The 72,089-nt window shown below is 34.4% G+C and overlaps 1 pseudogene; it reads right to left on the minus strand.

Annotated features, from left to right (window-relative positions):
• Positions 1-7,635: 7,635 nt before the first annotated feature.
• Positions 7,636-35,476, minus strand: LOC133099831 (RNA-binding protein EWS-like; annotated as a pseudogene).
• Positions 35,477-72,089: the final 36,613 nt, after the last annotated feature.

Here is a 72,089-nt window from a genome sequence, read left to right on the forward strand (position 1 = left end):
AACTGCTTATCATGATTCTGTGCAATCATCTTGGGCTAAGCCACTATCTTATCTCATCTTGATTAGTAGTATATTCTTTCAAAAGTTCTGAGTCAGCTATTGTGTCCCTAAAGAACCCAAACAAGCAGCTATAGTGACTCCTTTGAAATGTACATCACCATGTCCTTTCCCTGCTTAAAATACCCTGTTTCCTGTCTCACTTAGAGTAGAATTGAAGATCTTAAAATGCCTAAAAATCCTTACACGATCTGACACCTAGCTTCCTTTCTGCTTTCTCAGTACTTCCTGTTTTCTCACCTTACTTCAGCTGCACTGTCTCTTTGCTATTTCTCAACCATGCTATGTAGACTTGTGTGATTCTACCTCAGGACTTTTACATTTTTTTTCTTTATCTATGCACAGGTCTTACTTAATCATTTACAAACGAACTTCACTGGAGATATCTCCCTTGATTTTCTTATATAAACAATAGACCTCCTGCTCCATTGGTAGTCTTTTTCCTCTTAACCTGTGTTATTATTCTCCACAGCACTCACTATCTGACATATTATTTTCCTTTATTTTTATTATTACTAGTTTTATTTATCTACCCTAGAATGTAAGTGACATGAGGATCTGAGATTATACATTTTATTTCTCACAGTATCTCCAGTCCTTAGAGAAGTGCCTGGAAGAGTGAGTATGTTATAAATATTTTCTTAAATAAATGAATGGACCAGAGTTGTAGGCAGTAAATTAAGGGGAAGAGACCTAGAGTTACAATGACGTTAATAATTTTCTATTTCTGAAATAAAATAATAAAGTGTTTAAATATATTTTGTAATTTTTCAGCATTAACTGATTTATTTAGAGGGTTAGATTAATTGCAACTGTGTTCTCATTCAATAGAATCCAGATAAATAGAAGAGACAACAATTAATTCAGGATGATTTCCCCCTTCTTATTCAGAATCCAAATATGAAAAGAGGAAGAAAAAGTAGCCCCATCTCTTTGTTTCTCTTCACAAACACAAAATTGGGGAGGACATCTTTGCCTGACTCAGCTTCTGCCTGAACAGTCTCCATCTGTTCGGCACCATGTGGTACTTGAGCATATGCCAAACAATCAGTCATTCTGCTGTTTGCAAGGAGAGACAATGAAAAGATTAATAAAATTCCTTTTACTCTGATGAGAAACACAACAGCTCAGTGATCTCACACACGCATTCTGGAAATTACTGTGCTACAGAAAACTGTTAAACTCATTTCTGGGCTGAGTGGAATATTAAAAAAACAATTTGACAGAGCAAGTATAATGATCAATGTACATGACAATCCCCTCTAGTCTACATTTTCTTGCCCAGGTTAATGAGACACATTGGGAAAAATCTACACAAGATCCTCAGAAGAATATGTTTCTTTTGTGTTAAAACCCAAAGGCAAGTTAAGGTCGAGTGGTTGCATGAGATCAGAGCAAGAGGCCATCCATATTGGAAATCAACATTGCCACAAAGTTATCTCCTCAAGTTTTCTGGAAGAAAAAGAAAAGTTCAGGGAAACTCCAAGTTTATCAGTAGGATGATTTTTAACTAGGTTTTCCCAAGCACCAGTTTGGAATTTAGTAATTGATCTTAAAGCCTGGTGGGAACTTTATTCTCAGTTCCTGCTTCACTCATGGTCATTTTCTCTTAATTTTTGTTAATTTCTCAGGAAATAACTATTATAATCACTAAAGTTGGAAATTCTGGGTTATAATTTCTTTATAACTTTTTTCCTTATTAAATATGTTATACATATTCTTTGGCAGATGACTTGAAAAATATAAACAAAGAATACATCCAAATTCCTACAATTTAGTCATGCACTATTAATACTTGGTAGTATATTCTTCTTGAAAGATATATTTTAAAAATTTTATTTGTGTGTACAATATACATAGATACAATATATTTATACACATTTACATATGTTGATATATATACATATAGATAGATATATATGTATATTTATATATATGATACATATATAAAGTAGTTATAATATCTTGACAGGGAACTGAGGAATGCCCAATGCTGTTAACAATTATTTTACCTATTTCTCATATTCCAGGGAAATTGTATAACCCAGAGGACAAAGATTTTATTACTAGTTGGAACTTCAATGTGGAAGCATGCTAAATTAGAAATGTGTGTACCAGGAAGGACATCTTTTGCTCAGGTTAGGTAAACCTCATTCTTGTCTCACCTTTTCTTACTAAGGGAGGATGGTCAATGAGGCAACTTCTTTCCAAGCAGGAAAAGATGGTAAGTCCTGTCTTACAACCACCCTGTGCAAGGGAAAATTAGAGAGGTGCAGGTTATCTTATTAAATGTGGCAGATTGAGACATATTGTACCTCAACTCCTTTCCAAAAACCACACTAACATGATAATACTTTTAAAATAACACAAAATCAAAGGAATAAAGAGAATGTGAAATAGAGCAGAGCAAAAGATGTCTATACATACAATTTTGGAAGGTGGAAATTAAATAAGAATTGACACCCAAGTTGACAGACAAAGGAAAGTGAAACTTTAGCCTGACTGAGAAGAAGCCAAGGAGAAGCTAACTGATTCATGCTTCACAGTTTTAGAGAAGCTTAGAAATGAGAGCCAGTGAATATCTAAGTAGAGAAAGGTATGGATTTAGGCAAGATAAATGAGGACTGGTTGAAGGTTTTTTTTTTTTCTTTACTTATTTGTTTGCTGTATAAAGATTTTTCAGTCCTCCTACTTTCCTCAAACCCAGCAGAAGATTGGAGTTTAAACTTTGGAGAGGTTGAATTAGAGGGGCTCTGTACTCAGAGATACTAGGCACAACTGAGAGTAGTAGTAATATACCTGAGAACCGAGATGAAGTAAAAATATTTGTACAATGAATTGGGAAACTTATATTCGTTTGGCCTGTGTGATTCACATAAAGTCGGCAGCTAAAAGTTCCCCCTAGACCAAGAGACTAGATGATTCCTCTCTGGAGAACATGTATTAGCCTAATACGTAATACCCACTAACCCCGATTTAGAAGTCTTCCAACAAAATAGCTAGGTCTAATTACCCTACAAGGGATCCCAACAGTCAACATTTTTATCCATCTCCCTTCACCATTCACAAAAGGCTTCCAATAAACTTTTTGATGCCCCACTTCCAAGTAAGAGAATAATCAGACATTTGGACAGACAGACCTTAAACATGAAAGAGACAAAATTTAAAATAATAGGAAGTTAGAAACTATAAACTATGATGTCATAGAGATTATGAGAAAAATGCCAAGAAACTATAATTAATTTCTTAAAAGAAATATGAAAAAATATTGTATTTATAGAGAAGGACAGGAGCTTATAAGAAGGACTATTCAAAGAATTTGAAAAATAATCTTTTGAAAATATGATAGTAGAAATAGGAATTTTACCATAAGGAATAGAACATAAATTTGAGTTACTCTCCATGAAAGTAAAATAAAAGTAATTGAAAAAAAGTGAGTAAAAATATAAGAAAGAGACTTAGTAGACTCAGACCACAGGGTCCAACAGTTCAGTAAAAATAAATAAATAAACAAAAAGAAATAAGGATAAGAAAACTTCTCACAAATGGGGGGCTTATGTTTCCTGATTGAAAGCCTCCACAGAGTGCCTAGCATATTATAGGTAAAATGAGTAACACCAAAGTACCTCATGAGGAAATTTCAAAACACTAGATTAAAAGTATTTTTTAAAGCATCAAAAAAAAAAAATCTTACACAAAGCTTAAGGCACAGCACAGCAGTACATTTTTCAAAAGAAATGCTGATGGTCAGAATTTAGGAAAATTTAGAATTTTCCTTCAAAAATATGAAAGTTATTTTCAACCTAGAATCTTATTCCCTATAAACAAGTAAACCTAAACTTTTTCACACAAGCAGCATCCAAAAGAAATTTACCTCTCACACATTTTCTCAGAAAGCTACTCAAGTATATGCTTCAACAAAACAAGGGCTGCAGGCTGACAGGACTCCAGTTGAGACTGGAACAAAGGACAAGGGATCATTAAAAGAAGCATTCATGAAAAGCAAGTGAAGAAAACAAGAAAAGTGAAACTTTTAAGATAGCTGCTCTGTACAAATATGATGAGTTGATATTTACACTTACGTAGGAGTGTTTGGAGATGAGATAGTTATGGCTATGTAGAAAAATAAGCAAGCAAGCAAACAAAAAGACACAATTATGAACACCAGAGAAAAAAATTTTACAGAAATATGATTAGATATGAATTGTGATTTAACTGTGAATAATTATATACTCATAACAACATATATTAAATATTGGTTTAATCAAAAAAGTTTTACATAAATAAACTGAAAGGATGCTAGGGAAGGTAATGATTTCTTTGTGGGTAGCATGTAAAAAAATAAATTCTTATCATCCATATAAAAATTCAATACATTGTGCCAATTCTCAAATAGCAGTATGAGTTATTACTGAGAAATATGACAGTAAATATCACAAGACACAGTTAAACGATGTTAATAGACTTTCTCTCAGGGAACAAGAAACCAGATTAGGGAAATGGGTTTTAGATGCCTGCTGTTTTGATATAGAGGTGGTGGTAGTTGTACCTGTGACAAGCCCAGTTTACAAAAGAGAGAAAGAAGGAGAGAAGGAGAGAGAGAGAGGTAAAGAAGAAAAGGGGAGAGAAGAAAAGGGGAGAAGCAAGGAAAAGTGAGCCAAAGAGATAGGGTAGGCTTTGTTCCAAGAGGGCAGTCCTGGTCCTACTTGCCTTCAAAGATTTGTGACTAAAAGTATGACAGAGGTACAACCTACTCCCAGGAGGGAAAGTTATGAATCTTATTCACATCTTTTTTTTTTTTTCCTTAAATAAGAACATCCTGGAAAATAAACAACCTGATATATATTCAGACTTTTGTCTTTGCTCAATCATTCATGATATTGTGTTCATAGAACAGAGCGTGACATGAATAAACATTAACAGCAAATACACAAAAATGAATTTATATCTGAATTACAGATAATCCTTATATATGTATTCACCATGAATCTCAGTTTTGACTGAACATTAAAATCACTTAGGGTGTTTTTTAAAATCCAAGGCTGGTCCCCAAAACACTCTCTGGGGACAAGGTCCGGGCATCAGTAGTTTTAAAACTCTCCAGGCAATTTTAATTTGCAGGCAAATTGAAATTATGACTGTTTCATGTGGTCCTCAGACTAGAAGTATTGGCATCATCTAGGTACTTTTATTAAATGTAAAATCTCAGAACGTACCCCCAGACCTACAGAAGGAACAGTTTTGGGTGTAGGTAGCAGCAATCTGAGTTTTAATAAGACTTTCAGGTGATTCTGAAACACACTATAGTTTGAAAAACTTTGCTTTAGGGTCTTACTTTATACAAGGTAGTTAATGGACCTATTGGGTTGACCAAAAAGTGCCTTCGGTTTTTAAGTAAAAGTAAAAGACACATTTTTCATTTTCACCAATAACTTTATTGAACAATGTATTCACCCTTTTGTTCCACCACCCACTGCCATTTTTCAGGCAACTTCATAATTCCACTTTCTTAAAACTTTTTATCTTTTTGAGCAAAGAACTGTTCCAGGTGTCTTTTACAGTTTTCCAGGGAATTGAAATTTTTTCCATTAAGAGAATTTTGTAAAGACCTAAATAAATGGAAATCCAAGGGTGCAATGCCTGGCGAATACAGCAGATGAATCAGAACTTCCCAGCCAAGCTGTAACAGTTTTTGCCTGGTCATCAAAGAAACATTCGGTCTTGTGTTATACTGGTGGAAGATGCGTTTTCTATTGACTAATTCCGGATGTTTTTTGTCGAGTGCTGCTTTCAGTTGGTCTAATTGGGAGCAGTATTTGTTGGAATTTATCGTTTAGTTTTCCAGAAGGAGTTCATAATAGAGGACTCCCTTCCAATCCCACCATATACACAACATCTCCTTCTTTGGATAAAGACCGGCCTTTGGTGTGGTTGGTGGTGGTTCATTTTGCTTACCCCACAATCTCTTCCATCCCACATTATTGTACAGTATCCACTTTTTACCACCTGCCACAATTTGTTTTAAAAATTGAACGTTTTCATTACATTTAAATAGAGAATCACATGTGGAAACACGGTCAAGAAGGCTTTTTTCGCTTAGCTTCTGTGGAACCCAAACATCAAAGTGAGGAACATAACCAAGGTAGAGCAAATGATTTTCAACGCTTGATTTGGATCTTCTGAGTATGTGCGCTATCTCCCACATGGTATAACATTGATTGTTTTCAATTAATGTCTCGATTTGATCGCTATCAACTTCAACTGGTCTCTCTGATGGTGGAGCATTTTCAGCGAGAAATCTTCAGCAGGAAACTTCACAAACCGCTTTTGAAATGTTTGATCTGTCACAGCACCTTCTCCATACACTGCACAAATCTATTTTTGCGTTTTGGTTGCGTTTTTACCTTTCTTGAAATAATAAAGCATAATATGCCAAAAATGTTGCTTTTTCTTCCATCTTCAGTATTAAAATGGCTACACAAAAATTCACCAATCTTGATAAGCTATTTTTTAAGTACTCGCTGATATGACAGCTGTCACATAAATTCTAATAAAATTATTTCGAATGAAGTTAAAGACAACTAAGTGCTGCTAGAGCCATCTTACAGAAAAAACCCAAAAGAAATTTTTTGGCCAACGCAATACAACTAAGCATACCAACTATCCCAGTTTACCAGGATAGTCTTAGTTTGATATTTAAAGCCCCATGTGCTAGATAAACCAGAATGACTGGCTACCTTAAGCAGCATTATTACTTGAAATTTTGTTGTAAATAAAAAGTGTCAAGCCCTCCTCTAGACAGCCTAAGTTCAAATTTGCATTTTAAGGAGAGATCTAGATGACTTGCATGTGCTTGACAATCTGAGAAGCACTGCTCTTAGACAGTAATGGTTTTCAAGCCTACTGCACATTAGAATCACCTGGGTGTCTTTTTAAAAACAATGGTACCCAGGCTTTACCCACGATTGAATCAGAGTTTCTGGGCTTGAGCTACAGGCCTCTATGAAACTATGATTGAGCACAACTACAAATTTCTTGTTTTGTTTTGTTTTTGTTTGTTTATAAACATTTGAAATTTTATTTAAAAATATCACAACCATGAGCATTGTTACAGTTAGAGGCCTTCTTGGTTCTCTACAATGATACTGAGAATGTTTGTAAGGGGTTCCCATTGCTTGGTCTTAAGCAACTGTCTTTCAAAGAAGGAAAAACAAAAAAAACTTGGCACACTACCATTTAACTTGTTTGTTTCTTCACAAATGGTGAAAATACTAAAGTACAGACAAGGAATAATCATAATGTTGTGGCCAACATTATAAATATGGAATTATAAATTTAAACATTTGTGCAGGGAGCTCATCTTGGTGCTCTGTGGTGACCTAGATGGATGGGATAGGGGGGCGTTAGGGACGTCCAAGAGGTAGGGGATATATGTATATATATAGCTGATTCACTTTGTTGTACAACAGAAACTAACACAACATTGTAAAGCAACTATACTCCAATAAAAAATAAAGAAATAAAATATAAAAAGTAAATAAATCTGGTAGTCAGTGCAGCTCCATGGGGTCTCTGCATCTAGTAGGGTCAGTCTCTGCATTCCTGACAGTACTCACCTTTATCCATTTTCCCATGTCCTTCACTCCTGCCTCTTATTCCTCCTATCTGTTCCATCAAAGGTCCAACGGGTCCCCCAGACCACCTTGTCTTCCTCCACCAAAGCCACCCTTTGTCCATGCCCTGGCCATCACAGAAGCCACCTCTGTCTCCACCACAGCCACCTCTGAACATTCCACTAGAACCACTATGGTCCATGAAGCCACCTCGTCCTCCCAGCATGCTACCAGGGCCACCACTGCCACGGTCACTGCCCGGGGGCGGGAAAGGTGGTGGGAGAAAGCTTTCAGGCTTTGGGACCTTACACTGGTTTCACTCTGTTCTCCAGGTGAAGTTCTGCTTTGCACACCCCTGATTGGGGCACTGCCAGTCTCCAGCTTGGTGCTAGACCTTTCCTCCTCCAGACAGGTTCCCTTGGGAACTGCGGGGACCTCTTGGTGGGAAGCCTCCTCTGTCTCCTCCTTGGCCTCCAATGTAACCCATGGGTCCTCCAGGACCTCCTGGGCCCCTTGGACCTCCTCGGAGAAGTGGCGCCATCCCTCTGCCCTCACGAGGTGACATTCCTCCCTGCATGCTATTCATTGGAGGCTTCTTCCAAGCCAGAGAAATTTTAAGTTTGCTTCCTTGAAAATCCTTCCCATCAAACCACTCGACAGCAGTATTGGCAGTTGGCAGGTCTTCATAGGACACTGTAGCATCACCTTTGTGCTTTCCTGGTTCCTTGTCCAAGTATATATGCCTCATGGGTTATCCAGTTCTCTTGTTCACCTTAACAACTCCACACTGCTTAAAGAAGTCTTCCAGATCATCTAGAGTCACACTGTCATTTAATCCCTGCACATAAATTGCACTGTTGTCAGAGTCTTCATCTGGATCTGCAGGTGGGCCTAAATCAAGATCTTGTCCTTCATCTATGGGTTCACCAGGCTTATTGAAGCCACCTTGCTCTTCAGTGCCCATTCCACCACGTCCTCCCCAGCCACCTGTGCTCATGCCTCCAGGATCAAATCCCCCTCTTCTGCTGCCTTGGTTATCAGGGCCACTCATGCTCTGGTTCTCTCCTGGATTTAGGTTTCAAAGAATTAGTGTTCTGTGGTTACAACAACTGAAAAATCTCAACAAAAATCATAGTGAAAAATCAAAATTGTTGTCCAGACTAGGATAAATATCTAAAGATTCACCATGTCTTTAGGCTAAAATAGATCTTGAACAGTATTATGCTTTTACTTTTTAAGATATGAATTACTGTGCTTTACCTGCACTAAGTAACCACTTTGAAACACATTGCTTTGGGGGTATTATTGAGAAGTAAATATATAAATAAAAAATCTTCATGGAATATATTAAGCTTTAGCTGTAAATTAGCTGTTTTGAGCACTTAATTAAAATACTATGTCATTCTTTTCTTAAGTAGAGTGATTTTCCTATAAGAAACAGAGTTTAAGATATCAAGAACATGAATTTGCAATCACCCAGCTTAATCAAGCCTGAGTACCCCCATTGCCTACTAATCTATCAGAAACTGTTGTGGTCATACATTGTTCATTCAGGTGTGATGCTGAAATGACTCATACTGGCAGAAAGCTCAGGTTCATTAGATAAAAATCAAACTGGATCTTGCATTGTAATGCAGTCTTCTAACATGCATTTAAGAAACAGTAGTGTAGCTCTTTGTGGTTGCAACCACTCCTATAATTTTCTCCTAAGATATTGTGCATATGCTCTTTTGAGTAAATCGAATGTGTTACAATCACACTTTATCTTACCAACACAACTTTTTTTGAGTACTAAAAAATTCCTCCTGATCCAGCTAAAGAAGAACATGAGATAGAATTTTATTCTTAGAGAATGGGAATGAATTTTTTAATTATCCATAAGTTCCTACCCAAAATTCCAAGGACACAGATCTGCTTGACCACTGGCTAGAAGTAAGAGTATCTGGAAGTATGAAGTCAAAAAGCAGAGCAAAGCTGTGTTTACATGAGGTGAATTCTAAATTTTGGTTACGTTAAGTTAGGGTGCGAGCTTTCTCAGCTACCACTAACTGGAATGCAATTATGTATTACTGATCAGGTATTCAATAGTCAAAAATTAGTGGTACATAAAGTATTGTTTTGGCATTTAAGTAGTTACTATCCTCATGATCGATATACTGTCTTGTCATGTATGACAAGATCTGGGACCCAAGTGATAGTCTGAGATACATACCATCTTGAACAATTTTACGTACATGAGACAGAGTGGGCTAGATACTTGCACCACTCTGATTTGATCTGATTGGCTTAGAGCTTCAAGAAGCCAACTGTATAATAGCTCTATTGGTTATTGGGATTCCTTTTCCTTGCTTGTTTTTTTTATAGGAGCTCTGAAATGCATGCTCTGTTATGGTCAATAGTTTTAGAGAACTAACTTATGATTACCAGGGGGAAGGGCAGGGAGAAGGGATAGACTGGGAGTTCGGGACTAACATGTACACACTGCTATATTTAAAATAAAATGCCTTTCCATGAGAAAAATTTTTTTTGTTTTCTCAGATCATTTTTTTTATGCCAGAAGACTGTTATTTGTAATAAGTTTTTTCATGTCATATAGTTTTTTGAGTCATATAGCAAGTATTGTTGCCATGCAAACTATAGGTGTAAAACAGAGAAATTAATGGCTATTCTTCCTTTCTTTTAACAACCATGTAATGAGCACCACCAGTTTTATGCAGGACTAACTCTGTGAGACCCGGAAAGATGAATAATGAAGCAGCCATTGATCACAGGGGCTAACAATCCAGGAGGGAAAGCAACAAGTACAGATATATACAATAACTACAATTGTTAAAAGTGCATTTCATGAGTGGTGTTGAGAAATGCTGGGGCTACGAAAGGGAAAGATCAATTTGAATTTGGAGTATCAGGAAAGACTTCACGAGGTCAGTAGATAAAGCAATGTTTGTAGATAAGCACTGCAGAAAACCAAAATTTAATATCTTCTTTCATTTCCTATTTGATGTTTAAATCTCCATACCTCACTCGACCTTTCTCATTTGTAACAGGAGATTTAAAACTGTTGTCTTAAGGACAGATTGCATATCTAAATATAAAAGGCAAAAAATAAATGATTTACAAAAAAATCATAGGAGAAAATCTTTATGATCTTGGAATAGGAAAAGCTTCCTTAAACAGTACATAAAGCGGTTAAGAACATATAAATCTTTTGTTTTGTCTTCATCAACCAGTAAGACAGTGGAAGACGGATGGACAGACTAGAAGAAGATGTGAAGATATTGGTGATACTATGTCTGAAAAATGACTCATCTCTTAAATATTTTTAAAGATCTCTCAGAATTAGGTAAGGAAAAGACATTTAAAAATAGGTGAGAGACTTGCCAGTCACATCACAAGATAGGATGTCCACTTGCCCCATAAACATGGAAAGTGTTTGACTTCATTTATTATTGGAGAAATGCAAAATAGAATCACAGTACATATAATTTTACTAGAAGAGTGGAAATGAAAAAAGAAAATTCCAAATGTTGAGGAAGATGTGGAGGAACTAGAATTCTCATGTACTCTTAGTAGAACTATAAACTGATAAAACCACCTAGGAAGCTGTTCGACAGTTTCCAATCAAGTGTAAGTTTACGGTATGACTCAGCAATTCCAGCCCTAGGAATATACCTGTATTGTATCCTATTGCTGCTGTAACAAGCTACCTTAAACTTAGTGGCTTAAAACAACACAAATTTGTTATCTTACAGTTCTTTAAATCAAAAGCCTCATCAGGTCTCAGTGGGCAAAAATAGAGGTGTCTTATGTTCCTTTCAGCACATTCTAGGTTAGAGTCCCTTCTGAAGCCATTCCCAGCTTCTAGAAGAGTCCTGCATTCCTCGGGTCATGGCCAAGACCTCCATTATTAACGCCAGGAATGTTGGATTCTCTCACCCTTCTTCCTTCATTATCTGTCTCTCTCCCTCTCTCTTTCTCTCTTGGCCTGCCTCTCTCTCTTTGTGCCTTTCTGTCATCTCTCTGCCTCTCTCTTTGCCTGTATTACTGTCTCTCTTTGCCTCTGTCTCTCCTTTTCTCTATCTCTCTGATTTTTTTTCTCTCTGTCTGTCTCTCTCTCCTTCTCTCTTTCCTTCACCCACAGTAGCCAGAAAAGTATCTCTGCTTTTAAAGACCCATGTGATCAATTGGGTCCATCTGAATAACCTAGGTCACTTACTCCATCCATCTCAAAGTTCTTAATTTAGCCACATCTGTAAAGTCCTATTGGTCATGTAACATACTGACAGATTTAAGGATTTAGAAAGTAGTTATCAAGTTCAAAAACAGGCAAAACTCATCATTACATTAGAAATCATGATGGGGGTACCCTTGTGGAGGATGTAATTTATGATTAGAAGAGGACATGGGTGGGGGACATTTCCAGGATGATAGAGCTGTTCTGTTTCTTATCCTGGGCACTGGGTAAATTGTTTAGTGTGGGAAAATTATGTATGTTATGCTTAAATATTACATTTGAAAAATCTGTTGTACTAACTTCACAGAGCAGTAAATATAATAACCAAATGATATAACAATATTGGAAATTATTTTTATTAGACTCTACTATTTGACAGATGTTGTACAGATTTTTTTTTCTGTTCCCACATAGCCCATATGATAAGCATTATTATCCCCATTTAACAAATGAAGGTGCTAAGAACCAGAAGTGTTAAGTAGCATAGCTAATAAAGATCACCTTGACTTAAAAAAAAATTAGTTTTGTTTTTTACTTTTTGCTTCTATATAATGGAAATCACCTGGTACCTTACTTATATCAAACTTTATCCCTTTCTATATAATATTGGAAATTTTGACCATGCTTCTTTATTAGATTCTATTTACTATTTTCTGGTCAGAGGCAAATAATTATCTATAACTACATGCAGCATATAACCAAACTATTTAGGAAAAGAGTTTCAGTTGCTTGCATGCATTTTCCAGACAATAGCATTGAAACCTGAAATGACATTGCCTTCCAGAGTATACAGCCAGGACTTCTGCTTTTCAAAAGGATATTGTTCTCATAAATCATGGGAGCAAAAGAGGCCCTGGAAATGCTAAAGGAGTCTGTAGAGCTATGGGATTCCCTCAACCTTTACCAACAGTTTTCTAGATTACTCCCATTATCTCTGCAGTATCAGGTATGCTTAAGATGAACTCTTCAACACTATAGAGAATACATTCCTTGCCTAGTCTTTGAGGTAAGAAGATTGTTTCATAGAACTTTGGAGTTGCTTCTCTACTCTAAGATTCTGAGTTTGGAAATGTTATTTGAGATGGGTCTCCTTAAACTCTAACTAAAATATTTGGTTCTTATGTATTGGTCTGATGGTGGTTACTAGGACATTTTGTTAATCAGTTGCATACTAAAAAAAATATAATGAATTTTTAAATTTCTCATACTTTAGCCACTTCTTGGAATCAAGTTTACCATTATGTCCTGGTAAGACAAGATAGATCAGAAACAAAGCAAATTAAGATTCAACTTAAATTCAAACTACGTACTTCTTTATCACATATTCTAGTTATATGTTATCAGGATATATCAGTTATAGGAAATAAATCTGATGCTTTAAACATACTTAACCCCAATTTTTTTAGTTTTCTTATTTATATTGGGACTTCAGCATTATTTATTCCAGGCACCCGAAATAATGGGTCAGAATTATTCACATAATTAAACTTGTATACTAAATATGTTTACACATTTCTCTCACATGTAAACTACAAATGTGAGCTCTAAAGATTTTTTTCATTGAGTTCCAGACTTTTAAAACATATAATTCAAAATATTATTTTGAAAATATTTAAATTATCTATACAAATGACACTTGAAAGTGCTAGAAAATCTTCATCTTGGAGAAGGACAGAGAGTTGGGGAGGGTCAACATCATAAAAAAATTAGATTTTGAAGACAAATAAGAGAAGAATAAAAATAAAGGAAAAGCTGCATTACTATAATCACCTGACAAATGACTTCTACATTTTTATGTTCTTTTAATTTTAGAGTAAGTAGAAAAATATTAAAAGACATGCCAAAATGAGATATGAGATATAGATTTTCCCCTTGTTTTCTCAACTTATAGAAGAAAATAAAAAGCAATATTGCTTTTTGTTTCTGCAACTAGGAAAAGTCAAAACGAACTGGCTAAAATGCACATCCTCCCACAATTTATTTTTGGTGTGCCAGGCCAAACTGTTGAAGAAGGATACTTGTTGAATTTCAATCTGGCTTGCCGTCTATCAGCACTTCAGTGCACTTCCACCATCACTTTGCATGCAAGATTGGTAGACAGGTAAGGCTACAACAGGAAAACATGGTAGTTTATCACATGGAGGCTGCAACCCAGAAGACCTGGATTCAAATGCAGAAAGTTATGTCTCTCTATGCTCCGCTTTTCTTCATCCCTAAAATGAGAGTAACATTAATAATAGCGCCTACCTCACAGTGTTGTTGTGAAAATTAACTGAGCTAATATTTAAAAATTGCTTAGAACAATGTCCAAAATATTAGAAATGTTGCATAAGTTTTAGCCACAGTATTATAGGCTTTTCTTTAGCTCAAGCGAAAGCATGATATTTCTTGGAAATGTAGAGGGAACTGGCCTTGAAGGCTAGTAAATATATGTTTGAAAAATATTATCTTTATCCTGAAGGAGCAGCTAAAGTTATTGAAAGGATTGCCAGGACACATTCACTGGTTATGTGACTTTCAGAATGGGCTCTGAGCCTAGAGCTGGATTTAGTCTCCTCTGTTTCTAGAGCTGTCTACTGGCCACACATTTAAATGAGCACTTTTATTGCTAAGAAACATACAGACATCAGGCTAAGCTTTCTATATGACAACAGAAGAATCTGCACCTGCCTAAGCTAAGGCAGTGCCCCTATAGGACTGCATAAGTCCTAATGAATGGCTGTCTGTACTACTACTGCCTGTGTAACTAGTTATGTTAGAAAGAGAACATGTCTCTGGTAAATGATTCTCGAACACATGAGTGAAGTAGCATGCATATATATGGATTTTGTTTTGTTTTGTTTTCTATTTACACTCAACATCTAGAGAATAAACAACATGTACTACAATGTGTACCACATTGAAAGAAAACTCAAATGATATTGTTGAATTTATAAGGAAAAAGCATTAGAGTGTTACCACTAAGTTTTACTTAAAGAGATTTACCAAATAATTCTAAAATAAGCCATATCCCCTAGAACATTTCAAATGTTTTCAATATTCAACATGTATTTATTGAGCACTAATATGGGCCAAGTACCAATCTTACCCGATCTTAATTTAAGAGAGAGTAGATGTAGAAAAAATACTGTATTGGGATTCAAACTATCTTTCTTTCTTAGCCTTTGTTATTTGACATTTATACAAGTATTTTTTGTATACTTAACATTACTAAGTATAATTTACACAGTTAATTTTCCGTCGATGGGTACTTGAATCACAAAAACACTAAAATTACTTCCAGTTATAGTAATACATAACTTTACTGATTTTTCCAATCAAAAGTGAATAAAAACAATAATTTAAGAATATATGACATTATTGTCCCTTATATTAACTAATGTGGTCTGTAAATTAGTATACTGCTGAATGTTACTTAAAAAGAAGAGAATTGGAGGAGATAAACCACTGCGGAGCAAAGTTTAAACTTATATTCCTCTGTTTCTTGTAAACTGGTTATTATTTTCTTTAAATGTTATTAAACGGAACAGAGGCTCTCTGAGATAGTCAACTGTTCTAGTATTTATATCTATTTTTTAATCTCACAAGAGTGTAACCTTTAACCGTGAGAACTGAGATGACCCTAGAGTTTTCTTTGTTAATAAGAAATTGAATTTGTCCATTTGACTAAAGCATAGCTTTTGACTCCACTCTTTGGCAATGTGGATGCTGTCTGAATTATTTTTTCATATTCACAGCAGGATGGCAGTTTCATTTGCAAAGCTCCTAGTCCAATTTTAATACCTAGCCAAATTTAATCCATGTGATTATGCAGATCTGAGATTTTACACTTTCTAGTCTCATTTTCTGAACTTCTTTTATCCTAAATAGATGCAACTCATGAGAAATAATGAGACTCTAACCTCCTACACTTAAGGATGATTTTTACAGCTCCCAAGTTATAATTCTCCACCAAAACTTACTTTCTAAACCCATCCTGGCTTGTTTTCTCAGTGTCTCTGTCTCCTAATGAAAATAAAAAGAAAAATATTGATGAAAGACTAAAAAAGATTAGGAAAACAAGTATCTATAGGGCAGGATAGTTGCTCAGTTTCAAAGCTGACCCAAAATTACATTTTCAACCAATTGTTCAAATAATTGAAAAAAGATAATGGGTATGTCTACCTATTTATGGAAGGGAAGGCAGTGGTGAGCCACTTCTGCTATTTTATACTTGGCTGAGAAAGTGTGTATTTTTTTAAATATAGTACTTCTCCTATTTCAATTACTAGATATTGCTCCTTAATTTTTGGTAACTGTTTGGCCTTCATTTATTGTTTTCATACTTTTCTCTGTCTTCATGTGTATTTTGCTGGGAAAATAGAAGAAATTGTTTGAGGTTGCTGGACCAATGTCATTTTTTAAAAACAATTTTATTGAGATATAATTTACATGACATAAAATTAACTCATTTCAAGTATATAATTCAATGTTTTTTAGTATGTTCAGAGTTCTGCAAGCAGCATCCTAACCAATTTTAGGAAATTTTAATAAACATTAAAAAGAAACCCAATAGCCATTAGCATTCTCTCCCCATTTCTTGCCCAAATCCTCCAGGCACAGGCAACTACTAATACATGTTCTCTTTATACATTTGCTTATTCTGGACATTTCATACAAATGACATAGAATATGTGGTCTTTAGTGACTGGCTTCTTTCACCTAGTATAATGTTTTAAAGGTTTATCTATGTTTTGGCATATATCACTACTTTATTTCTTTTGTGGCCAAATGTTAGTCATTTGTATGTATATACTACATGTTGTTTACCTGTAAATTAATTACCTGTAAATTAATGCATTGGTTCAACTTTTTGGCCATTGTTAGGAATGCTTCTATGAACATTTATGTAATTTTTTTCCAAAACTTTTAGTGGAGTATAGTTGATTTACAATGTTGTGTTAGTTTCCAGTGTACAGCAAAATGAATCAGTTATATATATACATATATCCACTCTTTTTTAGATTATTTTCCCATATAGGCCATTACAGAGTACTGAGTAGAGTTCCCTGTGCTATACAGTAAGTCCTTATTAGTTATCTATTTTATATATTGTAGTGTGTATATGTCAATCCCAATCTCCCTATTAATCCCTCTCCTCCTCTTATACCCTGGTAACCATAATTTATTATGATTACTCTATTTCTGTTTTTTAGATAAGTTCACTTGTACACTTGTTTTTAGATTCCACATATAAGCATATTGTATGATATTTGTCTTTCTTTGTCCGACTTACTTCATTTAGTATAACAATCTCTAGGTCCATCCATGTTGCTGCAAATGGCATTCTTTTATTCTTTTTTATGGCTGAGTAATATTTAGTTGTATATACGTACCACTTTTTCTTTATCCATTCTTCTGTTGATGGACATTTAGGTTGCTCCCATGTTCTGGCTATTGAAAATAGTGCTTCAATGAGCATAAGGGTGCATGTATCTTTTTGAATTATGATTTTCTCTGGATATATGCTCAGGAGTGGGATTGCTGGATCCTATGGTAGCTCCATTTTTAGTTTTTAAGGAAACTCCATACTGTTCTCCATACTGGCTGTACCAATTTACATTCTCACCAACAGTGCAAGAGGGTTCCCTTTTCTCCACACCTTCACTAGCATTTATTGTTTGTAGATTGTTTGATGATGGCCATTCTGAGACGTGTGAGGTGATATATCATTTAGTTTTGACTTGCATTTCCCTAATAATTAGTGACGTAGAGCATCTTTTCTGTACCTCTTGGCCATCTGTATGTCTTCTTTGGAGAAATGTCTATTTAGATCTTCTGCCCATTTTTTGATTGGGTTGTTTGATTTTTTGATATTGAGCCACTTGAGCTGTTTGTATATTTAGGAGATTAATCCCTTTTTTGTTGCTTCATTTGAAAATATTTTCTCCCATTCTGAGGGTTGTCTTTTTGTTTTGTTTATGGTTTTCTTTGTTGTTCCAAAGCTTTTAAGTTTCATTAGGTCCCATTTGTTTATTTTTGTTTTTATTTTCATTACCCTAGGAGGTGGATCAAAAAAGATCTTGCATACTCTGACATAAGAGTGTTCTGCCTATTTTTACCTCTAAGAGTTTTATAGTATCTGGCCTTATACTTAGGTCTTTAATCCATTTTGAGTTTATTTTTGTGAATGGTGTTAGGGAGTATTCTAATTTCATTTTTTTACATGTAGCTATCCAGTTTTCCCAGCACCACTTATTGAAGAGACTGTTGTTTCTCCATTGTATATTCTTGTCTCCTTTGCCATAGATTAGGTGACCATAGGTGCATGGGTTTATCTCTGGACTTTCTATCAAGTTCCATTGATCTATATTTCTGTTTTTGTGCCAGTACCATACTATTTTGATGACTGTATCTTTGTAGTATAGTCTGAAGTCAGGGAGCCTGATTCCTCCAACTCCGTTTTACTTTCTCAAGATTGCATTGGTTATTCGGGGTCTTTTGTGTTTCCATACAAATTGTAAAATTTTCTCTAATTCTGTGAAAAATGCCATTGGTAATTTGATAGGGATTGCATTGAATCTGTAGATTATTTTGGGTAATACAGTCATTGTGACAATATTGTTTCTTCCAATCCATGAACCTGGTATATCTCTTCATCATTTGTTTGTATAATCTTTTATTTCTTTCATTAGTATCTTATAGTTTACTGAGTATAGGTCTTATGCCTCCTTAGGTAGGTTTATTCCTAGGTATTTTATTGCTTTTGTTGCAATGGTAAATGGGATTGTTTCCTTAATTTCTCTTTCTGATATTTCATTGTTAGTGTGTAGGAATGCAAGAGATTTCTGTGCATTAATTTTGTATCCTGCAACTTTACCAAATTCTTTGATGAGCTCTAGTAGTTTTCTGGTAACATCTTTAGGATTTTCTATGTATAGTATCATGTCATCTGCAAACAGTGACAGTTTTACTTTTTATCCAAGTTGGATTCCTTTTATTTCTTTTTCTTCTCTGATTGCTGTGACTAGGACTTCCAAACTATGTTGAATAATAGTGGCAAGAGTGGACATCCTTGTCTTGTTCCTGATATTAGAGGAAATGCTTTTAGTCCAAAAGCAGCAGAATACACTTTCTCCTCAGGTGCATATGGAACATTCTCCAGGATAGATCACATCTTGGGTCTCAAATCAAGCCTCAGTAAATTTAAGAAAGTTGGAATCATATCAAGTATCTTTTCCAACAACAACACTATGAGATTAGAAATCAATTACAGGGAAAAAAAACATTTAAAAACACAAACACATGGAAGCTAAGCAATATGTTACTAAATAACCAGTGGATCTCTGAAGACATCAAAGAGGAAATCAAAAAATACCTAGAGACAAATGACAATGAAAACACGATGATCTAAAACATACAGGATGCAGCAAAAGCAGTACTAAGAGGGAAGCTTATAACAGTACAAACTTACCTCGAAAAATAAGAAAAATCTCAAACAACCTAGCCTTACACCTAAAGCAGCTAGAGCAAAAAGAACAAACAAAACCCAATGTTAGTAGAAGGAAAGAAATCATAAAGATCAGATCAGAAATAAATGAAATAGAGACAAAGAAAACAATAGCAAAGATCAATGAAACTAAAAGCTGGTTCTTTGAGAAGGTAAATAAAACTGATAAACCTTTAGCCTGACTCATCAAGAAAAAAAGGGAGATGACTCAAATCAATAAAATTAGACATGAAATAGGAGAAGTTACAATGGACACCACAGAAATACAAAGGATCATAAGACACTACTATGAGCATTATACACCAATAAAATGGACACCTAGAAGAAATGGACAAATTCTTAGAAAAGTACAACCTTCCAAAATTGAGCCAGGAAAAAATAGATAATATGAACAGACCAATCACACATACTGAGATGAAACTGTGATGAAAAATCTTCCAGGGGGATTTCCCTGGTGGTCCAGTGGTTAAGATGCCATGCTTCCAGTGCAGGGGGCATGGGTTCAAACCCTGGTCAGGGAACTAAGATCCCAAATGCCTTGTGGCAAATAAATAAATAAGCAAATAAATACATACATACATAAAAAATAGCAAAATTTTAAAAATTCTTCCAGGACTAGATGGCTTTACAGTTGAATTCTATTAAACATGTAGAGAAGAGTTAACACCTACCCTCCTGAAACTCTTCCAAAAATTTTCAGAGGAAGAAACACTCCCAAGCTCATTCTATGAGGCCACCACCACCCTGATACCAAACCCAGACAAAGGTATAACAAAAAAAGAAAATTACAGGTCATGAACATAGATGCAAAAATCAACAAAATAGTAGAAACTGAATTCAACAACACATTAAAAGGATCATACACCATGATCAAGTGGGATTTATCCCAGGGATGCAAGAATTTTTCAATATACACAAATCAATCAGTGTGAAACACCACATCAACAAATTGAAAAATAAAAACCATCTGATTATCCCAATAGATGCAGAAAATGTTTTTGACAAAATTCAACACCCATTTATGATAAAAACCAGAAAATGGGCATAGAGGGAACATACCTCAACATCATAAAGTCCATATATGACAAACTCACAGCAATCATTCTCGTGCAAATTTTTGTGTGATGTATTTTCATTTCACTTTCATTTATGTTGGGTATATATCTATCAAAAGAATTCTGAGTCATATGGAAACTTTATGTTTATGTTTAACTTTTTGAGGAAGTGGCAACATGTTTTCCAAAGTGGCTGAACCATTTTACATTACTACCAGAAATACATGATTGTCTCAAATTTGCAAATTCTCACCAATTCTTTTTACTATCTATTAGATTATAGCTACCCCTGCAGGCCTGAAGTGTTATCTCATTGTGGTTTTGTTTTGCATTTCTCTTATGACTAATGATGTTGAGCATATATTGATGTGCTTATTGACCATTTGTAAGTCTTCTTTGGAGAAAAATCTATTCAGATCTTTTGCATACTTTTTAATTGAATCATTTATATTTTTGTTTTTGAGTTGTAAGAGTTCTTTATATATTCTAGATAAACTCCCTTACCAGACATATGATTTTTTAATATTTTATCCCATTCTTTGAGTTGTCTTTTCACTTTCTTGAAGGTATCATTTCTAGCACAGAAGTTTTAATTTTAATGTAATCCAGATTTTCTATTTTTTCTACCATCATTTGTGCTTTTAGTATCATTAGTGCCTAACCCAAGTTCACAAAGATTTACTCCTATGCTTTTCTTTAAGTGTTTTATAATTTCAGTTCCTACATTTAAGTTTGTAATTCAATGTGAGTTAATTTTTGGGTATGGTGTGAGGTAGAGGTCCAACCTCCTTCTTTTACATGTAGACATCCAGTTGTTCTGCTACCATTTATTAAAGACTATTTTTCTTCATTGAACTGTCTGGAATCCTTATTGAAATGAGGATTATTGATCATAAATGTAAAGGTTTACTTCTGGATTCATAATTCTATTCCATCAATCTACATATCTATCTTTATGCCAGTACCACCCAGTATTGATTACTCCAGTAATAAGTTTAAAAATCAGGAAGTGTGTGCTCTCCAACTTTGTTCTTTATCAAGATTGTTTTGACTATTTCAGAACCCTTAAATTTTCATATTAAGTTAAGATCACCTTGACCATTCCTGAAAAAAAATGTCAGCTGGATGTTTGATAGGGAATCTAACAATATTAAATCTTCTGATCAATAATCTTTAGATGTCTTTTTATTTATTTAGATGTTCTTTCATTTCTTCCAATAATATTATGTAGTTTTCAGTGTATATGTAGTCTTGTGCTATTTTTCCTTAAATTTTTACCAAATTATTTTGTTCTCTTTTATGCTATTGTAAGTAGAATTGTTAGTTTCATTTTCAAAGTGGTCATTGCTAGTGTATAGAAATATAATTGAATTTTTGTATATTGATCTTGAATTTTTTAATCTTGCTGAACTCATTTGTTATTTCTAATAGATTTTTGGTGGAGTTCTCAAGTTTTTCTAAATATATAAGATATGTGTATTTCCAAAAAAATTAGTTTTATTTCTTTTTCTAAAGTGGATGACTTTTATTTGTTTTTCTTACCTATTGCCCTGACTAGAACTTTCAGTACAGTGTTGAATAGAAGTGGAGAGAGCAAAGATCCTTATTGTTTTCCTTGTCTTATAGAGAAAACATTCAGTATTTTAACATTAAGCGAGACATTAGCTGTGGTTTTTCAAAGAAATCCTTTATTAGATTGAAGGAGTTCCCTTCTATTCCTAGCTTATTGAGTGTTCTTATCATAAAAGAGTGTTAGATGTGACAAATACATCTTCTGTATCTACTGACACAATCAAGTGGTTTTTGTACTATAATCTATTATCATGCTGCATTTCATTAATTGAATTTCATATGCTAAAATAATCTGGCATTCCTGGGATAAATCATACTTGTTTATGTTATATAATTATATATATGTATATGTATATGTGTGTGTGTGTATTGCTGGGCACACAATGCTAGTATTTTGTTAAGATTTTTGTGTCTTTATTTTTAAAAAAGATATTGGTCTATAGTTTTGTTGTGATATTTTTGTGTGGTTTTGATAAAAAGTGCATTCTTAGCCTCATTGAATGGAAAGTGTTATCTCAATTTTTGGAAGAGTTTGTGAAGGATTGGTATTAATTCTTCTTGAATGTTTGGTATAATTCACCAGTAGAGCCATCTGTGCCTGGAATTTTCTTTGTAGGAAGTTTTTATTTGTTTGTTTAATTGACGTATAATTGACTTACAATCCTGTGTTAGTTTCAGATGTACCAATAGTGATTAGATATTTTTACACATTAAAAGGGGAAGGTGGGGCAAATTAAGAGATTAGGATTGACATATATAGACTACCATGTGTAAAATAGATAGCTAGTGGGAACCTGCTGTATAGCACAGGTAGCTCAGCTCGGTGTTCTGTGGTAACCTAGATGGGTGTGATGGCAGGGTGGAAGGGACGTCCAAGAGGAAGGGGATATATGTATATGCATAGCTGATTCACTTCATTGTACAGCAGAAACTAACACAACATTGTAAAGCAACTATAATTCAATAATAAAAAAGATCATCTTGCTAAGCGTAGTTACCATCTGTCACCATACAAAGTTATTACAATGCCATTAACCACATTCCCTATGCTGTAGGAAGTATTTAGATTACTGATTCAACCTCTTATGTTATAGTTCTAGAGGTCATAAGTCTGAAACGGATATCACAGACTGTGTTCCTTCTGAAACCTTTAGAGAAAAATCAGTTTCCTTGCTTTCTCCAGGTTCTAGGTTCTGCCTGAATTCCATGGCCAATGGCCCCTTCCACTATCTTCAAAATCTATCACTCCAACTTTTACTTCTGTGGTCACACACCTTCTCTCACTCTGACCCTCCTGCATTCCTTTTATAAGGACCTTTCAGATTACATTGAGAACACCCAGATAATACAGGATAATCTTTCTGTCTTAAGGTCTTTAATTTATTCCCATCTGCAAAGTCTGTTTGCCATTTAAGATAACATATTTGCAAGTTCTGGGGATTAGGACTTAGACATCATTGGGGGTTATTATTCTGTCTACTGCAACCCTTATGTAATTTTCTCTTCCTCTTTTTTGTATTCACTATTGTTGTTATACCTGTTATATCTACATACATTATAAACTCAACAATACACATTTGTAATAATAACTTTAGTTCATTTTAAGTTTTTAGAAATCTGGAATGCAAAAGGAGAACAAGTATATATTTACGGATTTTGTTATATTACCTTTTTATTTATCATTTTTGTTGTCTTCATTGTTTCCTGTGGAATCAAGAAACTGTTTGACGTTATTTCCTTCTTCCAATATATTTTTGACCTCACCTACCTTCTTTATCCAGTTATTGTCAAATGTATTACATTCCTATGTGATACAGAACCATTAATGTAATTAAATATATGTTGTCTTATGTAATTGCTTATTAAATAAAGACAATAAAGGAGATGAAATATGCAATTATACTGTTTTTTATAAGTCCCTACATAATTAAATTTATTTTTTGTGTGAAGTTAAACTACTGTCTGATGTCAATTGATTTCAATCAGAACTTCATTTAATATTTCTTACTATGTATTTTCCAGGAAAATATGCACCTTATTTGGCCTATCATTTTTTTCTATTGCTTTGAATATGTCATCCTACTGCCTTATGATTTCCACTGTTTCTGATGGGAAGCTAACTGTTATTATTATTGGGCTTTTCTTGTATATGACAAGTGTTTTCCCCCTACCTTGATTCTATTAAGATTTATTTTTCTTTCAGCATTGTTACTGTGATGAGCTGTGTGTGTATCACTTTGAATTCATCCTATTTGGAGTTATTTGAATTTCTTGGTTGTATAGTTTAATAGTTTTTTATCAAATATGAGAAGTTTTGCCATTATTTTTTCAAGTATTTTTTTCATGTTTCTCCTCTCTTTCTGGCACTTCCATTAAGGGTATGTTGCTTAATGATATCTCGTATTTCTCTGAGGCCCTTTCAGTTTTCTTCTTTTTTCTTTTTTCTCCTTGCTCTTCAGATTTAGATTCAGATAATCATTTGTCCTCAACTTTGCTAATGCACTCTCTGCCAACACAAATTTACTGCTGGGTCTTTCTGAATATTTTTTACTCTCTTTTAAAACTCCAATGTTTCCATTTTTTAATAACTTCTATTTCTTTAATACTATTTTTAATTTAATGAGATATGGATATCATACCTCCTTTACATCTGTAATCATAGTTTCTTTTCATTATTTGATAATATTTATAATAGATGATTTGAATTTTTTCCCACTAAATCTAATATCTGGTTTCTGTCAAAGGCCATGTGTGTTGCCTGCCTTTATTGTTGTATATGGGTCACGCTTTTATGTTTCTTTATATGTATCATAATTTTGTAGGATATTTTAGATACTATTTTGTAGCAACTCTGAATATTGACAACCACCACCACTATATATCCAATCTACAGGGGTTGTTTTTGTGGTTTATAGCCAGCTTGTTTTCTTGTTTATTTGCCTTGTTACTTCACTGGACTATTTTAGTGGAATGTATTTACCCCACAGTGTGCAGCCTTTGATGTTGTTCCTCAGAAGTTTTAACCTTGGGCATGTATTCAGACACCTTTTCCCTTCCCTTTTCAAGGATGATAGCTGTTTTAGCTGGACTCTGGATGTTTTTTTCTTTGATGTCTCTAATACGTTGCTAACTGATCTACCTTTTTTCAGCTTTATTTAGATATTATTGACATATAACATGGTGTAAGGTTAAGGGGAATAAAGTGTTGGTTTGACACACTTACATACTGCAAAATGATGACCACCATAGTGTTAGCTAACACCTCCATTACTTCACATAATTACATTTCTTTTTTGTGGTAAGAATATTTAAGATTTACTCTCTCAGCAACTTTCAAGTATATCATAAAGTACTAGTAACAATAATCACCATACTATACATTAGATGCCCAGAACTTATTCATCATAGCATAGAAATTTGTAGGCTTTGACCAGAATCTCCCCATTTCCCTCACCCCTCAGCCCCTGGTAACCACCATTCTACCACCATGCTACACTCTATTGCTATGAGGTTAGGTTCTTTAGATTCCATGTATGTGATAACATAGGATATTTGTCTTTCTCTTCCTTATTTTACTTAATATAATACCTTCAAGATTCATCAACATTTTCCCAAATGGCAGGATTTCCCTCTTTCTCATGGCTGAATAATATTCCATTACATATATGTGTATGTATATATATATATATATATATATATATATATATATATACATGCACATATATGTCATCCATTTCTCTATTCACAGACATTTAGGTTGTTTTCATATCATGGCTATTGTGAATAATGCTGCAACAAGTATGAGATTGCAGATAACCCTCTTATACTGTTGGTAGGAATGTAAATTGATACAGTCACTATGGAGAAGAGTATGGAGGCTCCTTAAAACACTAAAAATAGAATTACCATATGACCCAGCAATCCCACTACTGGGCATATACCCAGAGGAAACCATACTTCAAAAAGACACAGGCACCCCAATATTCATTGCAGCACTATTTACAATAGCCAGGTCATGGAAGCAACCTAAATGCCCATCGACCGATGAATGGATAAAGAAGATGTGGTACATATATACAATGGAATATTACTCAACCATAAAAAGGAATGAAACTGGGTCATTTGTAGAGACGTGGGTGGACTTAGAGACTGTCATACAGAGTGAAGTAAGTAGGAAAGAAAAACAAATATCGTATATTAACACATATGTGGAATCTAGAAAAATGGAACAGATGAACCATTTTGCAAGGCAGAAATAGAGACTTAGATGTAGAGAATAAATGTATGGACACCAAGGGGGTGGGGAGGGTGGGATGAATTGGGAGATTGAGATTGACATACATACACTAATATGTATAAAATAGATAACTAATGAGAACTTGTTGTATAGCGCAGGGAACTCCACTTCGCTGTACAGTAGACACTAACACAACATTGTAAAAAGACTGTACCCCAATTAAAGAAAAAGATTCATCAATGTTTTGCCAAATGTCAGGATTACCCTCTTTCTCATGGCTGAATAATGTTCTATTACATATATGAATTTATGTATATTATATATATGTATATATATGTGTACGCATATATATATATATATGCGTACACATATATGTCATCCATTTATCTATTGACAGACATTTAGGTCATTTCCATACCATAGCTATTGTGAATAATGCTGCAACGGATATGAGATTGCAGATATCTCTTCAAGATCCTGCTTTCATTTCCTTTGGAGATATATATATATATATATTTATTTATTTATTTATTTATTTTTAAAGTGGGATTACTGGATCATATGATAGTTCAATTTTTTTTTTAATTGGGATATAGTTGCTCTACAATGTTGTGTTAGTTTCTGCTGTACAATGCAGTGAGCCAGCTATATGTATAAATATATCCCCTCCCACTTGGACCTCCCTCCCACCTGCACCTATCCCACCCATCTAGGTGCTCACAGAACACTGAGCTGAGCTTCCTGCACTACACTGCATGTTCCCACTAGCTCTCTGTTTTACACATGGTAGTGTATATATATCAGTCACAATCTTCCAATTCATCCCATCTGCCTTCACCCCCTCATGTCAACATGTACGTTCTCTATGTCTGCATCTCTATTCCTGCCCTGCAAATAGGTTCAGCTGTACCATTTTTCTACATTACACATATATGTGTTAACGTACAATATTTGTTTTTCTCTTTCTGACTTACTTCACTCTGTATGACAGACTCTAGGTCAACCCACGTCTATACAAATGACCCAGTTCCATTCCATTTAATGGTTGAGTAGTATTCTGTTGTATATATGTATCACATTTTCTTTATCCATTCATCTGTCAATGGACATTTAGGTTGTTTCTATGTCCTAGCTATTGTAAATAGTGCTGCAATGAACATTGGGGTGCATGTGTCATTTTGAAGTATGGTTTTCTCAGGGTATATACTCAGTAGTGGGATTGCTGGGTTATATGGTAGTTCTATTTTTAGCTTTTTAAGGAACCTCCATACTGTTCTCCATAGTGGCTGTATCAGTTTACATTCCCACCAACAGTACAAGAGGGTTGCCTTTTCTCCACACCCTCTCCAGCATTTATTTTTGGTAGATTTCTTGATGATGGCCACTGTGACGAGTGTGAGGTGATAACACATTGTAGTTTTGATTTGCGTATCTCTAATAATTAGTGATATTGAGCATCTTTTCCTGTGCTTCTTGCCCATCTGTATGTCTTCTTGGTGAAATGTCTATTTAGGACTTCCACCCATTTTTTTTTATTGGGTTGTTTTTCTTTTAATATTGAGCTAAATGAGCTGTTTGTGTATTTTGAGGATGAATCCCTTGTCAGTTGCTTTCTTTGTAAATATTTTCTCCCATTCTGAGGGTTGCCTTTCTGTCTCGTTTATGGTTTTCTTTGCTGTGAAAAAGCTGTTAAGTTTAATTAGGTCCCAATTTTTTATTTTTGTTTTTAGTTTCATTACTCTAGGAGGTGGGTCAAAAAAGATTTTGCTGAGATTTATGTCAAAGTGTGTTCTTCCTGTTTTCCTCTAAGAGATTTATAGTGTCTGGTCTTATATTTGGGTCTTTAATCCAGTTTGAGTTTATTTTTGTGTATGGTGTTAAGGAGTGTTCTAATTTCATTTTTTTACTACATGTAGCTGTCCAGTTTTCGCATGACCACTTACTAAAGAGACTGTCTCTTCTCCATTGTATATTCTTGCCTCCTTTGTCATAGATTAGGTGACCATAGGTTTGTGGGTTTATCTCTGGGCTTTGGATCCTGTTCTATTGATCTATATTTTTGCTTTTGTGCCAGTACCATATTGTCTTGATTACTGTCGCTTTGTAATATTGTCTGAGGTCAGAGAGCATGATTCCTCTGGTTCTGTATTTCTTTCTCAAGACTGCTTTGGCTACTCAGGGTCTTTTGTGTTTCCACACAAATTGTAAAAATTTTTGTTCTAATTCTGTGAAGAACACCATTAGTAATTTGATAGAGATTGTATTGAATCTGTAGATTGCTCTGGATAGTCTAGTCATTTTCACAGTATTTATTCTTCCAATCCAAGAACATAGTATATCTCTTCATCTGTTTGGGTCATCTTTGATTTCTTTCATCAGTGTCTCATAGTTTTCTAAGTATAGGTCTTTTACCTCCTTATGTAGGTTTATACCTAGGGATTCTATTCCTTTTGTTGCAATGGTAAATGGGATTGTTTCCTAAATTTCCCTTTCTGATCTTTTGTTGTTAGTATATAGGAATGCAAGAGATTTCTGTGCATTAATTTTGTATCCTGCAACTTTACCAAATTCATTTATTACCTCTAGTATTTTTCCGATGGCATCTTTAGCATTTTCTATGTATAGTATCATGTCATCTTCAAACAGTGACAATTTTACTTCTTCTTTTCCAGTTTGGATTCCTTTTATTTCTTTTTCTTCTCTGATTGCAGTGGCTAGGACTTCCAAAACTAAGTTGAATAATAGTGGCAAGTGTGGACATCCTTGCCTTGTTCCTGATCTTAGAGGAAATGCTTTCAGTTTTTCACCATTAAGAATGAAGTTTGCTATGGGTTTGTCATATATGGCCGTTATTATGCTGAGTTAGGTTCCCTATCTGCAAACTTCCTGGAGAGGTTTTTTTAATCATAATTAGGTATCAAATTTTGTCAAAAGCTTTTTCTGCATCTATTGAGATTATCATATGGCTTTTATTCTTTAATTGTTAATATGGTGTACTGCATTTATTGAGTTGCATATAGTGAATAATCCTTTCATCCCAGGGATAAATCCCACTTGATCCCGGTTTATGATACTTTTAATGTGTTGTTGGATTCCGTTTGCTAGTATTTTGTTGAGTATTTTTGTGTCTATGTTCATCAGTGATATTGGCCTGTAGTTTTTTTGTGATATCATTGTCTGGTTTTGGTATCAGGGTGATAGTGGCCTCATAGAATGAGCTTGGGAGTGTTCCTTCGTCTGCATTTTTAGAAGAGTTTGAGAAGGATGGGTGTTAGCTTTCCTGGACTTTAGCACCCCCTCTCCCCCCACTGCCACCAAGGCCTCTTCCGGAACATGGGTAGTTCAATTTTAATATTTGGAGAAAACACCATACTATTTTCCACAGTAACTGCAGCAATTTACATTCCCACCAATAGTGCACATGGGTTCTTTTTTCTCCACATGCCTGCCAGCATTTGTTATTTCTTGTCTTTTTGATGATAGATTCTCTAATGTGTGTAAGGTGATATCTCACTGTGGTTTTGATTTGCATTGCCCTGATGATTAGTAATGTCGACCACCTTTTCATGTACCTGTTGGTCACTTGCATGTCTTCTTTGAAAAACCATCTATGCAGTTACTCTTCCCATTTTTTGATCTTGTACTTTGTTTTGTTGCTATTGAGTTGCATAAGATTTTTAATATAGTTTCAATATTTAACCCTTATAAGATACAAGATTTGCAAATATTTTCTCCCATTTCATAGGCTATTTTTTCATTTGTTGATTATTTCTCTTGCTGTGAAGAAACTTTTTAGTTTGATGTAATCACACTTGTCTATTTTTGCTTTTGTTGCTTGTGCTTTTTGTGTCATATCCAAAAAGTCATTGCCAAGACCAATGTTTCCCTATGTTTTTTCCAGGAGTTTTATGTTTTCAGTTCTTATATTTAAGCATTTAATGCAGTTCTAGTTATTTTTGTGAGCAGTGTAAGATAAGGGTACAATTTCTTTCTTCTGCACATGGTTATTCAATTTTCCCAAGACCATTTATAGAAGAGATTATCTTTTTTCCTTTGAGTATTCTTGGCTTCCTTGTCAAATATTAGTTGACTAAATATGCAAGGGTCTATTTCTGGACTCTCTCTTTCTTTCCATTGGTCTAAATTTCTATTTTTATGACAGTATTGTACTCTTTTGAATACTGTAGCTTTGTAGTATTGTTTGAAATCAGGATGTGTGATGCCTCCAGCTTTGTTCTTCTTTCTCAGTATTGCTTTGACTACCTGGGGTCTTTTGTGATTCCATACAAATTTCAGGATTATTTTTTCTATTTCTGTGAAAAATGTCACTGGAATTTTGATAGAAATTACATTGAATCTGTAGATCACTTTGGGTAGTATGGGCCTTTAAACAGTATTAATTGTTCCCATCCATGAACATAAGATATCTTTTCATTTGTTCATGTCTTCTTCAATCCATCACTGTCATGTAGTTTTCATTGTACAGATATTTCACTCTCTTAGTTACATTTCTAAGATTTTATTGTTTTTGATATTGTTGTGAATGGGAGTGTTTTATTTTGTGTGTGGTTTGTTGTTATTGTATGAAAATGCAACTGATTTCTGTATGTTGATTTTGTATCCTGCATCTTTATGAATTTATTTATAGTTCTAAGAGTTTTTGATGGTCCTTACAGTTTTCTACATATGGAATCCTATATTTGCAAACAAAGATAATTTTACTTTTTCCTTTCTAATTTGGATTCCTTCTATTTTATTTTTTTTCTTTCCTAGCCTAATTCCTCTGGCTAGATCTTCCTCTATTATGTTGAATAGGAGTGGTGGGAGTGAGTATTCTTGTCTTTTTCCTATTCATAGAGGAAAATCTTTTAACCTTCACCACTAAATATGCTGTTTGCTGAGGCGTTTTATTATAATTGATGTTGTATTTTGTCAAAAGTTTTATTCTGAATCTACTGAGATGATCTTATGGTTTTTATTTCATTCTATAAATGTGTGCATAACATTAATTGACTTGTATATGTTGAAACACCTCTGTATCCCAGGGGTAAATCCCACCTGACCATGTGGTATGATCCTTTTAATATGCTTCTAATTCAATTTGTTAATATTTTGTTGAGAATTTTTGCATTTCTCTTATCAAAATGAAATAATAGTTTACTTTTTTGTGGTGTCCTTATCTGGCTTTGGCATCAGGCTTCATAAAATGGATTTGGGAGTGTTCCCTTCTCTTTAATTTTTGGACAAATTTAGGATTGGTGTTATTTCTTCTTTAACTGTTAGTAGAATTCACCAGTGAAACCATCTAGTCCTGTGATTTTCTGTGTTGGGGGGTTTTGATTACTGACTCAATATCTTTAGTCATAATTGATCTTTTCAGATTTTCTATTTCTTCACGATTCAACCTTGGTAGGTGGTATGTGTCTAGGAATTTACCAATTTCTTTTAAGTTATCCAATTTGTTGGTGTATAATTGTTTATAGTAGTCTCTTATAATCCCTTTGATTTTTGTATTACAGTTGTAATGTCTCCTCTTTCTCTTCTGATTTTATTTCTCTTCTCTTTTTTCTTAGTCTAGCTTAAGTTATGCTGACTTTGTTTATATTTTCAAAAAATTGTCTCTTCATTTTATTAATCTTTTCTTTAGCTTTCCTATTCTCTATTTCTTTTATTTCTGTTCTGATTTTTGTCATTACCTTTCTTCTGTTTACTTGGACTTAGTTTGTTCCTATTTTTCTAGTTCCTTGTGGTATAAAGTTAGATTGTTTATTTGATATCTTTTTTTCTTAATGTAGGCATTTATTTCTATAAACTTCTCTCTTAGAACTGCTTTTGCAGGATCTCAGAGGTTTTGATATGTTGTGTTTCCATTGTCAGTGGTTACAAGATATTTTTTGTTTTCCCTTTGGATTTCTTCTTTGATATTGTTTGTTCAGGAATATGTTGTTTAATTTCCACATAATTGTGAATTATTTACCTTTCCTCCTGTTATTGATTTCTAGTCCCTACCATTGTGTTTGGAAAAAAAATACTTGGTATAATTTTAATCTTCTTAAATGCAAAGACTTGTTTGGTGACCTCTCACATGCTCTGTCCTGGAGAATGTTCATGTGAGCTTGAGAAAAATGCCTATTCTTCTGCCATTGGATGGAATGTTCTGTACATGTCTGTTAGATATATTTGGTCTAAAATATGGTGCAAGACAAATATTTTCTTGTTGATTTCTGTCATTACTTAAAGTGGGGCATTGAAGTCCCCTACTGTCATTATATTGCTATCTATTTCTCCCTTCAGATATGTTAGTATTTTCTTAATATAAATATGTGCTTCAATATTGGTTGCATATCTATTTAAGAGTGTTATATCTTCTTGATGAATTGACCCCCTTATCATTATAAGGGGGTCATCATATAATGAACTTCTTTGTTTCTTATTACCATTTTTGGCTTAAAGTCTACTTTATTTTATATACATATAGCTACCTCTGCTGTCTTTTCATTTTCACTTTTATGGAATACTAACTGATCTGCATTTATTGGTATTGCGCCCAGCTGTTCACCTCGTCTAATTGCTAGCTGAATTTTCTTGTTATCAATGATGCTCCAGTACATAAATTGTTAGACAATCATAGAATTGAATTGGAGCTCCTTTTCTAGGTGTTTTTTGAGTCCAGCGTTTGAGGCTTGCTCTGACTCCAGAAGGACTCTTTTTAGTTGCCTCTGCCTCTAGTTTGTATGCTAAACTTCCGGCTGGTGTATCTTGCTACTTTCATGGAGCTAGTAGTATTAATTGTACACTGCTAAAATGTCCATGGTTTCTGGAAGTGCCCTTAGACTGAAATTCTTCATTCTCAGTTCCAAATAAAGTCAGTCTCCTTGTAGAGCTAGTTGTTCTTAAGGGCTTGAATCTCTGCTGGTCCTAAATTGTGCACTAATGTTCTGAACCTGGAAATTGGGAACATTGTCTTCTGCTCTTAGATTGACTCCCTGCTCTATGAGTGAGACATTAAGCAACAGCAGTAGTTGTGGTCTTCGTTTTTTTTGGGGGTGGGGAATCTGTGGTCAGAATACATTTATTGACTTTTCTTTTTTAACATCTTTATTGGAGTATAATTGCTTTACAATGGTGTGTTAGTTTCTGCTTTATAACAAAGTGAATCAGTTATACATATACATATGTTTCCATATCTCTTCCCTCTTGCATCTCCCTCCCTCCCACCCTCCCTATCCCACCCCTCTAGGTGGTCACAAAGCACCGAGCTGATCTCCCTGTGCTATGCAGCTGCTTCCCACTAGCTATCTATTTTATGTTTGGTAGTGTATATATGTCCATGCCTCTCTCTCACTTTATCCCAGCTTACCCTTTCCCCTCCCCATATCCACAAGTCCATTCTCTAGTAGATCTGTGTCTTTATTCCTGTCTTGCCACTAGGTTCTTCATGACCTTTTTTTTTTAGATTCCATATATATGTGTTAGCATATGGTATTTGTTTTTCTCTTTCTGACTTACTTCACTTTGTATGACAGATTCTAGGTCCATCCACCTCACTACAAATAACTCAATTTCGTTTCTTTTTTGGCTGAGTAATATTCCATTGTATATATGTGCCACATCTTCTTTATCCATTCATCCAATGATGGACACTTAGGTTGCTTCCATGTCCTGGCTATTGTAAATAGAGCTGCAATGAACATTTTGGTACATGACTCTTTTTGAATTATGGTTTTCTCAGGGTATATGCCCAGTAGTGGGATTGCTGGGTCGTATGGTAGTTCTATTTTTAGTTTTTTAAGGAAGCTCCATACTGTTCTCCATAGTGGTTGTATCAATTTACATTCCCACCAACAGTGCAAGAGGGTTCTCTTTTCTGCACACCTTATCCAGCATTTATTGTTTGTAGATTTTTTTGATGATGGCCATTCTGACTGGTGTGAGATGATATCTCATTGTAGTTTTGATTTGCATTTCTCTAATGATTAATGATGTTGAGCATTCTTTCATGTGTTTGTTGGCAATCTGTATATCTTCTTTGGAGAAATGTCTATTTAGGTCTTCTGCCCATTTTTGGATTGGGTTGTTTGTTTTTTTTTTTTTTGATATTGAGCTGCATGAGCTTCGTGTAAATTTTGGAGATTAATCCTTTGTCAGTTGCTTCATTTGCAAATATTATCTCCCAATCTGGTCTTCTTGAATTGCCTTTCTCAGTGTAAAACCTCTGCCATTTCAGCAAGCTGGGGTAAGGGTAATCAGGGCTCAGAGTTCTTGGCTTGTGCAACTGGTGTAGAGCTTTTTCCTTATGAGTTGGTAGCTAGATAGAAAAAAGATGCCCAGATCTCTTAGTCGCTCTTGCCTAGAATAGAGCTTCTCCAATACAAAGCTGAGAGGAATGAGAAATTCTGGGATTCTGGCCTTCCTGAGGAAGAATCCATAGTCCCTTATGGGAAACTGAGGGGAGAGGGAGTCCCATTCTCTTTTCTTTCTTATTTTCTGCCTATAGTGGGGCTTCCAACATGCTGAGCTACAGATGGGCCAAGAGTGAGTTATGCTTCCCCAAATTCAGAGTTTATCCCTGTTTTTACCAAAATTTAATGGATTTTCTTCATTAAATATTTCTAAATTTTCTGTGTGCTATTAGAATAAATTGCAGAGATTTTAAATAGCTGTTTACTTTATAATTTGTTTTTTGCTGAGGAGAGGGTTTGTGATCCTCCTCATGCTATCATTCTGCAATTGTCTTTTCCTAAACAATGTAATTTTAAATAAAAATCATATGCTATAATTCCAAATCCTTCAAAATTGCTTTAGAAAAACAATTATTTTTATTAACTTGCCCCTGGATAATATAGACATTTTTCTGATTAGTATGTATTTTCTTGGGAAAAATTTTAAATCTGGTAATTTAATGAGTGTATTGCAAAGTTCTCATAATTCATTTCAAAAAGTAAATTGATTATTATTCAAGGTATACTCTGTTGCTCACCAGCTTTCATTTGACTTCTGTGTTTAGCCATGGGAGAACCTAACAAATGATTGGAGGCCTGTGGTTTTAAGGTTAGAATATTTCTTCCCTGATCCCCTCCCCGCTATCTGCCTTGGTTCTATGGTTCTGGCTGTGGTTCTGTCCTTTTGTAACTATAGCTCCTTTCAGACTCCTAGTGCCAGTTCTCACATGACTCTGGTAATAGTTTTTCTACTTACCTTGAGAGAGCTTTTCGCCATTGCTGGTCTGTAGGGCCTCATCATCCCTTGTTGGTTCAACTATAAATAGTCCCTTATTTAAACTTACTTCAAAATGTCAGCTAAGTATGGCATTTATTCCTGGTGGGACAGTGACTCGTTTTCTTGGTGAGTGGTGCTGGGTCAGAGAAAAGAATGTTAACTTCAAGAGAAGAACATGTGACTACAGATCAGGCTCCTATTTTAAATAGTTTCCTGACAATGTACATTTACTATCTATTCATAGTCTGCTGGCTACTTTGCAGGACCCAGGATCAGTCATTGTTCTTAGTTGCTGCTACAGACATTGATATAGACATAATTAAACAGAAAAAATGAATTTATCCAAAGGGTGTTTTACATAACTCATTGAAACTCCAGGAAGCCTAGAGAACTGGGGCTGGAAAATTGAGGAGGAACAAGGACCATGGTCAAAATCAGTAACACTAGTCCAGTGAGAAAACTGTTGCAATTGCCACAGAGAATAGGCACCCTGGGATACAGTGCCTCCATTGTTGATGCTGAAAACTGGACACTGTCCTTTGCTGCCTCTAGACCTCGAGGGTTTGCCCCTGCTACTAATGCTGTACACTGGCATAATGGGTTCTTTGTCCTTTCCTCTCAATTCCAAGTCCAGAGTTGGTGAGTTGGATTGACAGAAACAATATTTCATCCCATGCCCTGAGAAAACTATCTGTCATTTTCAGCTTCCACTAATACTCACCAGGTAAGGAATTGCCCATCCATAAAAAGGGGACTGAATGTTTGTCATAGAGAACATGCTAAATACTCATTGCTATGTGCCTATTTGTCTGACAAGCTGTTGTTACTTTTGGCTGTCCAGTTCATGTAGTTATACTTCAAAAAAAAAACAGAATGAAACAACTCCACCTTAATGTACTACACCATCCTTCATGAAAATAAAATGTATTTTCACCTTCCCCCAAAGAAGGGGAACTCAACATTTCATCAGTTACTGCATCCAGCCAGAGCACCAATATCTCTGGGGAAATGTATACTACTCCTTTTCTTCTGACTTCGACATGCCTTGATATTTTGTAACTACAGAATTCTCACCACAAATATGTCCGATAGAAAATAGTAAGAGGAATGAAACTGAAAGAAAATGAAAGAGGGAATAAAACAAAGGACTTTGTTTTTCATCTCTTTGGGATTCTTTACTTACTGAAGTGGCTGGAGTGACTAAAACTTTTCTTCAATTCATGAAAATTGTGCTCCACCTGTCTATTGCCCAAGTCTGTGGATTTCTCCCTTTACTTTAAATGAAGATGCTTCTGTCATCTGAATATCCATCAATGTGCCATTGGATCTAGTTTCAGTTAACTAAGCAAACAATCACAAAAGCTCCAGGCAGCTTCAATTTTTGTACCAATGAATAATCTTTGATAACCTTGTTAAACCTTGTGATGAATGCAGAGTTCATGATGCTGCTTTCTGGAGCTTTGTGTGCTGGTAAAGGAGAGTTTGAAATAACCTGAAGAGTGTTCAAGATCAAATCCAAATGATTGGATTCTCTTATGACACCTGAAATTATAAAATTAGGATGGCTGGAATAAAAAAATAGAACTAAACTAAAAATTATTATCAGCTTGCATTATCTCTGCTTGAGATAAATTATACAGTTACCTAAATTTATAATTGCTCTTTGGAAAGTGAAATTTTTGAAGTGCTCATGTCATGGTCCAGCTTGCTTTCAACAGCAATTAACTGGTATGCATAATGTAAAGATACTTTTAAAGATATGGCATATATTATCCATGTGTTCTCTTTTCTTTTTTCTCAGGCCAGCAATGAACATCAAGTAGAATATCTTTCTCCATAGTAATTTCTTATGTGTTGATTTCAGTTTATCAGCAGATCCTTCCTTGACTCAGTAAAATTGGGCTACATATTAAGTCTTATGATTTTTTGCTTTGTGTCAGTCATTTCCCCGGAGGTTTGAAGTCAGCAACAATAGAATTTTGCAGTTCACAGCAGAAGACTCCTGATTATCAGCAGAAGCTCCATGATCTGTCTTGAATTCTCTGTTTCTCAGCTCCTTCACTAAATCATCTTACTCCTCCATTGTGACTTTATTCAGATCTTCCAATATATTCAACACTTTCTTCTGTGTCAACATAGTGCTTAGTGGTACCCCATGCTGGTTGTGATTAACAGTGCACTGAAAAAAGTTAATTTTCTGATTTTTTTCAAAATTATTATACCATATATAAATAACATGTTGAAATTTTCCAGCACCAACCACATTTTATAATTATTATTTATTTTCTCATGGAAAGAAGCAACTCACATGCACAGTAGATGGGAATATGTACATAGTCATGGTTATGTCTTTTATGTAGTCACACTTTACTACTTCTAAATTTTTTTCTAATGTATGATTATTTCCTGCTTCTTAGGCTCACCTACTTTCTTCACAGGTGTATATACTTCTTTAGAATGCCTTTAAAACTTACTTATGAGGGGAAAATGATAGGAAAAATACACAACATATTTTTTAAAATGCAAGCATAAGACAAAAACCTATAGAAAAAATTGCTTAGATAAGACTACATCATATTCTACATCTTTTCACATTGATACTCATGCAACTCAAATATTTTTACTGACACCTACATGTAGGTTTGTCTACCAAGTTTTCAATTTAGATAGTGAATATTGTTTAGATTTACTTGAAAGATATTCCAACGTATATTCAGATGAATAGAGTTCAGAATATCAAGTAATATTTTTGTTTATTCCATTGCATGCTAAACATAGCAGAATTATTTCCCCAAATACCAGTTGAGTTTTTCATTTCAGCCCTGTCTAGAAAATTAACTGATCACTTAATTAATTAAGTGATCACTCCCCATACCAGTTAAGATTCCTTGTTTCATGCAGAAGAACAAACTGGGTAATTTAAGCAGAATATTTGTGAAGAAGATAACGGGTAGTAAACAAAAAATTAGGAAGTCTAGAGAATTAGGTCAGAAAAATGGCCAGGAAGAGGGGAACTATGTAGCTGCTAGCAACAGGCTAAATGCCACATCAAATATCAGCTCTGTGATAACAGTTCTACTGCTGTTGCAGCTGTTGAACACCACACAGACCAGCTTGTACTCCTGCCACTGTTGGCACCAAACACAATACTCTGTATACACTGTGCTGCTTCCACTGTTGCTGCTCCTATCCCTGGAACCTGGATAATGTTGCTACTATTGTCGTAATTGATGTTCCTTGGCCTCTACCCTAAATTTACAAAATCCCAATTCAAAGTCCAAGATGGTGCAAACTGATTGAAGGAGCAAGGTCACATACTGTCAATCTAGCTGCAAGAGAGGCTGAAACTATCATACTTGTCTCAGAGAAAATAGGCTTTGTCTATACTGACACTCAGAGGGCAAGAAGAAGTCAAATATGGGAAGAGTGATCATATTCTGGACAGCCAAAGATCAACTCATATTGATTACATGACTTATGAATTTTCTATTGTTTCAATGAGTTGAAGGAATTGACCTGTCAGTAAAAAGAAAATCAGCAACCCTAAACATAAATTAATAGATCAGTGGGATAATAATGCTTATAAAACCATTAGTGTTGGCTTTAACTTGAGGTTTAAACTACCAATTCAGCATTTTATGGGAGTACTTTAAATCTTCCTTTTAGTTATGGAGTTGTTAGAAATTCAAAAATTCACCCCTTATGAGTGAAGCAGAGCAAGCATTTATGAAAATACTAACCTGGGTTAAATATGTACTCTCTGGACATGAAAATAATGAGCCCATATGAGGCATGAGGTCTTGACCTTGCACTGGTCAAGTTCTCACCTGCTGAGTTAGCCATCTGTATAAGCACTATTATTCTCCTTTTCTTGCAAGATTATATAAAATTCCAATTGAAAATAGAATGGTGTTTTTTTTAAGGCTGAAGCTAGATTTTATCAAAAGACACAAAGTTTCTATTTCTTAGCTCTATTGTTTTGCTATCTCAAACTTCTTATCACCCCTCTCTGATCCCATAGAACTCCACAAAAAACTAGCAATTTAAGATCCATTCACCCAGGAAAGGGAATGTAAACATGGCAGATGAGGCTTGAAGTATGGAAATTTCAATGGAAACAATCCAGTGTACTAGGACATATACTCCATGGTAAAAATAAAAACAAAAACACTCCTTTTTTTCCTCAGAAATTCTGGAGTTTGTGTAGAATATGAATGTATATATATAACTGCCATATATCAGTTCTTAGATCAGTTACACAATGTTTTGACTCCCAATAAATTTTATATATCTTCCTACAGCTGAATAAACTTTTCAATTTCTGTTTAAGTGCTGAGTCACTAATGCATGTTCTTCTTCTTTTCATAGAGAAGACATCCATAAGTGACCTCCATAAGTCTAAAATGACCACTTTCCTCCACTTGGCAGCTAGGTAAGCATTAATTCAATAAGACTACACTTCCAAAATTGTATTTGCCTTAAAAACCAGGATTATCTGTTTTCTCCTACTTCATCTGGCCATATGACTTCTAAAAAATATGTAACTGGGTTCTTTATGTGTGAATATTGGATCTGGTACATTTAACAAAAAGTAATGATGATAATGGACTGAGTTCCTATAGTGTGCAAGAAAGGCTGCTGTGCACTTTATACACATTACATCTGCTGACCTGAAACAAATAGACTGCCAGATATTTTTCCAGCAAAGATAGCTTATATAGGATCAGTAGAGAATTGTAATTTGGGATCTGCCACCATGGGAAGCCATGTGGTAGTTTCTGCACAGCAAGAGAAGGAGGATGCTTTTATAGGTAGAAAAAGAAAGTGAGGAGGGCTATAGTAAACAAAGACTCCATGGCTTTTGATTGGCTGAGTCCTTGCCAGGAAAGAAAAAAACTATTTCTTCCTCGTTGGGCTCTCATCCCCCAACTCTATTCAACTGTTTCTACTTATTATTTTTTTACATATATAATGCCCCAAATCGTTACCAGATTCACATATATACAGGGAGGAAAAGTGATTTTCTCAGTGTTACACAATTTTTAAGTGGCAGAGCTAGGATTGAGTGCACTTTAGCCACATTTGAGGATCTAGAGGAATTATTTGAAAACTGATACATAAAGGGAAAAAATCAAGTGTGTATCCAGCTTTTCCAATGTGAACTGTACTTAAGTGTAACTAAATAATTGAGCACCAGAATTTCTCTTTAAGGAAGTACTCAAAACTTTAAATGAAAAATAGTAGAGTCAGAACATCACCATTTTTAAATCCAAGAGAAACAGAGATGCTGGAAACGGTTACCAATAACAGCTAAAAACCACAAAAAGGAGAGAAAGCTAGACTATATGTGTTTCCTGCTGGAACACACAGTACCACATTCCAGAATGTGATCAAGCTTCTAAGTCTAACAATAACAGGGGACAGAAGAGCATGTTAAATAACACCCCAGGGATGAAAACAACCAAAACCATATTGTGGAAAACCACCTGAGTCTGCAATAAATAAATTCTAAGAAATTGAGAAAGAGTGAGAACAAGAGCTAGAGAGAGCAGGGGATGGGGGGGAGAGAGAGAAAATCAAATCTATAGATTAAAAGAAACTTACCAACCAACTACAATGTGTAGAACTTATCAGAACACTAATTATTAAAAATCCTTTAACAATTATGAAACGGATATATTTATTTGAACTCTGTCTAAATATTTGGTGTTATTGAGATATTGTTTTCATGCATATTTTAGGCATAATAAAAAAGAATATTGCAGTTATGTTTTAAAAGTGTTATATTTTATGTATACATAATAAATATCCTTTAATACAAGTATGTAATACTTTAGATTTGTTTGAATAATCCATGAGGAAAGGATAGATGGAGGTAGGGTCATAGATGAAAGAAGATTGAAATTGAGAGATTAAATAATGGGTTTCATCATACTATTCTTTCAAAATTTGTAAATACTGAATTTCTATAATTAGAAAACCTACAAGTATAGTTTTTTTTAAATATAAACTAAAATGAGGAACTCATGAGTCTTTTTTGACTCCCTGCAATTAATATCAAGCACCCAATTTTCTTTCTTTCAAATTCTTGGTTCCCTATGAGTGTCAATGCAACATTAAATTATGTTTGTGCAATGAAGATAGTTTCTTTAGATTTTAGAAGACTCTTACAAGGTGTGCCAGTTGTGTTTGTTGATAGTACCATACCTGCTCTTCTAAGCCTGTCATTCAAGTACAATGGTATAGAGCCCAGCAATGCCATTTACCAGATGCCCTTGCCAGCATTTTTCTATTTCAATTTTGTAGTAGGAGGCACTCAGGTAAAATGTGATAGATTGAAGAGAAGAAAAAAAATCATATTATTTGTAGCATAAAATCATATTCTTATGTACTGAAAGCACATACAAGCATATGCATGACCATTGATTGGCAGAGAGAAGCAGTAGGTTTTGCCTACTTTCAGGCTTCCTCTTAAGAAACATCAAGTTTGATATGGAAGCAACTGAGGCCTTTTGTGGCAGCTTCCCTGAAATTCCTTCAGGGACAGGGATAACACCAACTTGGGATTCCAGTATGGTCTATTTTTTCATCTATGTGTTGGTTACTTGAGCGTTTGTGAAAATCATTGAGATGTATACTACGATACTTACACTTTTCTATGTATATGCTACTGTACTTCAGTAAGATGTTAAAACAAAAACAAAAACAAAAACAAAACAAGAAAAACAAGAATAGTCAGGAAGTGCTGAAAAACCTCTACCTTTTCACATTTGTTTCAATTGAGCAAGAAAAGTCATTGTGATACTGAAAGACAACAAAGACTGATCACAGATAAATTCAGATCTGCATTATTTATAGATATCCAAATAGCAACTCAACTGATTAAGACCTCAGGTTTAAATTAACCCCATGCCAAATGCAGGGTAGTGATAGATATTTCCAATGTGAGTAGAAGCATTCCATGGCTCATATTCAATTTGAACTTTGATGGCAATTTTGGGGCTTCTATCAGGGCCTGTACCTGCATCAGGAATTGTGAAATATTGTGAGAAACACATTTCCTGGGTCGTTTCAATTTGGTATATAATAACTCAGCTTCACTGGTAATGGCATCTCAAGGTGGAAGCATTAAACTGGGTGCATGAAAGAATTACAGGGAAAGAAATATGAGCCTCACTTACTGACCTGAAGGTCAAAAGGTGGACTTGCAAAGAAAAATCTCAGGGAGACTTCTACTTTAAGGGAAATTAATAGAGTATAATGTGTGTGGGGGAAAGGAATTAGGCTTGCTCTACATGACATATTTTAGCCCATTCTAGACCCATCAAAGTAAAACATCTGCAGAGTCTAAAAACGTATTTTGATAAAACATTCTTAAATACATTAAGATGCTGATGCATAAGATAATTATTTGTCATTAGGTTAATCAGTCATAAAAATGTCCCAAAGATTCCATAAATTAATTCTTAACTAAACAACCATAAGTATATTATATACTAATCAAAACTAACACTGTTATAGCAGGTTCTATTTCACAGAGTATTTTGACATGCCCAATTTGAATTTGTTCCTTTACCAATGACATATTATCTATACCGAACATTATGCATGTACACACAGACCTACAATTCCTAGGAAATCACACTCTAAACAATCTGTTCATAACTCTGACTGCCCAGTGTGCTTTTTAATTTTTTTTAAAAAATTGTAATATAAGCTTACATTTCTTTGTAAAGATTCAAGTGTTAAGAAACTCTTAGAACAACTTTTGGGAAGGTCTTATTGATCTCCTTTCTTTTTTATCCTGCTCCAGACCTCAAGAAAAACCATATTCACAAATGATACATATCCTCTCAATACATTTTCCATACTTTTGAGGTAGATATGCACTTATCTATGCATAGGGTTTTTTAAACACATCATTGTGTTCTGTAACATTTTTCCCACTTAGTAACATGTTCTGAAATAGTTTTCCATGTTAATACACTTAGTTCTACTTCATTTTGTTTAGTCACTACCTAGTCTTCCAAATTATGGGTGTTTCATAATTCAATCAACACCTGATACAAAGGTTTACAATTTCAAATAATATACAGGTTAAAAACTTGGGCTCTGTGGTCTGATTACTCTGCTGTTTAATATGGACACTTGAGCAAAGTATTTAACTATACTGAGGTGCATTTTCTTAATCTATAAAAATGAGATGAATGCCTACCTCACAGGAATACTGTGAGGATTAAGTGATATAAGTAACAAGCACTAAGCATAGAGCCTGGCACATAGTAAATACTCAATAAATGTTAAATAATACACACACACACACACACACACACACACACACACGATGTATGTAAAGTACCTGACATACTGCCCAAGATGTTAAATGCTCAATATATGATATTATTATATAGATATCTTTCATGTTTTCTTCTCTGTTTTTAATAATCATTAAATATTTATCTACAAAGGTTTTATTTATATGAAAATTGTCTATCATTTGTTAATTATGTAATTTGTTAATATTTTTAGCCAGTTGAGTTTTTTAACTCTGTACAATCATTCTATATGAACTTCTTTCAATTTTATGAATGCAAATTACTCATACAAATTACTTATAGCTTTTAATATTTCTCAAGCTTAGAAAGGCCTATGCCACAAAAACTGTAAAAATATTCTCCTATACTGTACTATTATTTTAATTTTTTCTGGAATTTTTTCCTAACTGCTTCTGGCATGCATCTTTTTATATGATGTGAGGTAGGCATCTGTTTTTAATTTTTTTCCAATGCATCACCAGTTATCTCCAAGTCATTTTTCAATTATTCCCCCATGGATTTGAACTGCCACCTTTAATCACATAATAGATGCATACTCATTCATGGCTCTCCTTCAGTACTCTCTACTTATTGGTCATTTAGATTAGAGAATATTTTTCTTATTTTGTGATATACTTGGTTGCTTTGGGTATAAGTATTAACCTTGTCATATAGAAATAGTTGTAAAGATTTCCAGATCCCTTTATCCAGAATCGCATGCACTTTTCTCAGTCCATTCATGGTTACACAACATTGGTTGGATCTAGGAGAAATTGAAGAAAATTTCTTCTGTTCACCTCCAAATGTAACTATTCTTTCTTCTCCACTAGACCTGATCCTGCCTTCAATCACTAGAAATGGAATACTGAAGAGCTACAGGTTGTGTAGTAACTATTTTCTGTCTATCTTCTACTTTAATCACCACCACTTTTCCCCTATCATTAGGGGATTTGCAACTGTAATTACTTTTCCTAGCATTAGCCAAGTTGACTTATTCTTGTGCCTCCAAATTTTCCTTTTGTGGCACAAACATCACTTTTCATACTTTTTGAGTCCTGTAAGAATCTCTTTCCACTCCATTTTCTATCCAAATCCCACCTTTGTGTGGTAATTTCTACTATCTCTGTTCCACACAGTAGAAGGTTGCCTGAGAACTCACAGGATGGACGTTATGCATCATAGCAATGCCTTCATAGTTCACTGTGACAAAACTAATGCTCCATGATTCCCTTTTCATGTTGACATATATATGTATGGCTCATGTTAGATTATTAGATTATTAAATAAATGTAATGAGGTATCGGTAGTGGTAGATGCGGATGCTTTCTGAAATGATTTGATGACTTGGCAGCATCTTAAGACCCAAATTACCTACCTCTGAGGTACTTGTAGTAGTGTGGGAACAATGTAGTGACTAGCTCCATTCTAGCATATTTCACTCGTTTGTGAAGTGATGTGCATCATCTGTTACATTGGGCATCAACTTAAAATACTCTTATGGCTCAAGTTAAATCATGGTGAAAAAGGGTATTGAAACAGTGTTAAAAAGTAGGACCCTGATCCAGAAAGACTGGGCACTTGCTTCATATGGGAAGCATGGCTTCATAATCTGTGATTTAACTCTTTAGTTCTACATTGCCTCTTTAATTACTCTGAAATTTTAATGAGATTGGAATCAGTTTAGATGAAAAATAAGTGTTTTCAATTATTTTCATGGCAAAAAAGTAAGACTTTAAATGGTAATTTTTCATGAATATATTATTTGAATATGATGAAAATGTTTTTCTTTCATTTATTTTAAAGACGTTGTTTTTTTTTAATGTCATTAACAAGTTCAAGCCAGAGAAATCAGCTGAGCTTCTGAAATGCCACTAAATTTAGGCATATAAAATATTTTATATTATGGTTTTAACTGTAAAAAGTAAACATTTTAATTGAAAGGGTAAATTTTAGGAATTAAAATTTAAATTAGAAATGGACTGCTATTCTTCTTTGTTACTGCACTTAATTTCATCCTAGGATGGCCATAAAACAAAAAATAGATATATTTTGGAGTTCAAATTCATATTTTTAAAAGCCAGTCTAGTTAAGTAGTCTCATAGACATACTGTGTCAACAAACTAAGACGTAGGGAGGTGAAATAGTTGGAACAGTAAAATTAAAAATAAAATAAGTTACAGCATTTATTAGTGTAATAGAAAATGCCTGGAGCTAGAAGTCAGCAAACTAGAGGTTTCGACAAAAATCTTACAGTAGCTCATTCTGTGATGTGAAATAACCAGCTGACCACTCCAGGGCTTACATAAGAGGAGAAGTTTTGTGTCAAAGATCTTGAAGTTTCCTTTCTGACATAAAATATGTGTAAAAGTCCATGATTTTCCCAATGCACTCTCAATGTGATAGTCCAGCTGCTATCACACATCTTTTGTTAATTTAATATTGAATCTATTATAAACTGCCTCACTTGAAAGAGAGAAATTCAGTTTTTTACAATGGCACATAGGGTTAATAGAAAATATACTAATACAGAAATATAGATCAAAGGAACAGATAGAAAGCCCAGAAATAAACTCATATGTCTATGGTCAATTAATCTATGACAAAGGAGGCAAGAATATACAATGGAGAAAAGTCAGTCTCTTCAATAAGTGGTGCTGGGAAAACTGGACAGCTACATATAAAAGAATAAAATTAGAATGTTCTCTAATATCATACACAAAAATAAACTCGACATGGATAAAATTAACCTTTCTTATGTTTGTCCATTTGACAGAGTTTTGATATGTCATGACCTGGCACATAAGCTATAAATATCCTCAGATGGAGCCATTCATTGATGTTTTTCTTCATAAGCAACAAATAAGCTAAGTATTTTTGAGAATCCAGTAACTTGGGAAATAATATAATGATTACTGAAATTAAAAATATTTTTTATAATTAGTTATTAAGCAAAATATATAATATGCATAAAATGGCATTATTAAATTTACAGCTTAAATGCCCCAAACATAGAGGCATTAATGGAGAAAGTATTTCAGTTGTTCTTTTTCACTTATCATTGAGATATAAACTAACAGTAATAGGACAGGCTCATTAAATGTTTCATATGGTCAAAGTAAATCTCTGTTTTATGACTATAGCACTGGAACAATTAATAACAATTTTATTGTAAACAAAATTTATATCCCTTTTGATCATTTTTCAAGTCCTTAAAGTTGTTTTGATATAGTGTACAAAGTTTCACTTAATACTGTTTGTGAGACTTTCATGTTAAAACTTAAAAATTCTATTCCAAAAATTATAGAGTTTTCTCAAAAAGAAGTCTTTATTGAAACCAAATTTTAAATATACAGTGTCTTATTATATCATCAATCATTAGTAATTATAATTTTAATCCTTGCTTTTAAAATAATATTAATACAGTAAGGAAATTTAAACATGACTATTATTTTTGGAAATGCTTTTCTTGAAGATCACAGTGACTCACTTGAATAAGGTCTTTTCTAAGTCTCATCTAGAGTAGAAGAATACACAACAGCAAGTGATTTAGGGTGCTTAACATAAATTCTTTTTCTCATTTGCTCATGTAAAGACTACCCAGAGCATAGCATTAAGGAATAAAACAGGTAAGGTACTAGTAATGTGGTGTGTTTATAAGAACACATGGTTTTTAAGAAGATTTTTTAGATAAATATATGTAGGTTATTTCATATAATCTATAAAAGAGAAACAATAAAAAATACAATTAAATTCAACACTACCTTGAACTTATTTATGGCAGTTCCAAGAAAAAACAAAACAAAACAAAAACTAAAGGGCTTTGAAATTCATCAAATTTCCTAAAAAGAGTGCAGGTATGAAGTTCCAGAATTGATTTCCAAATTTTGATTTTCTCTCCAGTATGACATGAAGTTGAATTGCTCCAAATCAGTGGCAGATGATATTACCTAGATGAAAGCAACATTGATGGAAATGAAGATAGATTTATCAGGGAGGAGTGCAGGGGAAGCTGCAATGACATTCTCCCAAATCTTTGAAACAGTCAGAACAAAACTATGAAATGTTCTTTTCATTCTAGAATATCAAAATATTTAAATATTTTCTTTTTTTCACTAATGGAGAAAATGGAATCCCTGGAACTGCTCACTCACCAGTGCTAGAGATTGCTTAAGCTTCTGCAGCAAACTCATATTATTCTCTCTGACAAACGTACCCTATTACTCTATGTGTGGCACATGTTCTAAGAGGCAACTCCTCTTGGGAAATATTTGTTAAGATAATAGACAAATTCATTTTCCTTAGTTACACTTAGCTGGACAATTTGTTCTCAATCTGTACATGTATTCATTTATGCACTTATATATGAGATGTACATACAAATATCTGTATATTTGTATGAATTTAGTGCTTAAACTATAATATCAAAGTGTTCTGTTTTGTTTTGTTTTTAATTTATGATTATGGTCAGATAAGTGCCAGTTTGGGGAAACTGAAGATTTTAGCATACCCATCTCAGACAGACAAATTCCTTTACCTTATTAACCTTTGTTCACCTATAATTATGTGAATTCTTCAAGATGTCTTTTCTCTCTCTACTACCAGACACCTGACTTGAGGTCCATCAGTATGGGGTGAAAAATATAGTCTATTGGTAAGAACTCGTTCCAGAGCATCTAAAGAATGTACTTCAAACTGCTAAAATAACTCTCCATTTGTAGTAGTAAAGCATCCCAGGAGTGGAGAGATGGTAATTTAGTATGTGGTGTCAGTGTCACAATTTTTTTTTCTATATTTAAGGTAAGAATCTGATGATGTTTTTACCTTTACCACACTAGTTAGTATTTTCTTGTAACTCACTACTTCCTAACATTTAAAATTTCAGTGAAGTTTTATTGATGTTTCCTTGCAGATTGAACTGAAATTACTTTTTAGTTAAGACTTTAACTACCATCTTGGAATTAGGATGGAATTTTTGCCCCTGTTTTGTATCTGCTGTAGACTGATAAGCTGAGTATTAGAGTTAACGACTGTTAATAGTGAGAAGAATGTCCTTTTGCTTCTTCCCCATGCGTATTATCAAGAATGGCCTAAGGTTGGCAAAATTGTCTGGATAATATTCTTACTTGTGCATAACTATCATTAAAAAATCATCTGTCTATCTATCTATCTATCTATCTATCTATCTATCTATCTATCTATCTATCATCTATCTATCATTTACCTACCTAATCTATTTATCCTACTTACCTATCTAATCTATCCACTCCCTATTCTGGAATTTGGAAAAGTTTCACCATAAATCTTCAAAGTACAGAAATAGATATTTGAAATGTCTTAATAGTGGAGCAATTTAGCATTCATCTGAGAGAGTGTTTCAAGCTACCAGTTATCTCACATGTGGAGAGTTTGTTTATACAAATAAACATAAGCAAGTGACTTGTAGAAGCCTCAACAACCACTTATCAGGTCTCAGAAAGATCTGAACACAGAGCAATACTCACCTCTATTATCTATCAAAGATTCTAGTGATGCAGCAGTAACACTTAAAGGCATGTTTTGTATCTTATAAGAACTGAGACACTATTTGTTATGTGCTCTCTTACCTCTGTTCTGCTGGTTCTTCCATTTCTCTCTCTTTCTCATTCTCTCTCTTTCTCTCTCTTTCACACACACACAGACACACAGACACACACACACACACACACACACACACACACCTCCCCAAATCCCACAGAGACCATCACTAGTAAGCCATTTCCATTTGATACAGAAGCCCCCTAATTGGGCAGTACTCTCATGCCAGGCCACATCATAGGCTATTGGCAGATCTATAGATAACAGCCTTTACATGAGGAACCCACCACTGATCTAAGCTGCAATGACCCTTGGGGGTGGAAGAAAAAGTTGTTTAAAATTTGGTGCAGAGATTTTTCAAAAAGGATGGTGGCCAAGGAAGACTTTCAGAGAATTACAGTCTTCTCTCTAACACTTAGCTACACAGAGTATGGTCTATGCACCAGCAGCATAGGCATTACCTGGGAGCTAGTTAAAAATGCAGATTCTCAGGCTCTTTTTTGATTGACTGAACCCAAATCTGCATTTTCAATTGACTGCATTTTTAACAAGACTTGAATGATTCACATGCATATTAAAGTGTGAGAAACACAGCATCTGACAAGCTGTCCCTGGGCTCCAATTTGACTCTTAACAGGATCTGTGGTGTCAATACATCTATCTCATTATACTGAAATTTCAGATGTAAAAAAGGTGCATTGAAGGACTCTGTTACTTTCCTGAACAAAGATAAGAAAATAAGAAGTATCTCCATCTGAGCTGCATATTCTAGCTCCTAACAACCTTTGATATGTATGTATGTGATGTGTGATCCATGCACTTCTAAAAGGGGGGAGAGCACTGCTAAGCATGGAGATCCAAGCGTGAACTTAAATGTACAAAACACTTGGGTGTTTTTGTTTGTGACTAATTAATGCTTTAGGTAGATATCACCTCATTGAATAAAAAATGGATTTGCTCCAAGAAATAATTTTATCAGTCAAATTTCAATTTTAGGAAATTATTAGTTAGAACTTATTAAAAATTTTAAATGTGCTTTAAAAGAAAAAAATATAAAATATTTTTTATTTTCTTCAGAAGTGATACCTAACATTCTACCAAATGCATTTAATTTGTCACACCCCTTCCTCTTTTCATCCTAAATACTTGTATTCATTAATCAATATTTAGAAATCTGATTTCTAGAATCATTCAATATTTAAAACAATTAAGAAGCAATATTTGCAGCTATTTTACCTATATCATAAATAGTCCCCCAAAAGGAAATGTTAATTGGTTGCCAATTTCTTTTCCTAGACCGGAGGTTCTCTAACATCGTGTTTTGATTCTCTTCTGTGTCTTGATCAAGGAGACATGCACCAAAGCAACCACACTCCAATAAAAGTTAATTTTTTAAAAAATGAGACATGCAACATAAGTAATTTAAGAACAACACTGAAAAACCAGTTTCCAAACAAGGTTTTGTCTATGAATAAAACAGTAATAAAACTTAATGCTATTCTTAATAATTGTACTCTCACTTACTTAGATCACAACATTTTAAACTTTTAATTAAAAAATAAACTTTAAATTTAAACTTACAAAAAATTATACACAATACATAATGAACTCTACCTGGATTCATGATTTGTTTACATATTGTTACATTTGTTTTCTCTCTCTCTTCTTTGTCTCTCTGTCTCTGGCTTTCTGTGTGTCTGTGTGTCTTCTCTCTCATTCATATATATATATGTAACACATATATGTGTGTATGTATTACATGCATTTTATGTTATATATAATATGTATATTTTAATACAATTTTGGATGAACCATTTGAGAATAAAGCAAAACTTGACTCTTGATGCTTTACACAGAAATACTTTAATGTATGTCTCTTAAAATAAGGAGATTTCTTTACAAGACCACAATTTCAATTGTGATAGGGACAGAATAAATGGACAAAGTAGGTGATTAAATAATTAATCTCACCAGGGGATTATAAGTAAAGAAAAAATTATGGGAGACCCCTGTAAGTTAATGATCACTCAAGAAAGCAGGTTTGCTTAGCCACAAAACAAAGCAGGCTTTCTTAGCAAGAAAACCATGCAACAGAAGCATGAGACATGGCCCAAAACAATAAAACAATAGTGGAATGAGCCCCTTACCCTGCCCAGTAAGCTCAGTAAGCTTACGATTCCTAGGACACGCTCCTCTGTGCACACTAAAGACAAAAATATAAAGAAAAGGTGACATTATATTAAAACCTGAGATGATTTACCAATTTTAGCATATGTTACCACTACTACTAATTTAAATAGTGCCATGACAGTCCCGCTTTGACCATGTAGGGACAAGAAAACTCCCCCCACCTGATGAGGAGGAGAAACTGATGATAGAAGTTTGATGCCTACTCAAGAATGTGGAAAAAGGTGGTCTTCTCCCCCTCCCCACTTTTCCTTTGATTATGAAACTGTAGCCCACTATGTTCTCGAGGCATGGCACCCTCTCACCTGCGCTCTTATAAGCCTCACAAGCATCCTATTCTAATAAATCACTTCTTATCTATCACTTTGTCTCTTACTGGATTCTTTCTGTGCTGAGATATAAAGAACAGGAGCTCCTTGGAGCCCATCAAGGCACATTCCTGCAGTTTCAATTTCAGATAATTTAATATTTATTCATTATTATCTAACATAAATTTCCATTTTGCCAGATATCCCAAAGTCTTTTATAGATTTGTTTCTTCTGTGATCTGTGATCCATTCCAAGCCTGTGAAATCTGTTTCATTATTATCACTTTAGTCTCCTTTAACCAGGATAGTTACTGAATCAGTCTTTGTCTTTTATGACCCTGATTTTTTTAATGGTAGTTTTTAAAACTGTCTCTCAATTTGGCTTTGTCTAACTGTTTCCTTAGAATCAGGTTCAGGTTTTGCATTTTCGGCAAGAATGTTACTTAAGTGATATTATGTTGTTTTTAGATGAGCATATCTGAAGTCACAGGGTGACATTTTGACTCATTGTCAGTGAAATTAACTTTGATCACTTGGTTAAGTAGGGGCATAACAATTTTCTTCCCTGGAAAATTAATACTTTTCCCCCTTTTTAAAATAACAGCTTTATTGAGATATACTTCACCTACAGCTCACCCAGCCAATTCAGTGTATACAGTTTAATAGTTTTTAGTATATTCAGAGTTGCACAGTCACCACCACAATCAATTTTAGAACATTTTCATATTCTAAAACATGTTTATTTTCATCCTAGAAAGAAACCCCACACCTCATTGGCAGTCATTTTTCATTCACCTCCCAAGCTTCCTTTCCATTTACATGTGTCATACATATTTTAACTTTGATAAATATTTTTCTTTTTCATGCAAAAGTAGGTTTCCAAACACTGTGTAGTCCAATTCATTACTATTTTCTTTTACTATATCTGGATTTGAGTCATAATTAGAAAGCCTTTCCTTACACGGAAGAATTTTTTAAATTTTCTACTTGTGCATGTATTATTTTTTATACTAGATTTATTATTCACTTGGAGTTTATTCTTCTGTATGTGTGAGAGGGAAATACTTTTACCTTTTTCTCAATGGCTATCAGATTTTTTTGGCACAATTTAATTTAAAAGTCTACCTTTGCTTCAAAAATTGGTGATGCCATTTTCATCATGAACTAAAATTTTCATATGTTCTTGAGTTTATTTCTAGATTTAAAAAAAATTGTATTTCACTAGTCTATCTACCTAGTCATGTGCTGGTAACATAATGTTTAATTAGAGGAATGATAGTATGTTCAAATCCCTGGTTGGTATAGTATACCCACATAGTTCTTTTTCAGGAATTCTTAGCTATTCTTGCATGTTAATTTTTCATATGAACTTCGATCTGTTTTCAGGGAAAGAAAGAGGTTGTTGGTGCTTCAATTTGACTTACATTACATTTATTAATTGATTTAGAATAAACTAATATCTTCACAATGTTGAGTTGTCCCATCTCCTTTTTTTGTTTTTTGTTTTGTTTGTTTGTTTAACTGAAAGATAGGGATAGATTTGCAGTGTGTGATTCAGGAATTTCACATAACCATGAGCCTTCCCAGGAGAATGGGTCACACTTGAAAATCAAGTTTCATGCATGTCACAAAGTTGAAAATGGGTTGTGAAACATTTTGCTAGTGCATATAACCAAGAGTATGTAAGAAAATCTGGACAAGGATAATCTTAAAGAACGAAAATTTGGGCTGGACAATAAAAGCTGTGAAAGTAGTAAAGATGTAGAAGATTTTGAAAAAGGGAATCCAGAAAATCATGTCTAGGATTGATGAGGATATATAAAACAAAAGTTAAATGTATTAATTATTTTCATCAGAGAATAAAGGGCTAAATTGACAAGATTAGTCTTCTGGCATATAAATATTTTATTTTGTGTAATGTGGTTAGCTTGTAATTTTTTTCAACTGATGGCATATGCTTGTAATAAACTAGAAGAAAACTTTAGAAAAAGTTTCTTTAGAAAAAAAGTTTCCATCAGAAACTTTTTAACAGATGTTCAGTTCTTAGAATAAGTTTGTAAGATTAACAAACAAAATTCAGATTCTGGAGTTTTTAATTTTTCCTCTCAGAGTGGAAGCAAATCTTTCAACAGTGTCTTCTTAATATATGGTTGGCCAAAAAGTACATTCGTTTTTTTCCATCAGATGGCTCTAGTAGCGCTTACTTGTCTTTAACTTCATTCAAAACAATTTTGTTAGATTGTATTGTGACAGCTGTTGTATCAGTGTGCATTTAAATAAAATCAAAATTGATGAAATTTTGTGTAGCCATATTGAAGATGGAAGATAAAAAGCAACATTTTCAGCATCTTATGTTTTATTATTTCAAGAAAGGTAAAAACGTAACTGAAACACACAAAAAAGATTTGTTTAGTTCATGGAGAAGGTGCTATGACTGATCAAACATGTCAAAAGTGGTTTGCGAAGTTTTGTGCTGGAGATTTCTCGCTGGACAATGCTCCACAGTGAGGTAGACCAGTTGAAGTTGATAGCTATCAAATTCAGACATCAATCGAGAACAATCAACATTATACCACGCGGGAGATAGCCCACATACTCAAAAGATCCAAGTCAAGCTTTGAAAATCATTTGCACCAGCTTGGTTATGTTAATTGCTTTGATGTTTAGGTTCCATAAAGTTAAGTGGAAAAAACCTTGACAGTATTCCCGCGTGTGATTCTCTACTGAAACGTAATATAAACGTTTCATTTTTAAAACAAATTGTGATGGGCGATGTAGAGTGGATACTGTACAGTAACGTGGAATGGAAGAGATCATGGGGGCAAGCGAAATGAACCACCACCAACCACACCGAAGGCCGGTCTTTATCCAAAGAAGGTGATGTTGTGTATATGGTGGGATTGGAAAGGAGTCCTCTATTATGAGCTCCTTCCAGAAAACCAAACGATTAATTCCAACATGTACTGCTCCCAGTTAGACCAACTGAAGGCAGCCCTCAATGAAAAGCAACCGGAATTAGTCAACAGAAAACACATAATCTTCCATCAGGATAAGGCAAGACTGCATGTTTCTCTGACGACCAGGCAAAAACTGTTACAGCTTGGCTGGAAGTTCTGATTCATCCGCTGTATCCACCAGACATTGCACCTTCAGATTTTCCATTTATTTAGGTCTTTACAACATTCTCTTAATGGAAAAAAGTTCAGTTCCCTGGAAGACTGTAAAAGACACCTGGAACAGTTCTTTGCTCGAAAATGTAAAAAGTTTTGGAAAGATGGAATTATGAAGTTGCCTGAAAATGGTAGAAGGTAGTGGAACAAAACAGTAAATATGTTGTTCAATAAAGTTCTTGGTGAATATGAAAAATGTATCTTTTTTTTTTTTTACTTAAAAACCAAAGGAACTTTTTGGCCGACCAAAATTTCAATTTTTTGTTTTGCTTTTGCTTTATTATTCTTTCCCCTTGGCAGTGCCAAAAATTAAAAAAAAAAAAAAAAAGAAGAAGTGCAGTCAATTGCAAAGCACCATAAACAGGAACTATAATCGTAATTGGCCAGAGAGTTTCCTTATTTACTTTATCTGAAGCTCTTAGTATACAGGCTCAAACACTTAGAGCACCCAAGAGAATTAAGATTGATGATTTCTGGGAAATATTTTTAAAATTTATTTTCTCATTCTGTTTTTGTTGTTGTAGTTTGTTTGTTTGTTTGATTGCTTTGCTTTTAAAGGACATACACATTTGTGCGGAGCTCCAGATTTTTGTGATTATGATAAGTGGAGGAGAGAGATTTAAAACTAGTTTGGAGGGAAATAGAAAAGAATTTGGTTTACACCAAGGCCAATATATTACTGGGGATCAAATTTGTGGCAAAGATATCTAAGGATGATTTAGAAATACTGGGGGACCAAAAGATATGACTTTAATGATTTGTGTTTCATGGATGATAAATAATACTTGTGGATGGAACTTTTGCCATCACTATGATTTTTTATAGGAATAAATGTGAAAGAATTAACTTCTCCTAAAACAAATTACCAACCTAATGATTATGAGATGGTGACAGAAGGAAGGACATGTTAGAGTCACATGTGCATTCACTAGTGTGAATTATAGATGCCAGTTTGTGAAACCTGGAGATTGAAACAATTTATCAGTAAGGAAACAGTGCGTAAGTATAAAAAATGTTGCCAAAATAATAATTGTGTCCAATTGTCCAAAAAAATCGATAATTGCCATGTGCAGACACTCTTATGCCATCTGTTGCATTTGATTTAATTTTATCACTGTCTTCCATGTAGGTGGCAAAGGACAGGGGCAGTGCATTCTTTTGAAAATTGAGTTTTTGTGGCCTGGCTGATCTGTTGATTTCAGTTGCTTTAGAGATCAATTCAGCCGTAAACATCACTACTGATTTTGAAGAAAGCTGAAAGAAACTATAATAAATTGAAAAGGCTTTTTGTTAAAAAGACAACGTGTGTGATTAAATTAATTAATTAAACATTATTTTGTAATACCTACTACGTGCCAGGCAATGGTCTATTTTCGGAGAGCAAGCCACTAAAATAGATTAAAGCTTAGGTCCTAATGGAACTCATATTCTGCTAGGTGAAAAAGGCTGTACACAAACATTAACTTGCAATTATTGGACATTTAATGTATGGCTGGGTATTTTTCTAAGAAGTTTACATGCATTACCCTATCTAACACTCACAAAAGCCCTGGAATGGGAAATATAAATTAACTGAGGAAAAATGAAGGTGAATAATTTATGCAGCTAGTAAGTAAGGACACTGGAAATTTGAAGCCAGGTGATATAGACTCTAGATATTGTAAGTAATAAGAGTCATGAAGAAACAGAGAATCTAAAAAAAAGGTGGTCACAGTGGGTGGTGGTGTATAATTTAAAAAATGGTGGTGAGGGAAAACCTTTCCTGTGGGGAAGATTTTGAGCAGAGAGGGAATTATGCTGATATCTAAGGCATAAGCGTCCTAAACAGAGGGAATAGCAAAGGCAAACGTACCTGAGGACAATGTATTTGAAAGGAATGGGAAAACAAATATGTGTGGAGTACTGCAAGCTAGAGAAAGAGTGGTAAGAGATCAGGACAGAGGGATTTTGGTGGCGGAGGCAGTGAGGAGAAGGTGGTGGTGCACAGTGTCTATTCCTACGTGTCTCTCCCAGGCTTTGATGTTCTGGCTTTTGGAACTCATCCCTGGAGATCTGTCCTTTAGCTCCTGGGGCCCCTTTCTGCACACATAGAAAGCTACTAGTGCCCAGGAATTATGTCTCCCCAAGGAAGTCAGTGACTGACGGGCACAGCATAATGAAAACTAGTTCCCATGCCTTAAACATAGACCAGCTCTGAAGAGTAATTTCCACTCTAGAATTTCCTTGCAGACTAAAGTTAAAGCTGTCCTCCCACAGGACGCTGCTTGAAATTGCCACCTTGCTTGGTTTCTTCCCCTACTTCCTTCACTCCAGTACTGGTTTGTCCCCCAGAGCATTTTCTTAATAAATAATTTGCACAAGAATCATTTCAGGATGTGTTTTTGAGGAACCCACTCTAAGACAGATAGATCTCAGTAACCTGAACAGGTTCATCAAAAGATTCTAAGGATATAAACCTGGAGTTGGATTCCTCAATGCCCAGATGGTATTAAGGATCCCATTACTTGTGGTAAGTGAAGTGTATATGCACTGTGCCATGCTGGAGCACTGAGATTATTAAGATTTTCACTCATTGTGAACTGGGATGGATCCAAGTGGAAGGAGATACACAGGTATATTCAATATTGTCTGCACTGGAGAGAGATGGATATTGTAATTTAAAGTATTGTCAGAATTGTACGTTGTTACTGAGTGTAACTGATGCATGGAAGAGAAAAATGAAAGCTCCATGTCATCCAAATACCAACTCAAGACTTGACTCCATGGTGGTACTCAAAGAGAAACTCAGGACTTCCCTGGTGGCACAGTGGTTAAGAATCCGCCTGCCAATGCAGGGGACATGGGTTCGATCCCTGGTCCAGGAAGATCCCACATGCTGTGGAGCAACTAAGCCCGTGCACTACAACTACAGAGCCTGTGCTCTAGAGCCCGTGAGCCACAACTACTGAGCCCTCGTACCACAACTACTGAAGCCCACTTGCCTATAGCCTGTGCTCTGCAACAAGAGAAGCCACCACAATTAGAAGCACGTGCACTGCAACGAAGAGCAGCCCCAGCTCACCACAACTAGAGAAAGCCTGCTCACAGCAATGAAGACACAATGCAGCCAAAAATAAATAAATAAAATATAATTTTAAAAAAAAAAGAGAAACTCATTTCTTACAGCTGAAGGGCTGACTATGCTGAAGACCAGGCCCAGAATCTGATAAGAGGACCAGCACTTCAGAGAAAGCTGGATTTGTTGTCTCAGCAAGTCTCCAACAGTAAAGTTGGACCCTGATAAGGAAGACGTCTGCATGGGCACTTGTGGTATGCTGAAAAATGGTCCCACAGAAGATGTCCACACCCTCATCCTTAGAATCTTTGACTGTTACATCACATGGCAAAAACAGCAGGTGGTGGGGGAGCAGTCTTTGTAGATGTGATTAATTTCAGGATTGAAGATAGGGAGATTATCCTGGATTATCTGGTTGGGTCCTAAATGTAATTACATATACCCCTATAAGAGGGAGGGAGATTTTTTTTTTATGCATAGAGAAGCCAATGTGAAGACGGAGCAGAGAGAGATTTGAAGATGATTGTCTTGAAAAATGGGCATATTAATAATTTATGAGTCTTTTATGATAATTATCTATTTCTCATTACTTAGTTCTGTCCATTTTTGCTTTATAATTTTGGAAATTGTTATCAGAGATTACCGTCATAAGATTCTGATATATTCCTATTGGATTATTGTTATTATCATTAGGATATGTCTCATCTCTACCTCTAACAGTATTTCTTATTTACACATCTTTTTCTGATGTCAGAATGTACATATTTTTACACATATTTTGTACATGATTTTAGTATTGCTACCCCAACTTTTGGTTTGTGTTTACATAGTATATAATTTTCATCCTTCTTCTTTCAAACATTATACTTTCTTATGTTCAATATTTGTCTCTTTTATGAAGCATGACATTTTTAAGTCCATTCTGACAAGCTTAATCTTTTACTTGTAGTGTTTAGTCCATTTATAGTTGGTATAATTAAATAGATATCAGTAGGTACATCTACCATCATATTATTCTTTTTGTATTGGTCTTCTGTATTCTGTTCCATTTTCTGTCATTGCTGCTTTCTTTTGGGTCAGTAAATTTATGTCATTCATTTTTGCCCTACAAGTAACTTGTTAGAAATACATATTTTAACTATTCTTCAGTTGTTGCATAGAGATTATAATATGCATCTCACTACTGTCTATTGTGCTTTTGTAGTTTACTACTTCCTGATACTGTTGCAATATACATTTTAATCTGCATTTACTACCACTCACCTTTTTTTGGTATTGTCCTCCATTTTAATCCTACACACAATTTAAAGTCAACTAGATTTTACTCTTTTCTACTTGTGTTTCCATGTTTTGTTTTGGGTAATTTTCTTCCTGCCTGAAAAGAAGATGTGGTACATATATACAATGGAATGTTACTCAGCCATAAAAAGGAATGAAATGGGGTCATTTGTACTGACATGGATGGGATGGACCTAGAGACTGTCATACAGAGTGAAGTAAGTCAGAAAGAGAAAAACAAATATCGTATATTGATGCATATATGTAGAATCTAGAAAAATGGTACAGATGAACCTGTTTGCAAGGCAGAAATAGAGACACAGATGTAGAGAACAAACGTATGGATACCAAGAGGGGAAAGGGGGGGTGGGATGAATTGGGAGATGGGGATTGACATATGTACACTAATATGTATAAAATAGATAACTAATGAGAACCTGCTATACAGCACAGTGAACTCCACTTCACTGTACAGTAGAAAATAACACAACATTGTAAAACAACTATACCCCCCCAAAAGTTAAGATAAAATAAAATAAGTAAAATAAATAAATCCTTTGATTGTTGTTTTTTAGGTGGAAGTCCTCTAGGGACAAATTTCTTCAGTTTTGTCTAAAAAATTTTTTTATTTCACAATATTTTTAGGAAAAATTTCCAAAGTGTTCAATATTCTTCTTTACTAGTTGTTGTTTTGTTCTTCCAGCTTTATAGAGATACCAATCCTTTGCCTTCTCACTTTGAGAGTTTCTATTAAGTCATATGTCATTCTCACTCTTACCCTTAAAATGTAATGTGTTTTTTTCCTCAGGCTGCTATTAGACTTATTTCTTTGTTTTTGCTTTTCAGCAGTTTTCCCATGATGTGCCTTGGTGTAACTTTTTTTTGTATTTGTTTTGTAGGCAATTTGATGAACTTCTGGAAACTATTTTAATATCTTCTATCAGTTTAAAAAATGTGTTATATCTCTTCAAATATTAATTTTGATCCATTATCTTTCTTTATATTTTCTTTCTGGGACTCCAACTGTACATAAATACTGGAAGCATGTTGTACTTGTCATTTTTTCCTCAATTTTTAAAATTATGGTAAAATATACATAAACATATAATTTTAATCACCTTTAAGTGTTCAGTCTGTAGTATTAAATATATTCATAATATTGTGATACCATCACCATCAGCCATCTCTAAAATATTTCTCATCTTATAAAACTGAAATTCTATACCCGTTAAATAATAACTCTCCATTTCCTTCTAATCTCAGCCCCTGGGAACCACTATTATACTTTCTGTCTCTATGTTGTTTCCTAAATATTTTTGATGCTATTATAAATGGAATCATTTATGTAATTTCCTTTTTGTATTGTCCATCATTAGTGTATAGAAATGCAAAATTTTTGCAGCTTTATTGAGATAATAATTGACATATACATTTTGTAAGTTTAAGGGGTTCAATGTGATTTGACCTATGTATACATTGTGAAATAATTAATAAAATTAGTTACATCCATCACCCCACATAGCTACCACTGTGTGTGTGTGTGTCTCTGTGTGTGGCACAAACTTTAAAGATCTATTATCTTAGGAACTTTCAATTATACAATACAGTATTGTTAACTATAGTCACCCTGCTGTGCATTAGTTCTTCAGAACTTATTCTTCTTATAAATGAAAGTTTGTACGTTTTGAACATCTCCACTCATTTCCCCTATATCCCAGCCACTGGCAAACACTAATCTACTCTCCGTTTCTATGAGTTGGGTTTTTTATATACCAAATATAAGTGAGATCATACAGAACTTGTCTTTCTCTGTTATTTATTTCACTTACATAATGACCTCAAGTTCCATAGTTCCATCTGTTTGCTGCAAATGGCAGAATTACCTCCTTCATAGTAGAATATTATCTTTATACATCCATCTGTCAATGGATGTTGATTGTTTCCATATCTTGGCTATTACAAATAATGTTGCAATGAACATGAGAGTGCAGATATCTCCTTGAAAAAATTATTTTATTTCCTTCAATTTATAACCAGAAATGGGATTGCCAGATCATATGGTAGTTCTACTTTTAATTTTTTGGGGAACTTCCATACTATTTTCCATAGTGACTGTACAAATTTACATTTCTACCAACAGTACACAAGTGTTCCCTTTTCTCCACATCCTCTTCAGCACTTGTAATTTCTAGTCATTTTGACAATAGCCATTCTAACAGATTTGAGGCGATATCTATAGTAGTCCTTTTTTTTTATTTTGAGTTCCTCAATTATGTTTTTCTTTTTAAATTGGGGTACAGTTGCTTTACAATGTTGTGTTAATTTCTGCTGTACAATGAAGTGAATCAGCTATTTGCAAATGAAGCAACTGACAAAGGATTAAACTTCTAAATATACAAACAGCTCATGCAGCTCAATATCTACTGTAATCTTGATTTGCATTTCCCTGATGATTAGTGAGGTTGGCTGTTTGTATATTTTCTCAGGATAAATGTCTATTCAGGTCATTTGCCCATTTTATAATTGGGTTATTGGTTTTGTGATATTGTATGGGTTCCTTATATATTTTGGATCATAGGTCCTTATCAGCTATATGATTTGCAAATATCTCCTCTAATTCTGTAGGCTGCCTTTCCATTTTGTTGATTATTTTCTTTTGCTCTGCAGAAGCTTTTTAGCTTGATGTAGTAGTCCCACTTATTAATTTTTGTTTTTGTTGCTTGTGCTTTTGGTATCGTTTCAAAATATCCTTGCCAAGACCAATGTCAAAGAGCAAAAGTTGTCCCTATGTTTTCGTCTAGGAGTTTTACAGTTTTAGGTATTATTTTTGTCTTTAATCCAGTTCAAGTTAATTGTTCTGAATGGTGTAATGTTTGGAGTTCACCTTCTTTCTTTTGCATGTGGATATCCATTTTTCCAGTCCCATTTATTAAAGAGACTATCTTTCCCATCGAGTACTGTTGGCTACCTTGTCATATATTATTTGATTGTATCTGCATGGATTCATTTCTGGGCTCTCAATTCTATTCTTTTTGACTATGTGTCTATTTTTATGCCAGTACCATACAGTTTTGATTACTGTAGCTGTGTAGTATAGTTTGCAGTGAAGAAGTGTGATGTCTCTAGCTTTGTTCTTCTTTCTCAGGCTTGTTTTTGCTATTTGGGTTCTTTTGTGTTTCCAGAAGAATTTAGAGATTGTTTTTTTCTATTTCTGTAAAAAAAAAAAAAAGGCCACTGGAGTTTTATAGGGTTAAAATTCAATTTATGGATGGCTTTGAGCAATATGGATATTTTAACAATCCAAAAAAATTGGGATATCTATTTATTTGTGTCTTCTTCAATTTCTTTCATCATTGTTGGGTAGTTTTCAGTATATAGATTTTTCACCTCCTTGGTTAAATTTATTCCTAAATATTTTATGTTTTTTTGTATCTACTGGGAGTTGGATTGTTTTATTTCTTTCTCAGATAGTTTGTTGTTACCATATATTGTTAGCATTTGTTGTTGATTTTGTATTCTGCAAATTTACTGAATTTGATTTTCCTAACAGACTTAACGGTTCATTTTGACAGAGAAAGACCTTCATCGGTCAGCTCAGCCTGGGGTACTGGGGTGGACAGCTTGTAGAATATCCCCAGTATTTGAACTCCACAAGGTTCCTAGTGAGCTATCTGAAGTGAGATGCTAGTGAGAGCCTGAAATGCTGGGGAAGCTGGATATCCACCTTGATTTCTATTTTTCCCACTGAATTAGCCATAAAACAAAGAGGGCTCTCTCAGTTTGGCCCTGTGCTGGCCAGAGGGAGGCACAGTGTTGTCATAGTGGAACTGCTTCTCTTACCCTACGAATGCAGTCCTTCTCAGTCTCTGTTGTCCCAGATTCTGGGATTATCACAGTGGTGTCTTGTCTATGCATAGTTTCTATCTGATCTTATGAAGGAAACTGAAGTCAGGAAATAACTGTATTGCCATCTTGATGACATCACTCTCCACAGTGAATCTAATTTTTATGTGTTGACTTATATCCTGCTAAATTGCTGAATTCCTTTATTAGTCTTAACAATTTCTTTGTGGAATTTTTTTTCTACAAATAAGATATCATCTGCAAACAGAGATAATATTATTTTTTCCCCTCCTTATTTGTAGCAGAAGCAGACATCCTTGCCTTTTTCCTGATCTTAGAGGAAAAGATTTTAGTCTTTCACCATTGAGTATGATGTTAGCTGTGGATTTTTCATGTATGGCTTTTATTATGTTGACATAGTTTTCTTTTATTTTTAGTTCATTGAGTGTTTTCATCATGAAAGTGTGTTGAATTTTGCCAAATGATTTTTCTGCATCAATTGAGTTGATCATACGTCTGTTTTTTTCTTCATTTGTCAATGTGGTGTATTATGTTGATTGATTTCGGTATGTTGAACCATCTTTGCATTTCAGGAATAAATCCCACTTGGTCATAGTTTAAAATCGTTTTAATATCCACTGAATTCAGTTTGGTAGAATTTTGTTGAGGACTCTTGCATCAATGTTTACCAGGGATATTGGTCTGTAGTTTTTGTTTTGTTTTATTTTGTTTTTCCTTCTAGTGTCTTTGGCTGGCTTTAGTATCAAGAAAATGTCCTCAAAGAATGATTTAGGAAGAGTTCTCTTTAATTTTTTGAAAAAAAATAAGTTTAAGAAGGATTATGTTATTTCTTCTTTAAATGTTTGTTAGAATTCATAACTAAATCCATCAGGCTCATGGCTTTTTCTTTTGGGAGAGTGTCTTATTACTGTGTAGTGTGAGCCCCGACAGTTTTTTAAAATTTTTTTCCTGTTTTGTAAAGCAAGTGCCTGATTTAAGCTTTCATTTTAGAGGCATTCCCTTCAAAGATGGCCATCTCAGATAAACACATTGCCAGTCACAGGACTAGATAAAGAGCCAGGCCACTTCCTCTCACTAAGGCTCCTTTGTTTTAGCGATCTTGGTTCATTTCAATATCTAACCATTTGGGCTGCTTGTTTCTTTTTTGTTTTTGTTTTTGTTTTGTTTTGTTTGTTTTTTCCTCTTTTCATGCTTAAATTCCCACTCTTAAGTGGTAAATTCCCCAATAATGAGTGAGCACCTGAATCCCTAGGCTCCACCCTTGACCCTAACAAAAGTAGAACCCCCAGCCTATGTTTTTCTCTCTCTCTCTACTTACAACCTCACTGTGTGACCCAGATGTACTGTGTAATTTCCAGGTCTTATAAGTAATAACTCTCTATTTTTTCAAAGATTCCAGATGGTTATTGTTATAGGTCATCCTCCAGTCATCATAAGAACCACAAGGGCCAACAACAACACTGTTTATTAATAGGATGAGACTTGCACAAAACATACTTCTTCAATGTCCTTATTAGTTATAGATCAATTCAGATTTTTTATTTCTTCTTGATTTAATCTTAGTCTGTTTTGTGTTTCTATGAATTAGGTCATTTCATCTTTGTTATGAAATTTGTTGGCATACAATCATTCATAGTCTTCTCTCATAATCCTTTTTATTTCTGTAGAATTAGTAGTAATGCCCCCACTTTTATTTATAATTTTAGTAATTTGAGTCTTCTCTCTTCTTTCTTAATCCATCTGGTTAAAGGTTTATCAATTATTTTGATCTTTTCAAAAAATCAACTTTAGGTTTCATTAATTTTCTCTGTATTTTTTCTATTTCTGTTTCATTTATCTCTGCTTTAATCTGTATTATTTCTTTTCACTAATAGTTTTTGGTTTAGTTTTTTTCTTTTTCTAGTTACATTTTAAAATTAGGCTGTTTCAGATCCTTCTTATTTTTTAACTTAAACCTTTATAGCTATAAATTTCCCCATTAGCACTGCTTTTTCTGCATTCCATAAGTTTTGGTATGCTGTTTTCATTTTCATGCATCTCTAAGTATTTTCTAATTTCCCTTGTGATTTCTTCCTTGATCCATTTGTTGTTTAAGAGTTTAGTTTTTATTTTCACAAATTTGTGACTTTTTGGTTTTGATATTGATTTCTAACTTCACATAGTGGTTGGAGAAGATACTTTATAAGATATAATGTCTTTAATTTTATTGAAAACTAAATTGTAGCTTAACATATGGTTGATCCTGGAAAATGTACAATATCCACTTGAGAAAAATGTGTATATTCTATAGTTGTTGCATAGAGTGTTCTGTACATGTTTGTTATATATAGTTGGTTTATTATATTGTTCAAGTTTTCTATTTCCTTACTTATCTTCTGTCTGGTTGTTCTACTCATTATTTAGAGCTGGGTATTGAAGTCTTTAATTATTTTTGTAGAACTATCTATTTCTCCCTTCAATTCTGTCAATTTTTGATTTGTATAATTTGATGGTCTGTTATTAGGTGTGTAAATGCTTTGATTGTAATATCTTCTTGCTATATTGAAACTTTTATTAATATATGATGTATTTCTTTGTCTTTTATAACTTTTTTTTTCATTTATACACTCTTGTCTAACATTAGTATTGCAATGCTTGCTCTCTTTTGTTATTATTTCCATGGAATATCTTTTTCCATCCTTGTTTGTGAAGAGTCACTTCTCTGTTGTTTTCAAGAGTCTCCTTTTGTCTTCGTCTTTTGAAAGTTTTTTATACTCTGTTTTAGTGTGGGTCTCCTTGAGTTCATGATACTTGGAATTTATTGAGCTTTGTAGATATTTATATTCACATCTTTCATTAAATTTGGAAAGTTTTCATCCATTATTTCCTTACATATTTATATGCCCCTTTCTCTCTCTCTTCTGGGACTCCTGCAATGCATATGTTGATCTTTTTGATGGTTTTTCACAGGACCCTTAGTCTCTAGTCACTTTTCTTTTATCTTTTTCTTTCTGTTCCTCAGATTTGATAAGTTTTAGCCTTGTATTCTGGTTCACTAATTCTTCTTCCTGCTCAAATCTGCTTTTGTACACTTCCAGTGAATTTTTCATTTCATTTGTTATACTTATACTTTTGAGTTCCAGAATTTCTTTTTGGTTTCCTTTTAGGTTTTCTACTTATTTATTAATATTTTTATTTTGTTCATACATTGTTTTCTTGACTTTCTCCACGCCTTTCTCTAAATCTTTAAGCATCTGTAAGACAGTCATTTTAAAGTTTTTGTGAGACAGTTCCATTATCACGTCTTTTTAAGGGAATATTTCTATTGATTTATTTTCCTTTCAATTGGCCATACTTTCCTGTCTCCTTGTCTGCTTTGGGGCTTTGCTGTTGTTGTTGTTGTTAAAAATTGGATATTTGAATCTAATAATGTGGTAACTCTGGAAATCAGATTCTCTTCCTTCCAGGGTGTTTTGTTTATTTGCTTTGTATTGTTTTTCCATTTTTGATTGTTGCAGTCTATCTCTGGGCCAAGGATAAGTCTAAGATGTAAAATTAAGGTCTTAACAGGTATTTTTTTGAGCTTTTCCTTTCTTTGGGCAAGCATGGTAACTTTCTAATTTCCCATATATATGTAGTTGATTTTGAATGTCTTAGTCTTTAATGTCTGGCTCCCAAAAGGGAAAAATGAGAAAACTGAAGGGGAAGGAAATAAGGATATCAGCGTTTTAAAGCTTCTAGAAGTTACTTCAGCTGAAGAGGTGGGATATTGCAACAATGGGAGAAAGTGTAACAATGATGGCTGCCAGCCTCTTTGCACCTCTTAGAATCAGAAGCAGCAATTAGTGAACAGGATGCAGCTGTCTGATATTTGGAGAACAGGGTCATTTTTGTCCACACTGTCCCTCACAAGCTGTGTGCAAGCTGCTCCAGAACACATGTACACACTGCCATAGGACTGGGAGTGGAAGATGGGTAGTTGTTTCTATGCCAAAAGTTTAAATTGACCAAGGTTAAGCACAATTTACTGTCAAGTCTTCCTCCTTTGAAGTTGCAAGCCTTCAACAGTTCCTAGAGTTACAAAATCGTTATATCAGACAGATTCTGCTGGTTCAATTGTTGTAAGTGAGGAGTCAGATCTCGGTGCTTTATACTCTGCATCTTCTCAGAATCCTCTTTATTTGTCTTTTACACTCTGTTCTGTATTATTCATCCCTTTTCAGCCTGTCATTTTTTGGGAATATACTCTATTTACAGATCTTCTACAGTACTTAATATATGTTTGCATATTCAGAAGAAAGTAGTCATGCATACTGACATTATCAATAGTAATGACTTCAACAGTTATTACCTAAGGAAAATAGAGCTTAAAAGAGTAATAGGGTGTTATTTATACGTGATTAGGTTTCTAAACAGCTTCATTTCGGGCTTAAATTTCTGCCAGTTTTGAGTGATAATTATGATTTTAATAGGCCATATTGACTCAGACTCTTTATAGGTTGCTTATGTACTGCCAAAAATAAAGGCTCTTGATAATATAAAAATATAATATGACCTTCATACCATAAAAGAAAAATGATATTGAAAGTATGTTCTTTGCTAGTAAGGAAATGTATTTTGAGCTTACAATATTTATTTACCAGCAGCTTGAATGTTGTCTATTGCTAACATTTTATTTTGCAGATTCAGCTTTTTATTTCCTTATGTGTATAATATGTCATTTAAAAAATTTATCAATAGTGTGTTTAATACTTAGGAAAAAACATTACCAGTTTATGTAATTCTAATTAATCTCCCAATTGAGACAAATGGAATAATAATGGGTATTTGAAGGTACATACAAAGAGAAGGACATTTAGAGGGAAAAATGCAGCTGTGTAGCTGCATTGATTGACCCAAGATGTGGTCCATTTTTTTCGAGGAGTAACAGCATGTATCATTCATCAGTTCCCCCTGCTTTAGTTACAATCCAGCATCATAAGCTAATTATATGGATAATTTCAACTGGCAGGACTGTGGCAAGGCATACCCTTTTTTCATATTTGTTTAATGGAAGACAGCTTTAATGATTTCCTGGAATATTGGGCTGCATGAGAATGTCACCAGTCTGTCATCTCTATACATCTCTGAGCATCTCAAGGTCTTTTTAAATTAAAATCATAGACTTTGTAAACAGTGTAAGTTACTTTAGTTGTGTCAAAGCTCATTGAATAATAAGCACTTCCTCCTTGCTAAATTTGCAAGGTGCTTTTGACCAATTCAGTCCTCACCCCACCACTTCATGTTTATGCTCATGCACAGAACATTGCTCATATTCTCTACAACTGTGCTCCATATTCAAGTGTGCTATTTTTCTCCTAGCAATAATTCTTCCCTACTCTCTCACTATAGAAATTGATATGCACATGCTCTTTCATTTAAACAGTCTTTTAATCTCCACTAAGCATTCTTTGTTAGTTTTGTTTTTCTCCATCTCCCCATGTAAGCAAAGTAATTTTGTTGCTTGTGAGAAAGCAATGATTATTTTATCTAAGACATAAACACATTGCTCAGCAGTAGGCCCATGGCTTCTGTATAGTGCAAGTGGAATATGCAATATTCTTGCTAAAATACACTTATTCATGATACAGCTCAGCCTAAGAGAAACAGACAAAATTAAATATTTGAATATAATAGCATTGTCCCTCAACACAAAAGAGTAAGGAGGAAAGAATTTTGGTTATGAATGCCACAATATTATCCCAGCATATGGTGATAAATTGTTGTGTAGTATTGTAAAGTTTTTGTCAGTAGTCACACTGTTACCTAGGATAATTTCCTTGAATTCAAAGTCTCTATTATATGAAGAAATAAAAATGATTAATGATTTGGTATTCAGTCAGCTCCATTTAAGTGGCCCATACAGATCCCAACACTTCCTTTCTTTAGTGGTTTCCTGTCCAGGAATGGCACAATAGAAGGAGAGGAGAATCACAGACTTTGCATGCTGCCAGCCCAAGGAACAGGGGATAAATGGATATAACAATTAACAATGAATAACTCTCCTCACAGAATCATTCCCAGAGAAATAATCACACCTTTAATCTGGCAGATACCCTTACCCCCTTAGACACACACACACACATACACACACACATGTCCTCCCTTCTGGTTTGCTTTGAAAAGCAAGTAACAGAGATACAGGCAAAGATGGCAGGGTAGAAAGACCCTGAGCTCACCTCCTCTCATGGGCACACCAAAAATTACAACTATTTAGAGAACAGCTATCAATGAAAAAGACGAGAACATACCCCCAAAAAAGTCTTTTACAACTAAAGATACAAAGAAAGAACCAGAATATGTTGGGTAGGAGGGACAGAGTCACAATATAGTAAGGTCCCACATCCCTGGGAAGATGATCCATAAACAGGAGAATGATTACAATTGCAGAGGTTCACCCAAAATAATGAGAGGACTGAGCCCCTGTCAGGCTCCCCAGCTAAGGGGTCCCGCACCTGGAAGATGAGTTCTCAGAGCATCTGGCTTTTCTTTTTTTAATTTAATTTAATTTTTTTTTTTTATACAGCAGGATCTTATTAGTCATCAATTTTATACACATCAATGTATACACATTAATCCCAATCGCCCAATTCATCACACCACCATCCCCATCCCAACGTGGCTTTCCCCCCTTGGTGTCCATACGTTTGTTTTCTACATCTGTGTCTCAACTTTTGCCCTGCAAACCGGTTCATCTGTACCATTTTTCTAGGTTCCACATACATGCGTTAATATACTGTATTTGTTTTTCTCTTTCTGACATACTTCACTCTGTATGACAGTCTCTAGATCCATCCACGTCTCAACAAATGACCCAATTTCGTTCCTTTTTATGGCTGAGTGATATTCCATTGTATATATGTACCACATCTTCTTTATCCATTCGTCTGTTGGTGGGCATTTAGGTTGCTTCCATGACCTGGCTATTGTAAATAGTGCTTCAATGAATATTGGGGTACATGTGTCTTTTTGAATTATGGTTTTCTCTGGGTATATGCCCAGTAGTGGGATTGCTGGGTCATATGGTAATTTTATTTTTAGTTTTTTAAGGAACCTCCATACTGTTCTCCATAGTGGCTGTATCAATTTACATTCCCACCAACAGTGCAAGAGGATTCCCTTTTCTCAACACCCTCTCCAGCATTTGCTGTTTGTAGATTTTCTGATCATGCCCATTCTAACCGGTGTGAGGTGATACCTCATTGTAGTTTTGATTTGCATTTCTCTAATAATTAGTGATGTTGAGCAGCTTTTCATGTGCTTCTTGGCCATCTGTATGTCTTCTTTGGAGAAATGTCTATTTATGTCTTCTGCCCAGTTTTGAATTGGGTTGTTCATTTTTTTAATATTGAGCTGAATGAGCTGTTTATATTTTTTGGAGATTAATCCTTTGGCTGTTGATTCATTTGCAAATATTTTCTCCCATTCTAAGTGTTGTCTTTTCGTCTTGTTTATGGTTTCCTTTGCTGTGCAAAAGCTTTTAAGTTTCATTAGGTCCCATTTGTTTATTTTTGTTTTTATTTCCATTACTCCAGGAGATGGATCAAAAAAGATCTTACTGTGATTTATGTCAAAGAGTGTTCTTCCTATGTTTTCCTCTAAGAGTTTTATAGTGTCCAGTCTTACATTTAGGTCTCTAATCCATTTTGAGTTTATTTTTGTGTATGGTGTTAGGGAGTGTTCTAATTTCATTCTTTTACATATAGCAGTCCAGTTCCCCCAGCACCACTTATTGAAGAGACTGTCTTTTCTCCATTGTATATCCTTGCTTCCTTTGTCATAGATAAGTTAACCATACGTGCGTGGGTTTATCTCTGGACTTTCGATCCTGTTCCATGATCTATATTTCTGTTTTAGGGTCAGTACCATATAGTCTTAATTACTGTAGCTTTGTAGTATAGTCTGAAGACAGGCAGCCTGATTCCTCCAGCTCCGTTTTTTTCCCTCAAGATTGCTTTGGCTATTCGGGGTCTCTTGTGTCTCCATACAAATTTTAAGTTATTTTGTTCTAGCTCTGTAAAAAATGTCATTGGTAATTTGATAGGGACTGCATTGAATCTGTAGATTGCTTTGGGTAGTAGAGTCATTGTCACAATGTTGATTCTTCCAATCCAAGAACATGATATATCTCTCCATCTGTTTGTTTCACTTTTACTTCCTTTCATCAGTGTCTTATAGTTTTCTGCATACAGGTCTTTTGTCTCCCTAGGTTTATTCCTAGGCATTTTGTTCTTTTTGTTGCAATGGTAAATGGGAGTGTTTCCTTAATTTCTCTTTCAGATTTTTCATCATTAGTGTATAGGAACGCAAGAGATTTCTGTGCATTAATTTTGTATCCTGCAACTTTACCAAATTCATTGATTAGCTCTAGTAGTTTTCTGGTAGCGTCTTTAGGATTCTCTATGTATAGTATCATGTCATCTGCAAACAGTGACAGTTTTACTTCTTCTTTTCCAATTTGTATTCATTTTACTTCTTTTTCTTCTCTGATTGCCATGGTTAGGACTGTGAAAACTATGTTGAATAATAGTGGCGAGAGTGGACATCCTTGTCGTGTTCCTGATCTTAGAGGAAATGCTTTCAGTTTTTCACCATTGAGAATAATATTTGCTGTGGGTTTGTCATATATGGCCTTTATTATGTTGAGGTAGGTTCCCTCTATGCCCACTTTCTGGAGAGTTTTTATCATAAATTGGTGTTGAATTTTGTCAAAAGCTTTTTCTGCATCTATTGAGATGATCATATGGTTTTTATTCTTCAATTTTTTAATATGGTGTATCACATTGATTGATTTGTGTATATTGAGGAATCCTTGCATCACTGGAATAAATCCCACTTGATCAT

This window comes from Eubalaena glacialis, chromosome 10 (assembly GCF_028564815.1).
Source record: "Eubalaena glacialis isolate mEubGla1 chromosome 10, mEubGla1.1.hap2.+ XY, whole genome shotgun sequence".
Classification (NCBI taxonomy): Eukaryota; Metazoa; Chordata; class Mammalia; order Artiodactyla; family Balaenidae; genus Eubalaena; species Eubalaena glacialis.